General features: G+C 47.2%; 2 protein-coding genes across 2 annotated transcripts in view; both read left to right on the forward strand.

Moving 5' to 3' along the window:
- Window positions 1-9,087: 9,087 nt before the first annotated feature.
- KPNB1 (karyopherin subunit beta 1) lies at window positions 9,088-41,528 on the forward strand. The gene is made up of 22 exons (XM_024203707.3): window positions 9,088-9,209; window positions 9,556-9,614; window positions 12,675-12,857; window positions 17,727-17,927; window positions 20,204-20,356; window positions 21,894-21,953; window positions 22,287-22,376; window positions 25,019-25,129; window positions 26,919-27,020; window positions 29,332-29,556; window positions 30,150-30,341; window positions 32,029-32,159; window positions 33,263-33,410; window positions 33,695-33,766; window positions 35,322-35,466; window positions 37,249-37,331; window positions 37,992-38,099; window positions 38,348-38,491; window positions 38,601-38,706; window positions 38,813-38,927; window positions 39,685-39,846; window positions 40,435-41,528. Coding segments are annotated over exons 1-22 (2,631 nt in total). The 5' UTR covers window positions 9,088-9,169; the 3' UTR covers window positions 40,436-41,528.
- Window positions 41,529-69,200: 27,672 nt separating this feature from the next.
- TBKBP1 (TBK1 binding protein 1) overlaps window positions 69,201-71,142 on the forward strand; it is a 45,051-nt gene continuing 43,109 nt past the window's right edge. The window contains exons 1-3 of the mRNA XM_029912257.1: window positions 69,201-69,470; window positions 70,112-70,234; window positions 70,983-71,087. Coding sequence (XP_029768117.1) covers window positions 69,249-69,470; window positions 70,112-70,234; window positions 70,983-71,087 — 450 coding nt within the window. The 5' untranslated portion in view covers window positions 69,201-69,248. The remainder of the gene's footprint in view (window positions 69,471-70,111; window positions 70,235-70,982; window positions 71,088-71,142) is intronic.

Consider the following 71,142-nt stretch of genomic DNA (forward strand, 5'->3'; position numbering starts at 1 on the left):
TAGGGTGGGGGTACCCAAGCCTAAGGAAGTAGGGTGGGTAGGTCAATAGGTGGTGCTATTTTCCTCTGCCTCGGCCCTGCCATTGTACAAGGGGTAACGGTTGCTGGAGGCGCTCTCCTTTCAATGAGACACAAACGGGCGCTCTGACTCTCATGTGGTTCTTAAAAATTCCCTGGAGCTTTTCATCAGTGTGGGGTTCAGTGCTGGAGTCCTGCTCTGGTCCAGTTTGGGGTAATTACATCCCCCCACCCTAAATTCCCCCCACATTCTCAACCAGCTGTGGTATCCTCCTCCACTTCCTGTCCTAAACCCAGGCCATATCTCTTTGCCTGGTTGAACTATTGGTGCGTTCCACCCCAGAGGTGGCCGCATTTCTGGCTATGCTTAAATTGGCTTCCTCGCTGTTGCACCTTCTCCAAAGGCGGGCGTGAGTGTAGACACAGCTCCAAGTGTCTTACCAGCATTTTCACTCCCGTCCGAACCTTATTTGTAGTTCAGGAGCATGCAAGGGCCTCACCTGCGATCAGGGCCCCGGTGCACTTGGGCATTCTACAACCAGCTAGGAAGAGACAGTCCCTGCTCCCTGGAGCTTGCAATCTGTGGCGCTGGACTGTCAAAGGAGCAGCCAAATCCCACTGAATTTCAGTCCATGTAATTTAAGAGCATAGCCAAAAAGGTGGCAGGGGAAGAGACTTTCTCACGGTTACACGTTAGAGCAGCGTCGGAGCCCAGAACAGAACTTAGCTCTCCTGCCATGTACACCGACTGCCCTCTCCACTCCACCGCTCTGCCGCCTTTCAGCTGAGCCTCTCGAAGCTGTACCAATGTTCAGCCTCACAATGAAGCTCGCCCCTTTTACAGATAGGGCAACCGAGGCACAGAGCAGTTAAGTGACTCATTCAAGGTCACGCGATGAGCTAGAGTTGGCAGGAAAACCCAGCACTCCCGCCCCCCAGTCGTCTGCCCTAACCACTGAACCGTGCTCCCAGAGTTAGGAATAGAACCGAGGAGGCCTGGCCTTGCCAGTTCTCGCTCGAACCCCTCCACCCCGCTGGAAGGGTCGCGTCCCCAGCGTACCTGCGACGGGGTTGAGCGCTGGTCTAAAGGTCAGCTGTTTATCTGGAGGGGGATTCCAGGATTTCCCTCCCTGGTTCAGCTAGTCAGTTTATGAAAACAGGCAGATACAAGCCCGCTGTACCACGAATGCGGAGCACACCATTTATGGCAATGAAGAGCAGGCGCGTGCATCCATCACAAGAGAACAGCTCCAGCTGCAGCCAGGCCAATCAGAGCCCAGGCTGCAATCTCAGTTCTCTGCTCGAGCCTGATTTTACACTAGGTTCCAGTGCTTTGATTTCTGCCGGGGGGGGGGGGCAGATTTGTATGTGGCGCCTTAGCCCCTCGCTCCTTGGCTGTCCTGAAGGAGCTCACCCTTAGGGCAGGCGTATGCGTCGAGCTGTGCATAACACTGTTTCATAAAACTCCAGCCGTGCGTGCTGAAGGGTTGGCGTTTTTCACACGTGCCCTAATGCCCGCGCTCAGAGCCAGGCCACCCTGTGGTCAAACCCAGCAGCCGGGGCCACGTTACCATTTCGGGTGGAACCGACCTGCAAGTTATTGGCATTGTGATTTCAACCCCAAATGGTGCTGTTTGAGCTGTTTCACCTTGAGCCATCTGCCTGGCTAGCGGAGGGACCCCAGAGAGGAGTGACGGGGGTTTACGGGGAGAGGGATCCGCTCCTTGCCCCTGAATAACATCTCACAGGTGTTTCGTGAGTCGAGCTGCAAATAGGAAGTGGTCTTAGCCAATGTAGCTGTGAATTCTGCACAACCCCCTGCCCCTTCCTGGGGCCCGGTCTGATGATCTCAAAGCACTTTACAGGCATTCATGAACTCTGCCTCCTAACACCTTGACCAAGGCTCATCCCTGAGCGTATGTCATCACGACAGAGTTAACCTGGGTCTGGGCACCTGGTTAGCCCATGCATTCCCATGGGTCTTAGTGCCGCTCTGCTGTGAGCACCTTGGGTCAGCCTGCTGCGATGAGGGTCTCCCAAGTGGCGCCGCTGCTCACGGGCTGTGTCGACATGTAGCAGGCCATGCGGAAGATGGGGCTGAATCACCAAAGTGGTGCCTATAAACTGGCGGGAGCTTTCCAGTGCAGGAGAATACAGCCCTGAGGGAATTGGGCAAAGGCTCCGGACGACTACGACGCACCCGAGATAAGTAAGGGGGGTTATAGCCCGTGTCCACACTGAGGTGGGTGACAGCCTGAGTTAAAACAGAACCTGAGCTCTGACCTAGACCCCCAGCCGGGCAAGCCAGCCTGGGTTCAGAGCACCTCCATATTCAGCTCTGTTTTTGTGTGTGTGGACCTGAGTTAACGCTGCAGCAGAGTAGCCAGACCCTGTTTTACAGCTGGAGCCTGAGGCAGAGAGAGGCACAGGGACATCCATTAAGGCTGCAGCAAAGCTGAGGATAGACCCAGAGGTCCCAACTCCTGGCCCCTCTCTTTGATTTCCTCCCTTTTGACTATATTAAGCTCAGCTCCACTCACCAGCTGTATGTAATATAGTCTGAATGGGCCGGGGGCCAATGGATATTCCCTGTGATGCACGGACCCTCGGTGTAAGACAGCCTCCTTTGCGTTCTTGCTAGACTCGTCTCCCTGATTGAGGCGGTTGCTATGGGCGCTTGAGATTGCTCTGCCATGCATGAGCTGGCTAGGTCGTTAGTCCCCCGTCTGTCGGGCAATAGCTACTTCGGTGACTCACCCTGAAGTACAGCAGGACTGGAAGTCCGTGGCATTGTCTGGAGGACCAGAGGCTCCCCTTCTTCTCAGTTTCACCGGACATAGGATTCTTCCCTTCCAGGGCTAAACCGTTGGGCCACATTTCCGGGAGGCTGTCAAACAGCTCCCACGGTCCACCCCAGAGGGAGGTCACATGTCAACATTGGCTGAGCAATCCCTATGCAGCATTACTCAGCTGTTAAACAGCCCCTGCGTTCCACCCCAGAGGTGGCTGCATTTCAGTGCTTGGTGAGCAATCCCGGCGCAGCGTTGCTCTTAAACACCTCCCGCATTCTGCCTCAGAGGTGGCTGCCCTTCACTGGTGAGGCGAGTGATACCATATCGATTTGTTACAGTTTAAAAGCACTTTGGGATTCTTCAGGATGAAATGGCAGGTAATGTTAGTCCTCAAGAACAACCTGTAGGGCAGCACTTGAAGACTACTTGGGCGCTTCAGCTTGGAGCAGAAATGAGTGGTCCGTTTACTTAGTGGCAGCTCACAGAAGCATCGCACACAAAGGCCCCAGAGCTGGGATAGCTGTGTGTGTCTGGCTGCAACTCTGGGTGTGGAGTTTGCCCTACGACGCCCTCTGTGGCTTTGGGCCCAGAGAGTGAGAGGGACCATTAGAGACAGCAGCTGGGAGTGGAAAGGGGTCTTTGGGAGCGGATGAGGCCATTAGAAGGGACAGTTGGAAATGGTGATTGGCAGGGCAGGCGGTTGGGAGTGGGTGGGGCCAGCTGGACATGGCAGTTAGGAGGAATTACTTCACACAACGCACTGTCAACCTGTGGAACTCATTGCCAAGGGATGTTGTAAAGGCCAAAAGTATAACAGTACAAAAAAGAATTAGATGACTTAATGGAGGATAGATCCAGCAATGGCGATTAGCCAAGATGGTCAGGGATACAACCCCATGCTCTGGGTGTCCCTAAGCCTCTAACTGCCGGAAACTGGGACTTGACGACGGGATGAATCACTTGATAAATTGCTCTGTTTCTGTTCATTCCCTGTGAAGCATCTGGCACCAGCCACTGTGGCAAGACAGGATACTGGGCGAGATGGACTACTGGCCTGACGCAGTATGGCCATTCTTAATTCAGAACTGGAGGTGCGAGATGAGACTGGCAGGTGGAATTTGGTGGTTGAGAAGAGGGCACCGTTCTTTTAAGGTCTGTCTGTCAGCCACGTTGCTCAGAGTCAACTCAGATGGCGAAGAAAACCTGGTTCTGGGGTGCTGGTATTGTTAGCTTTTAGGGAGAGTGTCTCAAGTTCACAACTTCACAGGTTACAAGGCCAGCAGGGATCATTAGATCATCGTCTGATCTGCTATGTTAAAATACAGGCTGGAGGGCCTTCCTTGAATTCCTTCCTGTTTGAACCAGAGCAGACCTAGAAAAACATCCAGGCTTGCTTTGCGGCTTAGGCTGAATTAGGGGAAATGTTTAAGTTCTAAGAGGAGGCGCTGGGGTTCGTCAGAAGCAACGAGCGAGGCAGAGGAGCCGCTTTTCCACTGTCCCCCTCCCAGCGCCAGCAGCCACTGCAATAGAGGAACCCACCAGGAGGAAAGCAAACCGGGTCCTTGTAGCAGCCTGCGTCAGGAGCATCACAGAGTGAACAAGGCCAATGGCAAAGGTACCTCAGGCTTGTGTCTGTCTAATCCATCCATGCCGTGAACGATCAAAAGAACAATGTTAAAGACTCAAAAGACGGTGTCTCCTAGCTGGCTGTGGGCAGCTGGGTTCCTGCCACCATAGTAAATGGGGTGGAGGTTGAGTTGACACGGGATATTCTAGGGCAGGGGTTCTCAGTGTATCCCACTCTGGGAACCCCCTCCCACTTAGTAATGTGGGGAAGGCTGAGAGGTTGCAACCTGCAGGAGCCCGTTAGCGGAGCTGGTTGGGAATTTTTCTACATATTGTTTTTTCATTGAAACATGCCGATTCATCAAAACCCTTCGCCAAACAGAACCGGGCTCGATGAATTCCCGCCTGGAAACCACGTGGAGAAACGAAGGACTGAAATTGTCATAGTGTTTCATTTGGACCCCGTTTGAAATGAAAAATTCCAGTTTCCCAGTTCTGAATCCCCCTTTTCAGTTTTGAAATTGCAGCTAATGAGGCTGAAAAGAAGGTTGAAAAATAGGACAAAAAAGTCAAAGTTTAAACGAAACATCTTGAATGATCCAAAACAAACAAAAACTTCAGGGGGCAAATATTTTTGACACTTCGTCCCGATTCAAGACAGGAAACTTCAAACTCTCGAAAATATCTGTGGGATGGCAAAACTGATCCCTGCCAAGCTCTAGTAGCCACTGAGGAACAAGAAACTCCCTGCCACCAGGGACAGTGTGTGCTGCCCGTCGACAATACCCCCAAGCCCAGGGCTGCCCAGTTATTTTTTCCAGTTTATATGTTTTTTTTAACACTTTATCAGTGCACTCATCTGCCAGGGTCAATCATTTAGCAAGGGGCAAGTTATCCAGTGGTTAGAGCAAGGCACTGGGAACCCAGGACTCCTGGGTTCTATTTCTGGCCCTATGTGATCTTAGACTCACTGTGCCTCAGTGTCCCCACCTGTAAAATTAGCCGAACAAGCCCCGTTGTGAAGGACTTAATGGCTTGAGAAGGTGACTTGAAGGTCTATGCAACAGGTTTTAAACATACACACTCCCTTGATCCCCAGGTTCATATCTTGAAAGAGTCAACAGTCTTTCAACCTTCACAGAGAGAGAAATTGAATTCCATGGAGTTTATTGTGCGTGGGACCTTAAGAGGAGACCTTGCAAGCTGAGACCTGATCTGCTGCATATTGACATTAAAGATCCCAGGGCTCTTTTCAGAAGAGTAGATTTCCCCCACCCTGGTATCAACTAAACTTTCCCTCCCTCTCTTAGCCTCCTCTCCAGAGGTGGTTGCATTTCAGTGGCACATAGTTCTTAAAATGCTTCCCGCTCCCAGACAGCCTTACATGTGTATGAAGTATGGTCAATTATAGGGCACGAATTTCATGTCAGACCAGGAGAGTCACGTCTCACTCTGGCTGCAGCAGAAAGGACCTAATATACATCTGCCAAAAAAGACTGGACTTTCCTTCTCATCTTCCTTCTTGTGCGAGTAATTGGGCCTGTTTTATCCCCTCTCTGTTATTAGCCTTGGGGCGCTTCCTACCTGTAGCAAGAGAGAATCAGTTTGAACATATCTGGCTAACTTCCCCTTCTCCACATGCCATCTGTATTTAATACCACAACAGAGACAGATTGTGTTACTAATTACTCTTTCCCCTGCAGAACAAGCTAGCCAGAGACCCTCCTCACCTTGATTTAATTATTCAGCTGCACCTTTGTTCCCCTATTCTCCTTTTCTGAGTTTTTATTTTCCATCAGTGCATCTTGCAAGTTTCACTCAGATCTTGTCTACACACACACAATGCAGCTTTACTAGTACAAAGGTGCTTTACACTGGGATAGCTATTCCTGGATCGCTCCAGTGGCCAAAGGCACCTTTCTGCCAGTATAATCCCTGCTAGGGATTGCACTGGTACAACTATCTCCATACAAACAATCACCACTGTAACTGAAATATTTGTATGGTACCAGTACAAAACCCGGGTGTGGCCCAGGCTGCGTTATTATGATTTACCACTTCTATTGTGGTAGCACCACGGAGCCCCAGTCCGGGACCAGGACCCCAATGAGCGAGGTGCTGTACAAACACAGACCAAAAAGAAGCCCCAATGAGAACACAGTCAAAGTCTGCCTTGCCTTCATAGCGGTTTTTAGGATAACCAGTCTGGAAATTCTGTCAAGCCCAAAGCCTTTTTGGAAGATGGGATCCTTCAAGGGGTTTATTTTCTGGTTCTTTGGGGTTGTGGCATGTACTGGGGGGGGGGGGGGGGGGGGGGGGGGGCAGCCCTTAGCTTCCCAGGGGCCAGCGATGAAGGAGCAGTAACTGCTTTCAGCTCCAAGAACAGGAGTACTTGCGGATACAGACTAACACGGCTGCTACTCTGAAATGCTTTCAGCTCTGTGACTACAGCATTAAATTTCAGTTATATCATGGGCTGATACCTGGGAGATAATCTATAAACTTTCCTGTTTCTTCTCAGGTGTTAGCCTGGGCTTTCCCGCAGACTGGGTGAACGCTGAACCTTTGATGCTGCCACAGGTGTAGAGAGGACATGGGAAGTGACACTACGGGGGGAAGGAGGGGATGTTGCTCAGGTGGACAGGGCAAGAGAGGATACTATGCGATCTCAGGCAAGTTGCTTCATGTCCTCATTGCATGAGTCAGCCCCCAGCCCCAAATATGGAGATAAGGAGAGTGTGGAGGGTGAATTAATTCATGTTTATAAAACACGTTGAAAATGTGAAGCACTGTAGGTCAGCCTGAGCCTCAGCTACTCAACCCTGTTTTACTGGGAAGAGGCCACTGAGGTAATTATTCCTTGCTCCTTAGCTTGTATTTCCACCAGGACAGCCGTTACTATCAGCCACAAGGGACAACGGTGTCTCCTAGCTGGCAAACTCCTCTAATCCCACCACTACCCCAATGTTCTTTATCTATAGGGAGCCATTAGATATAGCCACAGACAATGCTGGAGGGAAAACAGCTGCATTCACACCAGTCTCTTATCTCTTCCGTTGTATACCTACAATGTTTAAAATGCCCTCTGAATGGGGGAGGGCTGAAGATGTCCTAAAAAACCCCTCAGCTCCCACAAAAAGCTTTCAGAGAGATGTGTCTTACCTCCAGCCCTTCCCTTCATGGTGGTTTTAATCGTCCCTAGGAAGCACTTTATTACAAAGTTAGCCACAAACCCTTTTAGTCCATTTCCCACAGTCCCTAGAGCCCTACTATGTCCTCATAGTCACAGCACCTTCCCCTGCCAGCCCAGTTCCCAGAATGCTAGCCCATCCCCCTGTAACCACAGTCTCCTACAGGAACCTAGGAAAAGGTCATACCAACAATACAAATTGATAATTATTAACCCCTAGTTCTTTTCATCAGTTGATCTCAAAGCACTTTCCAAAGGTGGTCAGTATTATTATCCTCAGTTTACATATGGGAAACTAAGACCTGGCAGGTATAGCAGAGCCAGGAATTGACCCCCGTCTGCTGCAGCCCAGCAGTGCTCCACCCACTAGCCCGTACTATCTCAGATGTTTCAAAGGAATGTATGAGAAACATTGTGATGGACAATGACGGGCAACCTACCCATGGCAGCGTCTCCTTAACCCCAAGCAGTGAGTGGCTGACTAATGCTATAGCCCGGCCATTACAGACCTTGCTCCTATTGATCCAGGCCAATGACCTTGAGCTGCAGCCCCTATTGAAAAGGAGAGTATCCACAGCTACGTTAGCATGATAATTACATATGGGCTAGAAATCCTCTTGCTTTAGAGCATGCACCAGCCACTAGCTGCCTGAGTTTAGGAAGAAACTTCCCCTGTGGGCAGAGGATTCCAGAATTGTCCATTATGAGTTTCTTACACTTTCCTCTGAAGCCTCCGGCACTCACCCAGATGTATTATTGATCTGATCCCGTATTTCTTCTGATTTAGAACAGGGCCTCAGTCATTCCCCTATAGAACAGTCCCAGCATCTAGAACTCGCTCACGCCACATCCTTTCATGTGGTCCCAGCTCCTGTCCCTTGTAATCCCAGCCACATATAGCTTCCTTTATGGCCTCACCCCAGCAGCCCCTTGCCCTGATGGCCCCCCCCCCCCTCCCCCCCCCCCCCAGCAGCCCCTGGCCCTGATAAGCCCCACCCCCTCTAGCAGCCCCTGGCCCTGATGGCCCAACCCCCCCTCTTGCCCCTGGCCTCATAAGCCCCCAGCAGCCCCTGATGGTGCAACCCCGCTTTAGCCCCCAGCAGCCCCTGGCCCTGATAGGCCCCACCCCCTCTAGCCCCTGGCTGGGATAGGCCCCGCCCTCCGCGGCCCCGCTGGCCCCGCCCCGTCAGGAACTTCTCCTTGCGGCCCCGGCCTCTCCATCCGCTTCTCTTGGCCGCCCTTGCTCAGCCCGGCCAAACGGGCCAATGGCCGCGCTGCGCCGGAGCCCCGCTCAGCCAATGGCCGCGCGCGCGCCGGCGCCGGCGCTGGCCCAATGAGCGCCGCGCGTGCTGGGCGCTGCCAGCCAATGAGTCTGTGCAGCGGCGCGGCGCGGGCCCGGCTCAGGCATATCCCTCCGCCCGCGCGGCTGCCCGGGCCCTTCCCCCCGCTCCGCCTAGTCGGTGCGCGCGCTCCCCCACCCGCGCGGCCCTTTCTCCCTCCGCCGCCGCCCGCCACAGCCGCCGCCGCCCGCCCCGGGGTCCCCCACGCACCAGGAGCCGAGAGCGCGAGCGAGCGGGACCCCACCCCGTGCCGCCGCCGCCGCCATGGAGCTCATCACGATCCTGGAGAAGACGGTCTCGCCGGGTAGGGGCCAGCACGTGGGGGAGGGACGGGGAGCGGAGGGCGGCAGCCGCCAGGCCCGGGGAGGGCGCGGCCGGGCCTGAGGGGGAGGCCGGGCCTGGCGGCGGGAGGCCAGGCCCGGGCGGGCGGGAGCCCGGGCGTGGGGCCTGCCCCGGCGCGGGGAGCGGGGCGGCTGAGGGGGGCGAGGCCGGCCCTGCAGCGGGGATTGGGGAGGGCGGGGCCGGGCGCTGGCTGAGGCCGGCCGGAGGCGCTAGGCCGCGGGGAGCCCGTTGGCCCCGCTCCGGGCCCGGGGGGAGGGGCGCGGCCCCGGCCCCGGGCAGTGACTGACTCCGGCTCCCCCTCCCCGCAGACCGCTCCGAGCTGGAGGCGGCGCAGAAGTTCCTGGAGCAGGCGGCGATCGAGAACCTGGTGAGCGCCCCGGGCGGCGGGGAGCAGCGGGGTCGGGCGGGCGGGCGGGGAGCGCCCCGCCCTGCCCCCGCGCAGGCCGAACCGCCATCAAGGGCGCAGCCCAACTTGCCGGCTCCCAGCCGGGGCGGCGGCCGGCCAATCGTGACGCGCCCGGGAGCCGCGCCGGCCAATGGGGGCGCGGAGCCGGGCCGGGAGGGGGGGGCGGGAGGGGAGCGCGTTAGGCTGCGCGGCGCTGCGTGTGCTGCGATGGGGCCTGCGGACCATGTGGGGAGACCGGGGTGCGCCCGGGAGAGGCCCCGTAGCTGGGAGAGGCCCCCCAGGGCCACTGGCCCTTCTCTTCCCCTCTGCAGAACCTGATCCTGCATCCTGCCCCCTTTATCTTGTGCCTGCCATGCTGGGCCTTTACCCTTCTCTGCCTGCTCTCAATCCCCCCATTGCTCCCATAGGCCGGTCCATTCCTTCTTCACTTTGCCAGGCCTTCTGGTTGTCTCATTCTTGCTTTCCTCTTCCAGTGTCTGGATCCTATTTACCTTTCACGCTAGTCCCCTTTTTACTCTTAAAAGGACCTTCACTCTCTTCTCTACTAGGGGCTTCTCCCCTCACTCCCCCCACTTGTCTGTGGCCTAGATGAGGTTGAGGTAGAGGATGAAGGTGTTACCAGTGTTGGGAGCCCTGTGGTCCACTGCCCTGGGTGGAGTTAGAGCAGATTTAGAATGTGTTTAAGGGAAATGAAAGGCTGGGGGGGTCACTTTGTTCCAGAGGGAAAGGGTACTCAAAAATCTGCACATGACACACTTTCATTAACGTGTTATGAACTCTTAGCATCGTCCACACGTGCACATACTAAAATCAAGGGGGGATTGAGTTAAAAATATGTCCTACCATTAATGTATGTTGTCTGTGTAATCGAGGCACAACATTACAACTATTACACTAAAATAAGGGTCTATGGGTCTGATTCTTAGAATTGCTATTCTGCTTTCATCCTTGAGGCAATCTTTGGTTCTTTGTGTGAGTGATTAAAAATGGGTGAATTATTGCATTCCTCTTTGCTACTGTGAAGGTTAGTTGTCACCGACTTGTCTGATGGATTGGAGGTAATAATTGGGTGTTTAATTTTTTGGCAACCATATACATTCTTTCCTCTCCACCAACATAAATTGACAACCTATGCGGGTTACTTCTATATAATTTAATGTTAAAGGTTTGTGAAACCCGGTAATCAAAGTTGCTTACAGTTGGGCTTACAGTTTTATATTAGCTCCAATTCTCTGGCTAACTGTTTAATGAATCATAGCCCTCCACTGAAACACAAGTTTTTTTCTGCCTTTATTTTAGGACTCTTGCTGAGTCTTCCTGCAATGCTTGTGTGTGTGGAAGCTGTGAGAACGGGTACACTACAATTGGGTTTTGGTCTGTAGTCTAGAAAAATTAAATAAATTCTAAATTAGAATTGTGAGTTTGGGCCTAGAATGAATAACGCTATTGTCAGTAGCTTTAAAAACAAAAAACACCTAACCATTTGAGGGAGGCAGGTGTGAGAATAAATAACTGGTGACTGCTGGCTACTCTTATTTGTAGTGGATTTTCCTTGCATAGTCTTCATCAAATGTATGGCATTTTGGGAGTTGAGCCCACTGTTTCCCCTCAAGGGATGTGTATGTCCTTGCAACATTTTCATTTTCTATCCCAAAAACATCCCTTTCCTGAAAGCTTTCCCCATTTTTAATTTAATCCAGCCTTGCAAAATTTTGTGTCTCAAATATGAATACATTTTTTGATGGATAAGTAAAATTAGCTTTTTCATTATGGTAAAAAGTGAACAAGTTGTTTTTTTTCGTCTGGGGCATTGCATTTTTCAGGACATTTTTGCAAGACTGATTTAGCTTAAAATGGTGGGTTTAAACTATATATTGTTTACAAACTCTGCAGTTCGGGTGTTAAAACAGATTATTTGATAGCTTTATTTAACTTTTTTAGGTGATGTTTTGGACCATGGAGAACACAAGTTCTGTCCTCAATACCGCCTTAAAAATTGTTGCCTAGCTACTTTTAGGTAGTCTTTCTTAGGCCCTGGTTTCCAATAGAAATTTTATTTGCATTAACTACGAGTGCAGTTGCACCAGTTTAAAAGATTGGTTAAATGCTAGTATAAAGCAGGCAAAACCGTTTCAGGAAGACTTGTTTCCACCATGTCTGAATCACTTTTGTATGAATTGATATTGAAACCAGTGCAGCTGCATCGAAAAACACACACACAATTTTTAGTGGAGACCAGGCTTCGGTCAGTCTTGGCACAAGAGCTGCACTAGTGGAGCTCTTTCTCCATACCACACAAAGCAAAAATGTATCAAATGTCAAGCTGCCAAATTGCGAATAGTCTGAGTACTAAGGACTTTTTCACTAGTTGTTACCAAAACCGAACAGTACAAATGCAGGTTTTGATAAACGTACGTGAAATAGCCCTGCATAAATAATCTTTGACGTCAGAGCAATCATGTAATAAACTTGCTCTTACAGAAATATTTTTACTGTATATAAAGCCCCTGATTTGAGCTTTTAAAAGCATTAAAAAATTCCAAAAGGAAACTGGCTTTGGTGCTCCCCTTGGAAAAAAGAATTATTATTTTTTATTCGATGGGACATTTAAATTCATGTTAATTTTAAAAACCACAGACAATCTTGGATGATATAGGCCTTGGAATAGGACCTGAGTGCTTTATTTAAAGGAATACTTTAAACAGACAGTAGGATCGTGGAAGGTAACTGAGTGTCTGAAGTAATCTGAAAAAATCCAACATCTAGGTACGTTGCTTTTCAGTAGTTAAAATTAGGATCTTAACGTTCATAATCTTGGGATAAAACACAGTCGTATGGTAGCAGCAGTATGCTATTGGTCAGATACTGTATAAACTGTCCAAAGAGTTTTGCTCTTTTTTGGTTGGGTAAAAGTTTAATTCTCTTCCATTAGAAAAACCTAATGGATCAGATTCTGATTAAGAGCAGATTAGAGAAGTATGTGTTTGTATCCATTGATAAGCATGTTTTCTTCTGACCCAGCCCACTTTCCTTGTGGAACTGTCCAGAGTGCTGGCAAATCCAGGGAACAGCCAGGTTGCCAGAGTTGCAGCTGGTTTACAGATCAAGAACTCTTTGACGTCTAAGGACCCAGATATCAAGGCCCAGTACCAACAGAGATGGCTTGCAATCGATGCCAATGCCCGCAGGGAAGTCAAGAACTATGTAAGTAACTTCTGTACTTCAATGAATTCCATTTTTGTCCATTCACTTCTAAACGGCTTATCATTTTTCCCACAGTATGGCTGAGTAATGAACATTTGATCTATTTCTCACTGTTTGAAAAATCATTGCGTTTCTTGCTATTATGGAACAATGAACCTCATTTGTACTTAATACTTTATGTTGCGGTAGCACCTTTAATCTGAGGAGCTGTTTCATAAGCATTAAATTGCAGAACACACCTGAGAGATAGCTAAAGGATGGAAGAGGGAACAAGTTCACCAACTCTGTAATGCAGCTATCTCTGGGGTAGAACACAGCATTGTGGGTTTTTTTAATTTCTCAGAAATTGAGGTCTAGGGCTGTGTTGCTTTAGTTCAGGGTTTTTCAAACTGATATGTGTACCCCTGGGGGTACATGAGACCTCTCTGGATGGGTACGTGGGAGAAATTGTGTAATGGTGAATTTTATTTATTATTTATTGCATTTTCATAATAGGCTACTCAGATGAAGCTTTAAAACTCTGGGGGAATTTGTGTTCTAAAATACGGTAGTTAATTTTTTTCAAGATATACCAATGAGAACACAGACACTGACGTACAGAGCCCTCACCTCCAAACACTGTACACCATGGGTTCATTTGCCCAGCAACTGTCCAGTCTAACTGAGCTCGGAACTTAGTCAAGGGTTGTTGGTTTTTTTTCAGTTGTATATGTCGCACTATAACTATATCTGTATGTAACTGAACTATGGGCAAATGGCTAAAGAACAGGTAGTGTTAGGAAGAACACCCAATGTATCAGTGATGAGAATGGTGCGGGGTATGTGGGCATCTGGTAGATCTGGAACAGGGTATGCAATAAGAACCTCTACTTTAGTTATTCCCCTCAAATGCTTGCAGCCTGGTAAGTACTCTTCCAGCAATGATGAGATTGGGATGTGTAAAAAATGTGACAAATGTCTACTTCTGATGCTTAAATAAGCAATGTAGGACAGTGCTTAGGGAAGAATAATATGTCCAGCACCCGTTAAGATAATGTTAGAGGGTAGGTTTTTCCACCTCTGTTCTGCTACTAGTTTTTCTCTTCCTTACCATGAAAAGAAGTGGGATTTGCTATTGGAGCATGGTGCTTGAAGGAGGAATTATAGGTGAGGTTTTGGGGCAAAAACTGAGACTGCTTTTGTATTTTGTTAAAGCATTCTTCAGAAGCATATGTATAGCCAGACAGAATGATTTCTGAATGGTGAACTGCAATTCCACACTTTTTGGAGGACATAGTTTTCATCACTAGTAGTTTACAGATGCATTGGGATTTGATTTTTATTCTTCATACTTGAACAGTTTCTTCAATTTTTTTTTTAAACCGTGTTAATTGTCGCATACATTGTGAAATCTCTGAGACAGTGACTGTGTGTGTGTGTGTGCACTGGGCCTAGCACACTGTGGGTGTTTGCAGAATACAGTTAAAAACTATTACCGAAATTCCAGATGCTGAAAGCTACCGCTAAGTTTTGTAAAGATGTGGAGTGTCTTTGTAATCTGTCAAGCTAAAAGCTATGACCTTTGTCAGAGGAGATAGCAAGAGATTTTAGCTGTGCTAGCAAGTGGTTAGCATGAAGAGACATAATGCTGGCCTGGCAATAATGGCTTTCCAACAGATAACTGCTATATTCTTTAATGACAATGGGTTGTGCGCTCTCAACCAGAGAGTCCTTTGTGCTGGTTATCTTTTTGACTTTTGAAGATGTATGTGCACTTGGATCTACGCAGAACTTTATAATGGGTACATTCTGGGTGCAAATGGACTACCCGTTCTGCATAATCATTTGTCTGGGATTATTGGTGTCTTTGAATGTTTAACACTTACACAGTATTCTCCAGAGTAAGGTTGGATGATTAGATATTGTGTAAAAAGCAACAGAGGGTCCTGTGGCATAAGCTTTCGTGGGTAAGAACCTCACTTCTTCAGATGCAAGAAGTGAGGTTCTTACCCACGAAAGCTTATGCTCCCAATACTTCTGTTAGTCTTAAAGGTATCATAGGAACCTTTGTTGCTTTTTACAGATTCAGACTAACACAGCTACCACTCTGATACTAGATATTGTGTGATAATTTAACTTTTTTCAGTTATTCATTCCAATGGGGAAAAGAAGGGGTAATGCTGTTTTGATGTTTTTTACTTCAATTGACAAATGTGTGACAGGAAATTTAGTAGTTTTTGGTAACAGTATGATTACAGAATAACAGATCCCTAGTTTAGGAGCTGCAGTGTTGTAGTATGTTGCAGAAAACTCATTAGTTTCATTTGCCTTTAATACTATCCCTCCAAATAATTAAAGTAATCATCCTTTACTCATTGTCATTGGATCATTTGGTGCAAGTGATCTACTGAGAGAACTTTTTGATTTAAGATTCCTGATGACTAGCTCTTTCTTGAAAACTTTGAGCATTTTCTTATTTGCACTACCCCTTTTCCTGTTTAGAGGTTAAGTGGGAGTTGTGACAGATATGGCAATTTGCTGCAATATCTTTGGGAGATCTTATTGAACTAAATTTAAATATCTTTGGAGTCCATTGTATTATGAATGAAAAGTGTATATATTATTGTGGGATTATATGTGACTTCTCTGGGGGGGAGACTTGGCCAATGTAAAACCTGGGAAGTTTCAAAGTACTGTTTTAAACAATATGCCAGATAAGAAGGAACTTGGGGACAAACAAAATTAAATGGGTTTCCTAGGAGACACCTGGACTGGGTGGGGAAGGGGTGAATGCAAGTTCCCACCTCCAGACCCAACCTTTTGAAGCTACACCCTGAAGAGAGAACCATTGTCTGACTGATTACATGTTCATGGTCTCTAAAGATCAAAGACCCAAGCTGTATATTAAAAAAAGAGACGGACTTGTCATGAATGTGCTTGTTCTGGGCTAAAAGCGGGTATGAACTTGTAACCACAAGGAAAAAAAAACACAGTGATAAGATTTAAAGGGCTGGTTGCCTGCCAGATCCCGTGTTGGAGTTGGGGGGGGGGGGTCATTTCTGGTAAGCTTATTAGCGTGCATGTGGGGATTTATTGTTTTTAATGTCTTTTCTCTAATGCTTTCACTGTAAGAATAAATGTACTTGCTTAGAAAGGGCTGTGTGGTAACTTAAAACTGGGCAATTACAAAGCCTTTGGAGAGAGAGCAACGTGCAGATGCTGACCACTTAAGGCAGATTGGTTTGCTGGGAAACTCAGTTTAGAATGGGGACTGTGCAGCATGGAAAAACACTGGTCAGGATGGAGAGAGATGCCTCTCCATCCAAGAGAGGTGATGGCTGGGAGCCAAAAACCTAATAGTGGATGCCTGTGCTGGATCACAAAGGGGGAATACTTGTGCAGTTGACCTAAACAGTGACGGGAGAGTATTGACCAATTACTACTGTCTATCAGTGGCCTAATGTGAAATGAGTTGGTGTATCCGTCCCATTCCCATCATTAAATCACTTCCACTTTTGGCTCCAACTGGTATTGTGAATACCAAACATTGAATGGCCATGGAAGCTTTTCCCCTTGTTCCTAAAGGTCAACTAAGACAGTAGTGCTAGGTAGCTTGGGAGAACCTTGCAATACCACCAACAGTGCTGTACCTATTGTATGGATAAATGAAAGATCTAAATATCCAAGGCTGAGTGTTCTGCAATTACTAAAATTCTTTAAAAATAAAAAAAATGGAAGTTATTTGCTGAAGTGGAGAGTACAAAATGTCTTTGCTGCTGAGCAAAGACTAGAAAGACTGTTCAGCAAGTCAACCAGTTAGAATAAACAGGTTTAATTTGTGCCATACTACTCTGCCAGAAGCAGTTCAATGCTTCCTCTTGGGACACTTTGACTTAGAGATTCAACTATAATAGAAATTTAAAATGTTATTCACCCCCACTCAAAGATCATCTTCTCATAAGCTGTCCAGTTATATTTTTGATTGGGAACACCATTTATCCATTTTTTTTGTGATTAATTTTTATTCGTTTTCATAATAAAAAAATACAAAGAAATAAATGACTCTCAGCATGTATATGTTTACCAAATGCTGCCCATTTCACAGGATATCCAATACAGTTATGCAACTTTATAACTCATCAAAGCTGCAAGACCAGGCAATAGAGAATCGGACAATATTACACAGGCATAACATGTTAGGGTGGGGGGAGTAACAATTTTAAAAAACGTACATACACAGGCAAAACAAGGAAGGAGAGGGTGGAGGGGTGGAAAGAGGGAGGGGGAAAAGCAGAGAGGTCAGGTGGAATGGAAGTTAAGCATTGTTTGAGCCATTTCAACATTCTTTGTCAAGTGTATCAAGAAATAGGGTCCAAATTACTTGAAATTCATGTAATTCTTCTCTAAGTTGAAAAGCTTTCTTTTGCGGATAATTTTTCTGATTTATAATCTTATAGCAGAGAAAGGGGAATTGTTCCCTTCATGGTTCACTGTATATGGGCACTCTTCACAGAATGTGAAGGGTGCCTTAGAGAAATGTATTTAATCATGCAGACAAATCCTGCTGCCTGGAGGGGGTAAACCACGACCCTGTCAATATAGGGGCAAACTCATTTCAGTTGCTGGGGTTAAATGCTTGTTTGTAGAGGGAAAGGCAGAAAATCTACCTGTTTTAATCCATGTTTGCGGGTAAAAATAAAATTGATCAGCTAACTCATGCTAGTTACATTTGCTATACTCTCTCTCTTCCCCCCTTCTCCTCCCTATCAAGTAGAGAACTTAGATTCCAATCTTCCTATATTGGGTCACTGATATCAAATAATCAAAGTGTGTAGACTAGTGAAATTGGTTTGGAAAAGTCTGACTAAATTGCTGATGTTTTCTCAACAGGTTTTGCAGACATTGGGTACGGAAACATACAGGCCCAGCTCAGCCTCACAGTGTGTGGCTGGCATTGCCTGTGCCGAGATTCCCATGAACCAGTGGCCTGAACTCATTCCTCAGCTGGTAGCTAATGTTACAAATCAACACAGCACTGAGCACATGAAAGAGTCAACGTTGGAGGCAATTGGTTACATCTGTCAGGATATTGTAAGTGCCTTCTCTTGAATATATGCTATGCAGTGTCCTCTTTTCTCCCTTCTAAACTTGTTTTCTCTAGACAACCCCTCTAGGCTGTTTTGTTGCCTGCGGGTTGAGGATGTCTATACTAAGAGTTAGGCAGCAGAATGATTCCCCACAGAATCCACGGATGAGACCAAAGTGCAAAGAGTGGCATCTGAAGGAAGAATTGACCTGGTTTCGCAACATAAATCCAGGTCATCTTTACTAAAGTGCAGATTTAATCATGGAGTGTGAATGGTGTTCAGCCTATGGAGATGGGTACCATTTTAAGAACCCAGATAAATGTCCTGATGAGTCCAATGATTACAACTAAGTGGTAAATGCTTACTGAGGTTGTCTCGGGGGACTCTAAAGTCTAAATTATTTCATTATATCATGGGCTGGGCTAGGTATCCTCTATATATTGACACACACATTTTGCTCTATACAGCACCTTCCAGCTAAGGACCTTAAGAAAACAGTGGTCACAATTTTTATAGACGACTTGTTTTTAGTATCAAACTGTGTTGTGTATATAGGACAAGTGGCTGATCTGAACTGCACTTAAAAACCCTGTGTTCTGACCTAAGGCTGAAAACAAAAACTGGCTTCCTGCCTGTTTCTGTGTAAATGCCATTGAATGGTTATTTTGCCCCTTATTACACTTTGGAAAGCGTACAGATGTGCTCCTTCTGAAGTGTACAGTGCAGTACATCTAGTTCATCAGACAGAGAAGTTTATAAAAGCAATGGTCTAGATAGGCAAGTTTTCTGTGTAATGGCTTTCACAAGGAAAGCAAGAGGGTCCGCTTTCACTTTTCAATCTATGGTCAAACATCTTGTCAGTCAGTGTGTAATAGGATAAACATGTTTTCCCCTTCTGCTATTCGTGCAGCAAGTGGGATATTTTAGGTGGTGTCCCTTTTACAGGAGAAAGGATGGAATATTGGAATCAAAGTTTGGGAAGCTTCCGTGGTAGATGCAGAGGTCTGAAGAACGTGTAATGACTGCAGAAGGCGGGTCCCCTCCTTGAAGAGCAGAGAGACAGGGAGCAGGCAGTGAGGGAAGCCTCATAGGGTAAAATGAAGAAACAGTATCAGAAGTGTCAGTGAGGACAGGGAGTGGAAGAAACCAACAAAAATAAGGCAGGAGGAGAGACCAGAGGAAAAACAGATTTTGAAAGCGACCTGAAAAGATAAGTGTGCCTCTTGCTGCACTGAGTGTCTGAAGGGTTTGAATTGCTGCCTGACTGATTTGAATTGAAAACTAAAAATTTTGTCAGTAATAAGTTCTGGGGCAAGTAAACAGGCTTGGGAGGGAAAATACTGGTACTCAGATACATAAAATAAAGAGGTGATTCAAAGTTGCAATCACTACTACTAGAATAGGGGGGCTTCAGGTCAACCATCGTCAGTTACAAATACACCCGGGATTTCTAAGTGCATGTCAGCCGTTTGTCTGGAAGACAGCAAGTAATTAAGCATCACTAATCCATAGTGGATTTTTTTGATTGTCCTGGGTTGCTGAACAGAATTTTTCCCTTTTACACTGCTTTGTATTGTGCCTCAATGTGATATTGATAAATCCTAACACAATAGTTTAGGGGCCCTTGGGACTTTGCATTCCAGATACTCATTTTTTCCTGTGGTATAGGTGGTGGTGTTCTGTATTCATCATTTAGTCCCTCCAACCCTGAATGATTAACCTCTACTACCTCTTTTGGTTATAGCTGTCCTTCCTTGCTACTGATCCTTGCATGATCCACTGGCAGTATACCAAACGTGGGCCTATTAGTGACACAGTGGTAGGGCTATGACCACTGATATATGCCTCTCTGCTCAAATGGTAATAGAGTGGAAATTGGTGGCAGTTTGACCTCACTATAACATAGCTGAATGAGGCAGTCTGAGGCTTGCTGACTTGAAGCACAGTGGTAATATTTAATTTTTATTTTTAATATTTGGCACTTGTGATTTAAACTCTGGAATGTATTTGTTGTTGAGGTGCAGTAGACTGCCCTCTTTAAGGATGCACTGCCTTGGTGTCACAGTGAGGTGTTAAGTTGCTCATATTTGACCCCTGGTGTTTCTTGTGAACAAAAGACCTTTTGGCCTTAAAGGATTTGAATTTCCTCTGCCTGTAGAATTCATTGCCAAACCGTATGGGGGGGGGGGACTTGATACGTAAGGGAGCAGGCACCTGAAAAGCGGAGATGCAATCTGCAAGCCATCAGATAACTTCACCACTATTTATTCCTTGTTTCAGGATCCAGAGCAGCTTCAGGACAAATCCAATGAAATTCTCACAGCCATTATCCAAGGGATGCGAAAGGAGGAACCCAGTAACAATGTGAAGCTAGCAGCTACTAATGCACTCTTGAACTCTTTGGAATTCACCAAAGCAAACTTTGACAAAGAGGTGAGTAAAGGAAGCAACCGAATTCTGGGTGCGAAAGGGAAGGAGTGAATCCATGGTCTATGATGAGAAATCATGCACCACGCTGAATTTTGCTTGATGCATAATTCCATTGGAGCTGAGACTTGGGTTCACGTCTGTACAATTAAAGTTTTAAAGTCTGCTGTGGTGCAGAAATACTGGGGAAGTGTTTGGAGAAGACCTAAAAAGAAAAGGGAGCATCATGGACTTTTTTGGTGAAATATGAACTGAATTTAGGGTTTAGCCTGTTATACGCTCTGTGTCCTAATCAAACTCTTCTCTCTGCAATGTTGTTGTAGTAGCCTAAGGGCAAGTCTATACTACAGAATTCAGTCAACCTAAGCTACGTCGACATATAGCCATCACAGTAGTTATATTGCTTTTGCATGTTCACACTGTGCTCGTTGTGTCGACTGCATATCCTCACTAGGGGCGCTTCCACCAGTTTAACTGCCAGGGTGGAGCATTGTGGGACGGCATCTGAAGGGCAGGAACAGTCAATGTAAGCAACAGAGTGTCTATGCTGACACGGTGTTGACCGAACTACATCCGCTAAAGCACTACACCTCGCACGGATGTGGAGTTAAGTCGGTGTAGTGAGCAAGTTTTATCGGTGAGAGCTACATCTTCATGTAGACGCTTACAGAGGTCGACATAAGATGCTTTACATCTACCTAACTCTATAGTGTAGACCAGGGCTAAGCATGGATCAGCACTTCCTTTCTAGTGGTGTGGCAGCAATCTAGTTTTTGACTCTACCTCTGAAATTGTGTGTGGGGGACATTTAAAATCTACAAGGGCATTAAAGTAGGGACCTCTGCTGGCATTCTGAGTTCAGAACCCCCCTCATGTTCCTACCATAGAGATTTCATGGAAAATGGAACTAGTAATTAAACTTTTATCTTGGGATGCTTTCTTAATAAAAACCTTTCCCGAGTCAACCATTCAGCTGTTGTTGATTTCCATCGATGCCTTAACGTTTGATGAGCTGGTTGAGCGTAATCCATTCAGATTGCATTTGTAGTGGACTTCTGCCCTCTAAATGGGCCTGGGAGTAGTAAATAGAATGTTAAATTACTATATTCCCTGTCTCCTCTTAACACCTCCCAGAAAATTAGTGTCCCAGCTAAATCCGCTTTTGACACATTTTGTAATAATTGCTGAAATAATCTAGGAGACAATAGCTTTTTAAAAAAAAAAAAAAAAAAAACTTGCTTTCCCTAGTGCTGTGACCATATTTTTTTTTTCCTGATTAGAGCAATGTACCTACTTGCATGTGACATTCAAATTTGGGATTCACAATTGCAGCGGGCTGCTTATCACTTGGAAGTAATTATGAAAACGCTGTGTGGCGAGTGGCTGCCTATATCCTGCCTAGCTCTTGTAGCCATGTCATGTTGGTGGCAGTAATTGCTGAAAAGATCAGGTGCTCTCCGAGTCAAAGAATTAAAATATAATCCCATCGGAAGATTTTTAAATCCTTTTGCATAATACACTTCTAATTCTTTTTCTTTTGCAGTCTGAAAGGCACTTTATTATGCAAGTAGTCTGTGAAGCAACGCAATGTCCAGATACAAGGGTAAGTGATGATATAACATCTTGAACTGTCTGTCGCTGCACCATCCAGTGACCTCTGGAATTTTAAGTGTGTTATATTTAAAGAAATAGTGCTATATGATAGTACTCATTTTAATTGGGCTGTGGAGTAATTTTAATCACTAATAATTTGCATTGATTTTTGCTTCCCTTTGTTTTAGTCATGCTATGTTTAGGCTACAAACATGCTAATATTAAGTATTAGTCCCTGAAAAGAGTGTTGGTGACTGTTGCATGAATTCTGCATCGAGAGTAACATTTTCTTGACGTGCCCAGAAAAATGACACATTTGTTGACCCGCTTCCTTCTCTGACAGGTACGAGTGGCTGCCTTACAGAACTTGGTGAAGATAATGTCCCTTTATTATCAGTATATGGAAACATATATGGGTCCTGCTCTTTTTGCCGTGAGTACTGCAAATCAAAAATGGAATAGTGGCTTAACTCCAGTGTGCTCATGCTTATAAACCGAGGGATAGGAACCAAGAAAATTGCTCCCCTGTGTCTCCCACTCCAACCCCTGCAGTGCAAGAACTGGAGAAGGAAGAGTGGCCTTCCACTCATGTTTCCCCCCACACTCCCCAATCTGAAATCTTTCCTTCCTAGGGTGGCTAGAACCGTTTATACATTACGATAATTTGCAGTTATAGTGGCTTTCCTCCTCAAAGAATGACTCCTTGTACTACGGACATCCTCTCCTGCAATTATATCTATTTAATGATATCATAGTGTTGTGGTGGTCACATTTTACAGACTGAGTTTAGCTCAGTGGTCTCCAAAGTGAGGTGTGCAAGAGGATCCTTGGGGGTGCGCGGCAGGAGGAGCGCCGCTGGAGCAGCGCCACTTCAGCAGTTCGGGCGGCTTTTTTGCGTCAGCAGTTCGGGCGGGAGTCCAAGCGGCCTTTTTTTTGTTTGTTTTGTTTTGTTTTTTGCGTGCTTGGGGCAGCAAAAATGGCAGAGCCGGCCCTGCGGCGCGGCAGGGGGTGCATGCTCAAAAAATTTTTACGGATAGGGGTGCGCGAACAAAATGTTTGGAGACCACTGAGTTAGCTGACATGCACCCAAGGTTTTGTCGTCACTGGCAGAGCTGGGGATATAGCCCTGAACTCCTGATTCTCGGTCCCCCTGCTTTAACTCCAAATGTATGGCAAATAGATTTATTTTTTTTTTTTTTTATCTGAACATAAAAGCATCTCACCTCTTCACAGCAACGGTTGTCAGCTATGTTCATAGCGCCTCTCCCTCTCTGTTAAGTGGATTGTAAAATAACTAATCCCAAACGTAGGTAATCTAAGAAACACTCAGATACTCTTAGAACGGGGGTTCTCAAACTGGGGGTCAGGACCCCTTAGGAAGTCACGAGGTTATTACATGGGGGGGTCGCGAGCTGTCAGCCTTCACCCCAAACCCTACTTTGCCTCCAGCATTTATAATGGTGTTAAATATACAAAAAAGTGTTTTTAATTTATAAGGGGTCTTGCACTCAGAGGCTTGCTGTGTGAAAGGGGTCACCAGTACAAACGTTTGAGAACCACGGTCTTAGAAGTTCCTTATGCTTGCCTCATCCCTTTGCCCAGGATTGGATTTCTGTGTGTTTGTTTAAAGTAGGACTTCCCTGCCATTCCGCCTGTGTGAAGAGGGAATTGGTTTTCTGCCCCTTCCTCATTGGAATTTTTTCCCCCATTTCTTCTGTGTGGCAGTTGCTACTAGAGGATGGTTGGGCACTTAGGTTTTAAAAATTGCATGTTCACAAATCACCTGGCAGTCCTGTAGTCACAGGGGAACTGGCCCTGGCCCTTTTCATTGCCTGTTCTTTTACAGGCTCAGGGCACTAAAGGCTGAGTCGAAATATAAATGTGGTCTCTACGTTAGCTGCCTGGTATGGCTGCGGCTTTGAGTGGATTTTATTTTTTTTTACAGGAGTGCCTGCTTTTCATCTTAAGGTCTATAGCACTGCTCTTCCTGAACAATAAAAACATTTCAAGCTGGATACTTATAGTACCACTATAATGCAGCCACCTCTGGGACAGAGCATTGCCGCTAACTAGCATATATCATTACATAGTGGTGAAGGGGGAAACTTCTGTTCTTACTAAACAGCCATAGAATCTTTAAAATCCAGGCAGAGGACTTAGGATTTTTGATTTAGGTCTCAGTTAAAGAACCACATATTGTAGATGGAACTATATTTTGAAGGGACAGTAAGCCTACCTTAATTTCAGATAAATAATGGAATACACAAAATTCACAAACATCGCCAATATCACTAGATTTTTCCATGTCATAGGTTGCCTTCTGCCTCTACACCACCCTCTTATGTACCACCAAACCTGGGCAATACCTTCATAAGCAAGACATCTTGAATGTGAAAAACAGCAGGTTCCTATGCAAGAATTTCTAACAATATCCTCTCCATCTTCTCTAGTTTTTGGTGTATCTTTTTCGGGGGGGTGGATGTGAGGGAGGTCTCTCTACAAACACCCCTATTCCAATCAAATCCATATAACCAATGACTGGAGTCACATCTGTTAGTGCTTGGTACTGTGAACATTTGTATCTAAGCAGTGTGCATGAGCAATTGGTTGCTATTCTGCAGTTCTTAAAGGCTATTCTCCCTATTGCTCAGTCATACTCTCTTGAAATGTGGAGGTATTGTTTAGCAGCTGTCGCCACTTGGAATTTGTATTGGCATAGCTACATCTCTCCAGAGTGTAGATTTTTTTTTTTACACCCCTGTAAGTCATAGCTATATATACTTAACCCTCAGTGTAAACAGTGCTAGTTGGACGAAAGAAATCTTCTGTTGACTTAGCTACCGTCTCTTGGGGAGGTGGATTACCTATGCCATCAGGGGAACCTTTTCTGCTGGCATAGGTAGGGTCCACACTGTAGTGCTTCAAGTGTAGACAAGCCCTAAGAAAGACGAGCTCTCTCTCAAGCTGCTTCTTGTTTCAGGACGTCTAGGTTCCTGTACCATGCTGCCAATATGTGGCGTCAGAATGACTTTTGCTAAAATGTCCCCTTTTTCTCTCTCTCTCGTGTTTCTGAAGATCACAATCGAAGCAATGAAAAGTGACATTGACGAGGTGGCTCTGCAGGGAATAGAATTCTGGTCAAACGTCTGTGATGAGGAAATGGATCTGGCTATTGAAGCATCTGAGGTGAGCTTGGAATTGGTGTTTGTGGGGATCAGTGTTAGGTGAGTAAAACAAGTAACCATTGTTTCGAACATTGAAAAGGAGGAACTGAACCAGGTCTTGGAAGCTCCTTTGTTTTTCCAAGGTGCGATTTTTTTTTTATTAAAGAGCTGGCTCTGAACCCTTGTGTAGCAGTCCTAGGTCCATGATGAGAGATCATGCACCACTCTGAATATTAAGTGATGCATATCTATTATGGAAGCTGAGACTTGCGGCTGCATGGTATACAAGGCAGTATATTGGCTTCATCCATTTCCGATTGCTGTCTTTACGAAGAGCGATTCAGTAGCAAAACTTCTCATTCACTGGCTAGACTTCTGGATGTCTGTCAAGGGTTTACAAGTAACCTTTTGTATTTGCAAGTATCTCGAGTTTGTTTAGCATCAGTAAAAGCTTTTTCTCAGCTCATTGTTTTTGGCCAATAACTTGCTCTGTCCTTGACACGCTGCCCAAATATTTCTGGGTTTGAGTGCCTTGGAAATATTTACTACAGTCGGAGCACAAGTTGCAGGAGTGTTTCCACTGTAAGTTCCCTATAAGTTGCTTTCGTAAGTTCTCAAAATTTGTATCCATCGGGCTGAAATTCTTCAGGCTCAGTGGCTCTCTTGAGGTAAACATTTTGGGAAAGCTGGAGCAAAATGCTTCTGCTGTTCTGAGATGGGAATAGAACAGGACTTACTTTTTTTAAAATAATGGACAAAAGCGTTCTAGTGCCAGAATGGCTGGGAATTGAAACTCAACAGGGCTAAAGAGATGTCTTTGAATATTCTGATGAAATTAGGTTATGATTTGGGAGTTTTGGTTATTTGAAAACAGCGTTTGTAAAGTGCATATTTTGGGCATGATTTTTAGCATTCTTTTAAAGACAAGTGAGGTCCCATATGTGTGGCTGATATGGCTGCATAGTGAACACACGCATTGGTTTGCACATTACATTGAGCTTTGTGCATAAAGTTCTCAACACCTTGGAAAACTTAGATCTCTTGCCTCATTAAGGCTCATTGGAGCCCTTCCCCGGTCCTTGTACTGAACAGGTCCACGTGAGTATTTTCTTAGGCTGAGTTTCCTTAGCTCTGTGAATAATAATGGTTTCTGTACCATGAGCCAATGACATGACTTAGGAGTTCAGTGATACTGGCACCAGTAGTTTACCTCTAGGAACATTTAAAGGATTACTCTTGCATTGTGTATAATACATGAAATTTATGGCTTGGTTATAAAAAGCAATTGGCTAAAATAAAAGTAGTTCTTATTCTTTAGAGTGGATGGATTGAAAAGGAAAATGGTGTCTTGTTCTTCATGCAGATGTTCTTTCTTTCCAAGAACTGGTAGTGTAAACTTCCTTCTTTAAAGGGAGCTTAAATGTATTTTTCTGCTGAATGCTCAAAATAGCAAGGGTAAAGGGACAGTCGGCACAGAGGTCTAATCTGTATGCTAAGTGCCTCTTACCCTTCCTGTTTGGAGGCATTTAGTAATTGTTTAATTTGTAAATATTTGTAGTTTGTCTTCAGCATGTTTGTGTAATGTGGGGAGTGGCAGCATGCACTTGCGGAATAGCAAACTGAGCATGTGCATCAAACATTTAACTAGAGTAGAATTCAAGGAGTCCTCCTGGGAAAAGAGTTCCAGCTTTTGCTGGTGATCTTACAGCATAAAGTAGATAACTTAAATCACAAACTGAATTAGATTTTTTTCAGAAGGAAAAGTGTTTCTGTGCAGCTATTGAGGATTGTTTTGTAACCTTTCTTTCTAGGCAGCAGAACAAGGAAGGCCTCCAGAGCACACTAGCAAATTTTATGCTAAGGGAGCACTACAGTATCTGGTCCCAATTCTCACACAGACACTAACTAAACAGGTGAGTTGGAGGTTCCTTACTATATGCATTGTCTGGAGTTGTCTCTATGCACCAAGAACCTTACACTTATGGTACCAGCCTTACGTTACACAAGCAACTGCTGGAATGCTGTCAGTCCAACTATGTAGGATAGAATGCCATTAGTTAAATAATGTGGCTCCTGGTCATTGAATCAGTATTCTATTTTCATAGATGATTCACTAATGACCTGGGACTGGAAGATCCTTTAGGCTCTTTATAGAGTTGTGGAAAAGGCATGCTTGTTCTGAACACTTCATGTAGCAGTCCTTGGTCTATGATGAGACATCATGCACCACTCTGACTGAATGATGCATTATTTGTGAAAGCTGAGACTTGGGGCTGCAATGAAGCTGGTTCCAGCCACTTGAGGTGATTTCATTATTGTACAACATTTCATTAAGGCAAGTTTCCCTTTCTGATTACTGAAGGCTTTTGATAGGTTATCATGAGTCTGCAGTATCAGACTGTGTGGTGTTTGTGGAATTAAAAACAGGACATCAAGGTTTTGTTTGCTTCATTTAGAACCCTATTTTTGTTTTGTTTTTTAAACCTTAAATTCTAAGCTCTGAGTACCATCTTTTACCACACTTGTTTGTTTTTATGAGGACTTGTCAGGGGCTAATTTAGACTGTGGAACAAACCATATCCAAACAAAACCGAATGAAATCACTTGCTGTATCAAGTCTAGTTAACATGATATTAAATGACAGTTAAAAAATCCACGTCGTATCAAGTTCCTTTGTTTGCTTTGTCAAGTTGGAGACGCACTAGGAAATGGCTGTAATTTTTAATGGCTGTTATGTTTGAGATTGCTTCCCTATTCCATGTTTTATTGCTAACTGCCTGAATAAATAGTTCAATTACAGGAGGCTGTAAGGTTGTTAAAGAACCAATCAGGAAACATAAGTCATCCTCAGATGTGCACCTTCAAAGGAGTTAGGTTAACAATGGCAGGGCCATCAGCTGGAGGGAGAAGCTACCTAACTGGTTCCATCCAAGCTAGAATGGGTTACTCTTCCAAAGGCTAAGCCTGGGGTCAAAGGAGACCTAAAATCTCAGACCCTAGAAAAGGGGGTGGTGTTGGGTGGTGTAGAAGAGGCTATTGAGGGTGTCATGAACTGCAGCACAGAGAGAAACACTGTGGGTAGGACACACTGCTTCTTCCTGACAGAGATGGAGTTAGCTGGCAAAAGAGAACTTACAAAGGTTTAGGTCAGTGGTTCTTAAACTTTTCTTTTCGTGGACCACTTGAAAATTGCTGAGGGTCTCAGCGGACCACTCAATGATCTTTCCAAATGTTGTTTGTACCGTTAGCTAGCTGTTGTAAAGTGCTTTGGATAAAAGTGCTATATTAAAAAAACCTTAATAATTAACTTGTTTTGTTCTACAATAAAAGCACACAACTCCTATTTTAATATCAGTAGTCTTACCTTTCTAATGCGATGGATGTGCCCTCTCTCTCCCCTGCTGCGGCAGCCCTCAAGCTGGGGCTGGGAAGGAGGGGGGGGGTCTCTTCCCCCGCAGCCCTGGAGCTGGGGAAAGTCACATCTTTGGCTGCCACAGCCCTCCATGTCCCAAATTCCCCCTGCCCCCTCCCACCTACCCCTTATTCACCCAAGACCATCACCTCACCTTACATGTGCATCTTCTCCAGGGTCCAGGCACCTAATTAGTGGAGCCATGCCTGCGTGGCTCCACTAATTAGGTGGGTGGCCCTTCATTCTCTTGTGTGCGGCCGCCCAGGTGCGCACCTTAGAGGAAACTATCTGCGGACCACCACAGTTTGAGAACCTCTGGTGTAGGTAATACCCATGCATGTAGACCTTTTATTGCGTTTACGCTTTGATCTAAATGATTTTATCTTCTGATGAAAGATTAACATTTTGTTTGAAGATGTTGTTTGTGTTCCTGCAAAATTATGCTTTCACGGGCTTCTGAAGGGAAACTCGTACAGCAGCCAAAACAGAGTTAACACGGTTGGGAACCCAGAGGTCCATTCTGAGTGGTTGGACCATGTGGTTCCACCCACAGTAAGATGCCCATCACCTAAAGGGGTGCACTCATGAGAGAATAAAAGGGCTCTAGGGTGCAGTTTGCCCAGTAACTGACATTTACTTTTTTAGGTTTGTTGTGTGGACTGAATTCATGTCAAAACACAGTCAGTACCTGTTCATATTCCTTGTCCTTGGATCCGGCAAGGTAGTTTTATCTGTAAGTGGTAGAAGCAAAGTTCTGGTTGGGAACCGATATTTTTTAGCTAAGAGTGACCCAAGTGTTGTTCTCTTCCCAGGATGAAAACGATGACGACGACGACTGGAATCCCTGCAAAGCAGCTGGCGTTTGCCTCATGCTTCTGGCAACCTGCTGTGAAGATGACATTGTTCCTCATGTGCTGCCCTTCATTAAAGAACACATTAAAAACCCAGATTGGCGATACAGAGATGCAGCTGTCATGGCTTTTGGGTGTATTTTGGAAGGGCCAGAGCCCAACCAGCTCAAACCACTAGTTATTCAGGTCAGACCAAGTTTTTCTTGGAGGTTGGCTTGCTTGAACAAAAATATTTGACTTCATGTAACTACTTTGAGCACTACCCAGGAAGGGAGATCAGAGATCATGGTTGTGTGTAACCCTTCAGTTTTGCTCAGTTGCTGAACAACCTGCAAAGGAGGTTTTTAAGACTGTAAATTTTAGAATTGTAACATGCGGGCGTTTGCATGTATTTGGCAAACTCTTGTGATCAGTTGGAGTAGCTCTCCTTAGAGCAGGAACCCCTGTTTGTGCAGCACATGGAAGGCACACTCAATCCACACAGCTTTGGTTAGTGCAGGCTTTTAACCCTGTGTATGTTAACTCTCACTGTGAGGCATTATGTAGGATCTGAGAATAGGGTTCAGTGCTCCTGGCCTTGTCACTAGGAAATAATTTACTTCATGGCCCTTCTTTACATCCAAAGGTGGCTTCTTAGCTCAGGGGTCCCATTTATTGGTAGACCATGGAATAAATACTCTTAAAAGACATTATGCCCAAACAGCTGCAGGCTTATTGGCATCATGCAAGTGAATTAGGTATGATTCTGACTTATTACTAACTTTGTGGTTCTGTTCTAGGCCATGCCCACTCTAATAGAACTAATGAAAGATCCTAGTGTGGTGGTTCGAGATACGACTGCATGGACTGTGGGCAGGATCTGCGAGCTGCTCCCTGAAGCTGCCATCAATGACATTTACCTCGCTCCGCTGTTGCAGTGTCTCATTGAGGGCCTGAGTGCCGAGCCCAGAGTGGCTTCCAATGTGTGCTGGGTAAGGCAGGACCCCACTGCTATGTCACAATATGGGCTGGGCTTCTACTAACAGGTGTGGGGTTGAAGGATTTACTTACCAATTCTTGTGAGCGCACCTCCTACGTAAACTAGAGGAGTTCAGCAGCCTATGGGGTACTCACTTAAATGATGTGAAGAGATGACTGGCTTGTTCATCCACCACAAGAAACCTTGTGTGAACAAGCCTCAAGTCGGTAGTGCCGCACTCTGGTGGGACAGGAAAAAAGGAAGGGAGCTGATGGGGAGAAAGCTAACTGGAAAGATGCTCAGGAAGGGCACAAGTGTGAAGTTGTCTTCAGTTTGAAAATGCTGGGGAGACTACTCTTCCCTACAAAGACCTAGGGCGGTATGTAACTATATAAAAGAGAGGTCTTCAGATGACTTTTTTAATGCACCCTCTTTTGTATTGTCTAGCCTCCCTTCTCAGGCAGCCAAGGCTGCTCATTCAGCTGAGAGAGAGACCGGATATTTTCTCTCCCTGTTAGCTGAGTATACTGCCTCTGCAGCACTAACTCGAGGAGCATGAGATGCATCTCATTCCCTTGCATACGTTCAAGCTGTGTTATTGCCAAACCACTGGGCTGGTTTGGCAAGTTCAACTTTACCTTCTTTCTAATGCATTTAATATTAGGCAGCTTATCTGAACAAACGTGTAGCGTCCTTGCAAGGAGGAGGCATGCCTCACTGCATTTTAACCAATTAACTACTTCTGCTAGATTGAGAGTCCTTTCGTTCTGTTCCAGCAGAGATGCGTGAGGATTATGATGTTAAATCAAGTGTTAGGAGCTGTATAATTAAAAATTTAATTTTCCTTAGTACATTTTCTCTGCTGGTCCCAGGAGCTTAGGGGCCTCTGGTCAGCCAAGGACTCTTCCTGATCCCATTGACCCTGGCAAAGGCTTGTGTTACTGGGGCATTTTTCTTCTGAAGACGTGAACGAATGTAAATGTTGCAAATGGAAATGAAAATCATAAGGCTTTCACCTTTTCATCTGTTCAGTTCTTTTGTCCTTTAAGGCAGCTGCAGTCACTGCCTGGCCCTGCAGCTGGCAATGTTAGCCTTCTCTCAGGCCTTGTCTAGACTAGGGTTGTAAAGTGAGATGATAGCACAAGTTAGCTAACAGGTGTCAATTCACGTGTTAAAAGCTCATAGAGTCTGGACTGTGTGCCTTTACAGGGTAGGCTATTAACACATCTTATATCCTAGTCTAGACAAGGCCTCAGGCTTCGTTATTGCTTTGAAACTTCACTGTGCTTGGGTAGTTGGCCCTGGGGAGGAAGTCATTAGTCCTGCCCGTGGCATTCTCTGTGGGTGACTTTGATGGCTCCTAGTGTTGGTGCTTGGACTTTCTGCCCCTCACTTGCTAATGGACGATAAACAATGGCAAGTTTTCTTCCTGCTAGTCAGCTTGTTTCATATTGTGAGCTGAATTCTCATTCCGCTGATCCTTTCCTATTGTTTTTGGCGAATGAATTTGGCGCCACATCGCAGTTTCTCCTAAACCATTGATGCTGCCATGGAAATGCATGGGCAGGCTGACCGATTATTACTTTAAATGTGTCACTTGCAATCCCTTAAACTGGCAAGGCCATGTGTGTGGCTGAGGTAGTTTGCTGTTGTGATAAACTCACTCCATTGTAGAAACTGTGATTTGTTCTGTATTTCAGGCCTTCTCTAGTCTGGCTGAAGCTGCCTATGAAGCAGCAGATGTAGCAGATGATCAAGAAGAGCCAGCAACCTACTGTTTATCCTCCTCGTTTGAGCTAATAGTTCAGAAACTCCTGGAGACCACAGACAGGTACTCTCAAACCAGCTGTCCTAATCTTTGCAGAAATGCCCCCCCTTTTTTTTAATCCCCCTGTCCTGCTCCTGTTGCCTCCTAAAACTCTTATGTGAAGTGATGTGTTAAGGGTGTCAATTCGTCATGGCCTAAAATTTGTGTGACTTAGAATATCTAATGTCAGTTCCCAAGAGAAAAGTCATATTCGCACATACAGGGATTTTTCCAGTTTTTGGTGTCATTCATCCTTATTGAGATCTCCGGAGCACCTGTAAATGTATTTTCTCCTCCAGTGCTTTCCTTCAAGTTGTGGAATGCCACGTAAAACTGTGTACGCAATCTGAAACGTACAGAGGTCTGCACAATATTCAGCAATCAATTTGAGATATCCTGTCTGGCCTGAGAGTCACTAAGTAGTCAAGATTGTGGCAAGACAGACTAAAAGTCTCTAGAACTGTGTGTGGTGTGACTTTCATGACTGTAGCTTGCATGTACTCAGTGTATCGTGGTGTAGTTTTTATTTTGATACTACAGTAGCACCTAGAGGCCCCACAGCAGATCACAACCACGTTATGCTAGACGTGATATACACACAGTAGCACTGCCCCTGTCCCCAAACAGCGCACAAAAATAGACAAGACAGCCATTTTGCAGATGGGGAGTAAGGCACAGAGTAAGTGACTTGCCCACGGACAAATAGGGAGTCTGGCTGATCCAGTAATTGAACGTTGATCTTTTGAGTCCTTGCTCTAGTGCTTTAACTACAAGATCAGTCTTTGAGGTGGTCCCTCTAGGGTGGAGGCACATCAGGAGAAAGTGTTGGGAAGTTTTTTCTGAAAGTGCTGCCCCTGCTGTCCATGGCTAAATAAAGGACTTTCAGCATCTTTCATTAACACAGATTAATAAAACCAAACTACCAAAAATTTAGCTTAGATTCAAGCCATGGTAATAGTACAGATATTACAGTACGTATTATAGTACAGATAGATATGTTCAGCTTCTGCTGTAGCATTGAGGTTTAACTTTTACTAATTGGTCAAACGAGGTCTGTATTTAAGCCAGCACGGCCACTTAGAGCAAAAAAAAAAACAAAACAAAAAAACTCTTTTCTTCCTGTTTAGGCCGGATGGACACCAGAATAACCTGCGGAGTGCTGCATATGAAGCTCTGATGGAAATAGTGAAAAACAGTGCCAAGGACTGTTACCCTGCTGTCCAGAAGACGACTTTGGTCATTATGGAGCGGCTGCAGCAAGTGCTGCAGATGGAGGTAGACAGAGGCCAAATTTGCTACCAGGGTCATAGGGCAAATATAATACTCCGCGGCATAATCACTTTGCTGTATTCTGGCTTTAGTCTCTAGCCAAATTAGTTCTTCTGTTGATTGACTATATAGCAAGTCTCTTTTTGAGAAGCTTGAAGTGGAACAAGCAAGTTTAAAGCTGCATTCCTTCTGGTCATAGCACTGCCATTGCTGTGGCATCTTAATGTCCATGATACAACTACAGAGACCTTTTTTCTAAGTGTTAAGAGTCTGTTTTTGTTCTCCTACAGTCCCATATCCAGAGCACATCAGACAGAATCCAGTTCAATGATCTTCAGTCTCTACTATGTGCTACTCTACAGGTAAACCACTTTCTTACCAGTTCTCACATCCATGGAGAGGAAATAGGCAGAATCTTGTGAAAAGAGTGCACGCTTGCAGATGAAATTTTTAAAATGAAATCCGCTCCTTACACCCAAGTTAGTGTGAAAGGAGCAGAGGAGTTTAAACATATGAAAGGATGGAGCCTTCCACAACTAAGTGCCCGGTTTAAAAACCAACAAAATACTCTTGTTTTTGTGGAACAGAACACATCTTATCAGCAATATTTAAAGTAAAATATCTGTGCAATTTCACACTGGCTGTCATGTTAGTGTAAGATTGAACAATCACTCACTTTTGTCAACACGCATCAAAGAAATTAACAGCTTTAACTTGTTCACTGCAGCTTGTGGTTGGAGTTCAATACTCATTTAAATTTGCACTGAAATTAAACAACTTGGTAAAGAACACCTCACGTGTTTTGGGAGCATTAGCTCATTCCACTCGCTTGCCTAGTCTTAAAGGCTACTGAAAACTGCCATCCTTTTTCTAAGCCACTCGGGAAATCCATCAGACAGTCTTTCTGATATCACGTGATATCTGGCAGCATAGCTTCCTGCTGTCTGTACTGCAAAAGGGCTGGAGCTACTGTGGGATCGTGCCTACTGTATGTGTTACAGCATTGCTGTAACTTTTCTAAAGTGCAGTTAATACCTCTGTATATTACTGGAAAATATTAGCATATTATAAGCTTTAATGCACTTCTCCAAAATACTTTACAGTAGATGTGGATTCAGCATGCTCCATGCAGGATTCAGAAGCAGACCCTGCTCTCTTCTGTATGGTAACATTCCTAGAGGTGTGTTTGAGCATCACGTACACTGAAATAAAAGCCGTTACTGAACACCCATCTTTATCTGAAACTCACTTTTTCCCCCTGTTTTTGTTGTGTGCTCATTATGGGTTCATGACTTCTCCCATTTCCATTAACGTAAGAGTCTGAAATGATTTAACACCCTCATGTTCAAAATTTAGGAATGTTGTAGAAAACCCTGTTTTATAGCACTGATAGTAAAATGTGTCCTGCCTGTTAATACTGTGGTGTACGTGAAGCATGCAGGGCAACTGGAATTCTTTATCGCTTCATGGGGCTACCAGCAAAATTCAATTACAATCCACAATCAGAAATAAAATTGCTATGAGATTGTTACAATGGGAAATGGGCAGTGTTAAAAAGGGATTGCTTAAGCCTAGCCAAACATAATTCCAGGCATAAATTAAATGCCCAGAGAACAGCCTCTCTAGCAGGAAAGATAAACTCTGCTTGTTCTGTAGCTGGAAAATCAAGGATAGATAAAATGAGAACAGCATTCTGTACTTGTACTGACAAAGCATTTTTTGCAGCAATGGTTTTCAGAGCAATAGTTGATTTTTTTTTTTTTTTTAAAGCATAGCATGGTTTTGATAAAACTAGAGTTCTGAGCTAGTGTGGAAAATTCAAAGGAAGAATTTAGCCTAATGTATATGGGAGTAGTGTATTACAATCTCTTCTTTTTTTTTTTTTTTTTTTTTTTTTTCCCCTTCCCCCAAACCTAGAATGTTCTCCGGAAAGTGCAGCACCAGGATGCTTTGCAGATCTCTGATGTGGTTATGGCATCTCTGTTGAGAATGTTCCAGAGCACGGCTGGATCAGGGGGAGTGCAAGAGGATGCCCTCATGGCAGTCAGCACCCTGGTGGAAGGTCAGTAGTGGCGACTGGAAAAAAAAGTCTTTTGCTTTATTCAGTGCGCAAACAGCTCCGTGTGAACAAATCAGACTTGTAGTTTTGCGATTGGCACTATGTCTATCCCTGACAGCTGCTACTGTTGATGAAGGCTTAACGTATAACCTCCTTTGCTAAGTAGTTGAGTTTACGCAGATGCAAATTTAACTGCATAACTACTCCAGAATAACGCCTCCAGATCTGTGAAGGTTTGAGGCTAGCCGGTCCAACAAATCAGATGACAGCTTGATTCTCCTAGACTGTATTTCTTGTGTGTTTGTTGTTTTCTGTAGATAACATGGGTAGTGTGTGTGCTGACTAGGCAGTATATAGGACTTGCTCTTTATTTTTGTACAGTGCTTAGCACAATGGGTTGCTGGTCTCCAGATGCTATTGCAATGAAAATTAATATTCTGATTTACATTTGCTGCTATCTGTCACCATTGATTTGTGTGATGATGTCAGCGGTTGGTGTATCTTTGTGTCTTTAAAAACCACACAGTGCAGAGACTGAAATTATTTTTTTCGTTGCAAATTTTGATTCTTACTAAAGTTTGGGTTGCAGCATACCAGACAGTTTTAGAGCTTCATTGTGATTCCTCTTTACAATGCTGTTGCTATGGCATGATATTGAGCTCTAGGAATGCATTGTGTTTTCAGACACTGTATGTTTGGATGTGAAAGTTGGGTGCTGTTAGAAATCCATATGTGAGTAGTTGCTTTCTTAGAACAGGTTTGTGACTTTGCCCGGCACCCCCTTTTGGGGGCATAGACGGGGCAAGGAGGCGGGGGGCTTGAATGATTTGTGACTACACTTGAAGTGATCAGTATCCTTTGAGTGGAATCAATGGAATTGATTGGCCGGGTCTGCAAGTGAGGAAGAGGAATGCCTGATTGCTGGGGATTGGTTGTGACCCTGGCTAACGGGCTGACTTGTGAATAAACAGTATGATGCCCTTTTTGGGCAAAGCCATTCTCCTTGCCAGAGGTTAATAGTAACTTGTGGGTTAATTTGTGATAAGGGGCTGGGGGAAGGTAGATATGTAATATAAAAGGAAGCCTTTTCCTTCACCAAATAGTTAAATGTTCTTTAAATACAAGCACCCCAAATATTATTCTACACTTGGGCCCCACAGTTCTTCCATAGCTGAAATAGAAGCTGGACAACTGTTCCGAAAGGAGGATTTTACTATTGTCTCATTTATGCTGTCTCCCACCCCCAATCAACTTTAATCCTACAAAGTAGGACTTCTCAAACTGGTGTAGTGTGACCTGGCGCTGCCCCATGCATCCCCACGCTACTGAACGCTGCGTGGAAAACCCCACCCAGGCTCAGCCATATTTTTTGCCATGATCCCACTTGCACAGTCCTTTGCAGCCACAAAAAACCCCCAGATATGTGTAGTCTGGGTAATTAAAGGCCGAAAACCACTGCTCTAAAGGGTGCTGTGTATATACTGGGGGAACCCAGGTCCTCTGAGGGAACCCTGCAGCCACCTCTGAGCACAGGAAGGATCTGTTCCTTATCTTCAGTGGACTGCATCTCCTACAATTCTCTTGAAGTCCATTTTATTACAAAAGGATGTTTTCCACTGGTGCTCAATTCGTAGTGTAAAATCTAGTGGAGAATCAATTTGTCATGCTGCTGTTGAATGTACATCCTGAGAGCTGCAAAGGACTGAGTTTCCTTGTTGTAGATGTCAGGCAAACATGTAGACTGTCCTGTGGGGATGAGACCTAATCAGAGTGTTTTCTGTGCAGTCTTGGGTGGAGAGTTTCTGAAGTATATGGACGCCTTCAAACCCTTCCTGGGCATTGGACTGAAGAACTATGCAGAATACCAGGTAGGACCTGAACCTGGGAGCCCCACGTTCAGAACTTTTGCATCTGTTGGTAGTTCGGGATTTACAGAGTTCTTCGGGATTGCATCCCCTGAGGCCTATTGGCTTCTGGTGAGGAAGCCAGCATGTGAGCACTGTAGGAACTCAGTAATTACTGGCTGCACTTGTAAATGAATTTATAGACTCTCCTCTATTTAAAATTGTCCACAGCAGGCCGTCATCAGTTTGACACCTGAGGTTCTGCATTGACTGCATATTCAGTGGCATTGATCAGGAGAGAAGTTGCTACTAGGAATGAATTTCCAATAGACCATGCATGCCATGGTATTTACTCTGGTGCTGATCCTTAGAACACCTGGCTGCTGAACTTTTTCAGCATGTCTCTAAAACAAGTATCTGTCACTCGTTGGCATCTGGGACTCTCGCCCCCGATCGGGTAAACTTATTCAGATCTCTTCTTTATGACTTAGCGTTTCAACAGTTAACAAAGCTCTGACTTTCATGGGCATTTGCAGACAAGGGTCACTATTCAGTGATGATTTTAGATCCTGCCTGTCGCAATGCCATAATTTAGTGTGTTAATAGGCTAACGCTGTAAGGACAGGCAGTGTGGGGAATACCAACTTATACTGGGTTGGTGCATACTTACTGTTCTCTTTGTAGGTTTGTCTGGCTGCAGTAGGCCTAGTTGGAGACTTATGTAGAGCCCTGCAGTCCAACATCTTGCCTTTCTGCGACGAGGTTATGCAGCTGCTCTTGGAGAACTTGGGGGTAAGTCCTTACCTACTTTTAGCCAGTTAAGCAAACTAGCTATTAGTGGCGATAAAGGAAAGTGAGAGGCAGAGAGGGTATTGGGAGAAGTTAGAGATGTTTGAAAAAGGTTATATCAGGAGACGCAAGCAATATATAGCTAGCTAACATGATAATTTGAAGAGAACTCGGGTGTCCTCTGGGGGGGAGGAGATTTAAGTTTCCAGTCATTGATCTTCATTTCCAATCTCTCTCTCTCTCTTTCTCAGAATGAGAATGTCCATAGGTCTGTGAAGCCTCAGATTCTCTCTGTGTTTGGTGATATTGCCCTGGCCATCGGAGGAGAGTTTAAAAAATATCTAGAGGTTGTATTGAATACTCTCCAGCAGGCCTCGCAAGCCCAGGTCGATAAGGTAAACCAGCAGCGCACTTGGCAGCTCCTTCTCATCCAGCGTGAAATACGTCTGTCTTAGTTGCTTGCCAAAGGCCATTGTACAGGCATGTTCTTTGTTTTCCATCTAGTCTGACTATGACATGGTGGACTACCTGAATGAGCTGAGGGAGGGCTGTCTGGAAGCTTACACTGGCATCATTCAGGGACTGAAGGGAGACCAAGAAAATGTGCATCGTGAGTATTTTGTCCTGTAGCACCCTGTCTTTAGGGAAGGGGGACCTTTTTTTAAAGGTATGCTGTAACTTAAGCCTGCTACACTAAACCAGTCATTTCCTTTCAGCGGATGTGATGCTGGTGCAGCCCAGAGTAGAATTTATTCTGTCTTTCATCGACCACATTGCTGGAGATGAGGATCACACAGATGGAGTAGTAGCTTGTGCTGCTGGGCTGATAGGGTAAGCGTTCCAGACTCCTTTGGCTAGAGGATAAGTGACCGCACACTCGCCAGGTAGCTTATTGTTAGTACAGTAAACACAATACATTACAAGAAGTGCTTTTTTTTTAAGGTTATCTGCTTGAATTGGAAATGGTTCTTGAGAGACCGGAGCCTGTAAAGGGACTTATTTGAATCTTCCTTCATGTATCTGAAGTACTAACCACAGAATCTTGAGTTTAGGATTTTTGTAACTCATTGTTGGGTTCTAACCCAGGAACAGGCGTGAAACTGGAGGACTGTGCAGAGTGGTGGTTCCTCATCACGAGCTGTGTACCAGCCCTGGTGGGTGGCCTATTTGCTCCCTGTCAATCATTGCCATGAAGGGACAAATTGCATATGCTTAAAAGGAGTCGGGGACAATGATCTTAAAGGAAGGCTCCATACAATGAAATTTTCAGCTTGTGAATTGACAGTGAAGGGCCCAGTTCAGCTGTCATTGAAGTCAATGGGAGTCTTCTCTCTTGACTTCAATGGGAGCTAGATGGAACTTTCAGGGAGGACATCCTTTGGACAGGAGACATGGATGTTTCCAGCTAATAGCCGTTTAGGAGGCTGTTTGGCTCTCATGTTGCTGACCATATGCAACATTTAAAAAGGGACATTAGCTGGGAGTCGGTCTTCTCTTGTTGCTAGCAAAAGCTGATCTAACTGGCATGTTTCTGGCTGTGGCATTCAACAAGCATTAAAGCCCATTCTCTCCTCTTTGTTTCCCACAGGGATTTGTGTACAGCATTTGGAAAGGATGTACTGAAATTAGTAGAAGCTAGACCCATGATACATGAACTTCTAACTGAAGGAAGAAGATCCAAGACAAACAAAACAAAAACCCTTGCTACCTGGGCAACTAAAGAACTGAGAAAACTGAAGAATCAAGCTTGGTAAGGAGCCTTCTCCCTTTCCCTCGTATTGTGGAATGGCCACACAGGTTAAACTTCTAAGCTCAGGCCCATTGAAGGAGACACTTCACAGAAGCCTCGTGCTATAAAAAGGCTTTTCCTTGTTTAGCTTTCTGTAAACTATCCATTTAAAGCTATAAAGCCCAGATGGCAACTGCTTGTTCCTAGAGAAAAGAACTAATGCTTGACAGTAACAAATCTAGAGTAAGGTCCTCTCCACGCTGGAATCAGAACTATGCTGCCATAGCTGCTAATGAGTTCTAGTGGGTTCCAGCATGCTTTCTCTGGGTCACATGGGCATGGATTTTTCTGAGGTTTAGTGGTTAGTTGGTTGTAGCTAGTAAAATTTAGACCCCCCAGTATGAGTAAGGGCTTTTAAAAGGAACAGAGTGGGGAACAGCTTTCCTGTGCACTGTGGGATATTGTGATTCCTGAACTTGGAATTCACGGAATGACGGCCCCTTCTGGTTTTGCGAAGATGCTTTTTCCTCGGCCTCTTGTAAGTGGCCTCACATTGGCTCCAAAGAGGGGCTTTTTTAAATTTCTACACCTGTCCCTCTTTGATTGCAGATCTGTTACCATTGGGATGACACCCGAGACCCCCACTGGAAATCTCCACTCTTTTGAAAAAACCCGGAAGTGAGGAGTGTGCACGGATGCTGAATGTTTGGGAATGAGAGGATGAGTGAGTGAGGCTTGAAACACACCACATTGAAAATCCCGGCACAGCAACAACAGCAGCAGCGCTGTTAGTGAGCTGAGCACTGACTTGCGTAGAAAACCTGACATCGGCCGTCTTCAGGAAGAGGGAACGACTGGTTTCTATCAAAAATAAGCAGTCTCTTCTTCCGACAGAGACTAGAACTAGCTTTTCTGTCTTTTGGCCAGTGCGAAGCGGAATGACTAGTTTGGGAGAGAGGAAACTAGGTTCACCTGTGGTGCTCTTTGTTTGAGGTCTGGCTTTTGCTGCTGAAGAGAGATGGAGTCTGGGTCTCTGGCCCGCCTTCTGTAACCTTTGCCACACAATGCTGTCAGTGCATGGGATAAAAGGAGGGGTGAAGGATTTTCAGTCTAAGAGTGAGTGTGTGTGAATGAGGCGGTATCCACATTCTCAACTTCAAGTCATTGCAGTTTATCTTTTCCCAAAAAAGGGTTAGCAGTTGCATTTCATAAACTAACCGAAGTTCAGTCTACTGATGCAGCATAAGAGATGTAAAAAGAAAAGAGAAAAAAAGGAAAGTCGCTCTTTAGGGCTTTTTATTTTAGGGAAACACTGACGAATGTTCAGAGCTCCCGTTCTGAGTGACGCTTTTCATGATCTTGTTTCATCAAAGCGCCTTTCCTTCCTTAATATTGTTCAACTGTGAATGTAGAAATGGGGGAGGGGGGAGAAACTCTTGCGTTAGAGGGATTAGAAACAAACTGTCAAACAAGATTTCAGACTTAAACAAAAAAAACCCATAAATGTAAGTGCTCAGAATTGGCAATGAGAATGCAAAGGGAAAGATCTCTCCTGACTTGTACTGTAGCAGCCCGAACACCCACTAAATTGTGCCAAAGAGTTTAAAAACAATAAAGTAAAACTTCAGGTAATATTTTGGATTGCAAAATGAGGATAAATTCAATGTTCAAACAAAATCTGATAAAATGCCATTTGGAAACTGCTTGGCCTTTTGTGCTCTTTTATTTGATCGAATTTAATGTGGTATTGGTCTCTTGCTGCACTTCAAAACAAAAAAGGAAAAAAAGAGAAATTTATATAAATATATATATACTGGCTTGAGCTTACACAAGACGGCACTTGTAAAAGGTTCTATTTTTCCACTGCAGTTGAAGATTAATAAAATGGTGTCAAACATTCCCCAGTACTTTCTTTTTGTATTCTTGGTCTTTCCAATTAAAAGGGGAACCCATTAACTTTTTTTAACCGTGTACTAAAAGTCTGATGGGCAACCTTGGGACAGATTGGCTGTTTGCCACTCCCCTTAGCATACAGCTTTTTTTATTCTCTAAAATGAAGGATGTGAAGGATCAAAATCTCTTGTCTCTTTTTAAATCAATTTTTTGTTCTTTGAGGCATAGTCCCTCAATTATTCTGGATTTTATCAGCAATAAGACATGAAAAATAGAGAAGGTGTGGGGTTTGAAACAATTTTTAATTTCATCTTTATTATGCAGTTATTGATATTACCAGCATTTCTGAATTTGCATCTTAACTTGGGCATTTTTAAAGCTGTTTGCCTGTGGGAGGGAGAAGGGAAAACCATCTAGTATTTTGCAAGAAGCAGGTAAAAATCTGTTTTATCCCCTTCCTTCTCTCCTCAACTGATCCATGATAATGGAATCCACTTCTGTTGCCCATCCGCACTGCAGCATCCACAATAGCTCTTGTACAGGGTATCAGATATGTGCCTTTCAGTGCCGGGTTCAGAATGCAGTCAAAGTGCCGACCTTTGAACCAGTGTACAAAAAAAATCCCAGGTGTTTAGAGGAGAGGACAGCTCTGTTTGTGAATTGGGAGAGTTGACCACCTCAAAAACATTGGTTAGGGAGAGGCCTGGGTCACATTTCTATTAATGCCTTTTCTTTTTGTTTCGTTTCTTGACGTGGGTTGGGGTTTCCTAAAAAAGCCATTCCTGAAGTTGGGGAGGGGGGACGTGGAGGGGAGAAATCTGATCATTCCTCAGTGCTACCTGTTTCTGTCCTGTGTGGCTGTTCAGCTGTAGACAGCAGGAGAATAAAGTACACTGAGACAGTAGTAGAAACAAATCTTGTGTCTGTCATGTTTTTGTTCCAGGGAAAGCAGTTCTTGAAACTGTTCAAGCTAATCCTTAACAACTTTCACACAAGCAACACCATCCCACAGTGTGGTAGTGAGGAAAAACTGGTCTGTCACCTCCAGTGTTGGTGCTAGGCCTGCAACTGTTATCCTTTAATCCTGTAACCACTGTGGTTTGGAGAGAGGGACAATATAATATATAAATATATTTAAAAAAAAATCTTAAAAGCCAGTTTCACTGCCTGGCAGACTTAATTAATGGGATAAATCCTTGATTTTTAAATGTGCGATTTCAGCACCCGGATCAAAATGTGCTTGTTTCAGCAAAGCATTTTGGTAGCATTTTGTTAGCTCTCAGCCTGGGCTTTGCACCAGCTTTGGCCTGCCACATGAGGTAAAGGTTAGTGTGTGATTGGGGAAGGGATACAGAGGAGAGGAAATATTGCTGTGCTGGAAGTGGCTTAAGAAGCTTTTGGTCTCAAGTAGCAGTTCAGTTCATATTGTGCTGTAGCATTTCTGTATGTTTCTTACGCTTTTCTTTTCCTGGTCAAATGTCTTGCCAAAGGCAGCTAATGGCACTGCCCTTGCAGTTGAATGGAGGGGAAAAAAGTTAATGTAAACTTTCAAAGTGCCCACTTAATGCAGTCCTAGTATTTTACCTTTCAGAACCAAGCAACTTTAACTGTCTCGATTCTGTCAAATTATTGTCAGCCAGACCTAATGAGGTTGGTGCTTATTTGGCTTCTGAATACTTTTTTTATATATCTTTAATCTGTATTGACACTTACATACTGTTACTGTGTCACCTATGAATTGGCAGTTGTGACCTGTTGACAATGATGGATTGGAAAGGGTCCCTCTTACTAACAAATTGGTACCACTGATTTTATTTACCTTCTAAATAAAAGCTGCTTTATTTTGGTTTTCATTATTTTTGCTGCTTCATTTTATATAGCTACGGCATCTCTTGCCAGAAACCCTCCTCCTCTACTTTGCTCAGTGAGACTGTGTGGGTGTACTCTCTGATTGCATGAATGACACTCTCTCGTCTAGTTTCCTGTTTGGGGGAGCTGGAGGTGACAGTGATGTCTCATCCGCCCATATGTGCTATTCTAACATGCATCATCACTGAGCAGGAATAGCAGCGCTATACAAAACTTTTCATGGAAGAAGTCTGGCCTCTTCGATCAGGGTTGGCTGTCTGTTGGTTCTTTGATCTTCAGCGCTGCCTCTGTTGTGTATGCGCATTTGCTGTGTAGCCTCGTAAGTGGTGGTTAGTTAGGGAGAACAGTTTTATTTGCCTCATGCCCCCCCCCCCCATGATGCATAACTTGAGCAGTGGGGGTAGAGCCACAAAGCACAGGTGAGAGGCTTATCAACTGTTTGTAAAGGAGGACTGAGCTCACTGGGATCCCACTTACTGCCAATTAAAAACGGCTTATGATTGTAACACCTACTGCTCACTTTGACAAAGCTAGTCTCTGCACATACGTATGATCTTGTATTTTGCCAAAGCCACCTCATTAATATGGCTATCGGTCACTGAAAATCTCATTTTCCCCTTTGGGCTGTGGCTGTTTCTAACAGGGCATGGCAAGCCTACGACATCTTAGGCAAGTATTAGTGTCTAGCTGTAGCAAAGGCAGTGCAGGGAGGTAGAATGTAATTTAGTCAACAGGGTCTTGCCATTACCCTCTTAGGTGAAATCCCCAGGCATTTTTTAATGACCGAGTGGGCAGGACTTTAGTTTTGTCTCATCTCTTGAACCAGTGACTCCCAAGATTGTGGCCTTATGCTGTGTGGAATAGCTCCCTGTTTCCAGCGGCAATATAGCATTCAAAGAAGTGAAAATGTCTTTTTCATGTAGGCATTTGCAGCTGGGCTGTTAGGTGATATGCGAATGGGAGGGAAGGTGTCAATACTGAGAAACTTGAGACCAGTGTCTTAGCCGAACCTAGTTAGGGACTTCCTAATGTGCTCCCATATATCATACCTAGCATCCCTACCACCTCATGAGAGATTGGAGGCTTTGTCTGCGGAGGGGGGAGAGATGGTACACAGAGCCCATACAGCTCCTACAATCCGTACTGTGAAATCTCACCTGGCTGATCAAAATTATAGTACCTTCCTGCTCATACAAGCGAGGTTGCTAGAGACTGCTCTTACCGCTGCTGATGTTAAGCTGGTAGGAATCCGAGCCAGGATGAGTACCATTCTGAAAGGAGCACTTGTGCTGATTAGGTAAGGCCTCCAGGGAGATGATGATTCATGGCGTATGGTGCAGCTGGTTCCCCACTGCCATGACTCTCTCCCTACCCCCTTCCTGTAGTTGTTGCTACCTCTGCCAGGAGATGAAGATGCCACAGTAGAAATATGTGAGGATTCAACCCTCAGGCTACATTCTGCCAGTATTACCTCACAAGAGCCGTCCTGCAGTTCAGCAAGTTAAAATTGTGAGCCAAAGAGCCTCCTTCAACCTCAGGGCCCCATGTAGCTGATGGGTTCAGGAGCATTAAAATCACCTCTCTGCAACTGCACACTCTGCCCCATTAGAACACAACCTGGTCTCTGACGGTGTTAATAGTAGCCTCTGGTTAGGACCCTTCCTGCTCCCTTAATCCAACTGCTGGGTTACGACTGCCTTACTGAGAACACTCACCCTCTAAATGTAAAACGGGAGAGGGGCATTGGGGTGCTGCACAAGCGCGAGTGCTGGAGAACATCTGCCACCCCGTGATCTTAAAGGCCTCTCCATCCTCTCAGCTTCACAACTTCCTTGTGCCTGATGTGAAATGAACAACGCTACATAAGAACGGTTACACTGGGTCAGACCAATGGTCCATCTGGCCCAGTATCCTGTCTTACCGCAGCGGCCAATGCCAGGTGCTTCAGACGAAATGAACCAAACGTCATCAAGTGATTCTCTTTTGCCCATTCCCAGCTTCTGGCAAACAGACTAGGGACCACATCCCTGCCCACTAATATACCCTGTTGAAATGGCAGGGGCAAACCAGCTAGGCAGAATGGAGTTTCCCTAGCTGGACTTCAAGCAAGCCTGTCGTGTTAACACATTTCTCTTTCCAAAGGTTTCTGGAGCCTTAAATTACTATCTGGTCAGGGCCTCTTATTTCAACAGCTTGTTCGAAAGAGAGTTCCGCCTAACAGCCTGGTGTTCTCTTGTAGTCAGGTGGGGAAGGTGGTTCTGTAACAACGTGGAGAGCAGCGCACGCTCTACTCTCTTAGGTGTCAGCGTAAAACAAGGCACGAGATAGGCCGGTATAAACTTCTCATGTTTTTCACTATCCAGGCTTATGAATCTGATAGGCAGACTCTACCCATGCCTAGAGCTAGGAATATATGACCACTGTTGATTTGGATATCCATACCGCCCCATGTCCTCCTACCCTGGAGAGCAATCCCCCAGCAGTCCCTGGGGCTTCTTGTATAAAGGCAAGTGGGATTTAAGCTCCTCTCCACTGATATTGCTAGCTCATAGACAGTGCTCCGCTTACCCAAATAAGGGGTTAAAAGCACCAGAAAAGAGGTCTCTAGATTCAAAAGGTGGGCTCTGAAAAGAAGGCCTGTATTACGCCACACCCTCATTAAATCACTTGTTTCCCCCTAACCAGTTACACTAATGCCATCCTGCAGCTACAGTTGTTAAAGCCCCCGATACTATACATTGCTTCTGGTGACATCCTGACGCCACAAAGCTTAATTAAGAGAGCCACACCAACCTTGCAGGTCCGAAGTAGCTCCCAAAATCCAGAGCATCTTTCGGTGTTGGTGACTTTGTCTAGACCAAACCTGTGAACGTCACGTGGTAACGTCGCAGAACCTGCAGTGCCTATAAACTGGATGCTGAATGGAACAAGGGTGAATCATCTCTGAACATCAAATAAAAATTGTCAGTACTTAAGAGGGGTTATAAATAACGGAGCTGAGCATGGGATTTGATTGCACTTTAAGAACCAATTGCTTGTACTTGCGCCGTTACTGCTGTCCTGAATGTGGGAAGGAAAAAGAAAAATAGGGTCGGCCCCTCAGCTGATGGACCCTGTTGAAGTTAATTCATAGATCCCAAGGCCAAAAGGAACCATTGTGGTCATCTAGTCTCACTCCTTGTATAACACAAGCCAGAGAACTTCCCGCAAAATAATTCCCAGAAGAGATCTTTTATAAAAACATCTAATCTTGATTTAAAAATTGCTGGTGATGGAGAATCCACCGTGACCCTTGGTAAATTGTTCCAGTGGTTAATTACTCTCACTGTTACAGATGTATGTCTTCTTTCCAATCTGAATTTATCTAGCTTCAACTTCTAGCCAATGGATTGTATTAGACCTTTCTCTGCTAGACAGAAGAGTCCGTTATTAAATATTTGTTCCCTATGTGGGTTCTTATAGACTGTAATCAAGTCATCCCCTTACTCTTCTCTTTTTTTAAGCTACATAGATTGAGCTTCTTGAGTCTATCACTCTAAGGTAAGTTTTCTAGCCCCTTAATCATTGTTATGGCTCTTCTCTGAACCCTCTCCCAATTTATCCACATCCTTCTTGAACTGTAGACACCAGAACTGGACACAGTACTCCAGCAGCAGTTGCACCAGTGCTAAATGCAGAAGTGAAATAACCTCTCTAATGGACTCGAGATTCCCCCATTTATGCATCTAAGGATCTCAGCCCTTTTGGCCACAGCGTCGCCCTGGGAGCTCACGTTCAGCTGATTATCCACCTCCAAATCTTCATCCTGTAAGTACACCCTCCGTTCTTTGTTCCTAGATGCATACCTTTACCCATATTAAGATGCTTATTGCTCGCTTGTTACCCATTTTACCAAGTGATCCAGATCACTCCGTATTAGCGACCTGTCCTCTTCATTATTGGCCACTCCCCCAATTTTTGTGTCATCTGCAAACTTTATCAGTGATGATTTCATGCTAGATTATCGATCAGAATGTTAAATAGCGTAGGGCCAAGAACAGATCCCTGCGGGACACCCTCGCTCAATGGTAACTCCCCATTTACCATTACATTTGGAGACCTATCAGTTAGCCAGTTTTTAATCAATGAAATATGTGCCAGGTTAATGTTATAGCATTCTAGTTTTTTTAATCAAAATGCCTTTCAGTACCAAGTCAAACGTCTTATGGAAGTCTAAGTATATTACATCAGCCTGGTTACTTTTATCAAGCAAACTTGTAATCTCGTTGAAAAAAATAAAATAGTTGGACAGGATCTATTTTCCATAAACCCACGTTGATTATATTATTATTGATATATTACCATCCTTTAATTTTTATTAATTGAGTCCTTTATCACCTGCTCCATTGTTTTGCTTGAGATTGATGTCAGACCAACAGGCTTATAATTACCCGGGTCATCCCATTTGCCCTTTTTAAATATTGCCACAACGTTAGCTGTCGTCCAGTTTTCTGCAACCTACGCGGTGTTTCAACGCTGGAGCTATGCTGAATTGCATCAGCTGAGAATCTGGATTTAGGTGCTTGACTCCCCTTGAATTTCAATGGAGTTTGGCTCCGTGCTTTTGAAAGCCCCAGCCTTTAGTTTCTAATTTCAAATGAGTGACGTTAGCCGCAGCACACAAATGGGGCTGCAAATGAGGTTGATTCTTTAAAGCATTGCAACCTTGACAAAGAACACAAGTCTGGTGGACAACAACTATGTGAAATTGACATGAGAATTTACCAGCCCAGGCATAAAATCTTCCCACACATCCTTACTGCAGCAGTGGTACCAGACAATGATGAAGGAGGTGCTTGAATATCACCGTTTAAAAGCCAAGCCTATAGGGGGAGAGTGAAGAAAACAAATGATATTTTATTATGCCTTTGTTTTTTGCTCTTGTTGGTGTTGGGGTTTTTTTAAAGTTGCCTTGGTAAAAGGACAAGTAGGTTATTTTTGCAAGACGGAACTAGAGAGTCCAATTCTGCAAACCTTCTGGCATGCGAGTAACTTAGGTGAGTAGTTCTACTGAAGTTAAAGGGCTGCATGGCTCCCCAGTTCCTGCTGGCTATTATTAAAGCACTACACTGAATAATACCGAAGGAGGAAACAGATCTGTTTGCTAAATGAAATTCATGAAAAAAACGGAGGAAAAATTGAGCTTCGGGCTCAGATGGCATTCCTGGTAAGTCTGGAACCTCCCGTGAAGCCTGAGAGATTGCAGGGTGGAATGAATGTAAGACTTTCTTGGGTGGCAGCATTGTCTAGTGGGTAGGACACTGGGGGCTGGCAGCCAAGAGATCTAGATTCTATTCCTGCCCTTCACCTGCTGTGTGATTTTGGGCAAGTCGCTTACTTACCCTCTCAGTGCTGCTGTTTCCTCTCCCATCCTCGGTCTTGTCTGCTTAGACTGTAAATTCTTTGTGGCAGGGACTGTCTCTTATTATTTGTTTGTACAGATTCTAGCACAACCCTGAGCTTCCTTGGGAACTCCAGGCACAACGGTAATTCAGATCAGAAGTAATGATTCGGCCTCTCAGGTGCATGTTCTTTAAGCAGTGTCCGACAACAAGCTGCTGGTTTGTGGTTTGCCTTCAGACTATTGTGCTGTGCGTAAAACAAAAGCCCACCTTTTGGGCCTGCCTACATTGGGAAATCAGTGAAAACACGCACCTCGTGGAGTTACCCTCGTGCAAATCCCTAATGTAGACACGCTGCAGCAATGCAAAGTGGCACCTGCAACAGCTGCAGCTTAATCTGGTGTCTTACCTCAGGGAACTCCTTCCTGACACACCCATGCAGCTTGCCTACATTACATTTGCGCCGTGCCGATTTCCTTACCATAGCCAGAGCCTGATGGGTAGAGCAGTGGATCCCCCCAGCACCAGCTGCGCACCTGTCACGCTTGAGCTACTGAGCTTTCAGTGCTCTCCCCAGAGCCCCTGAAAAATCATAACCACTTCGGGCCAGCACTGCTGTGTTCATGGTAAATGAACGCGCAATTTACATAAAAAAGGTGGTGGTATTACGGTGGCTGCTCCATTGTGCTCGGAGCTGTACGTATACAGGCTGAAATGGTCCCTGCCCTGAAGAACTACAGTCTAAATAGACAAGAACAAAGGGGCGGGAGAAGAAGTGGAGGCCCAGCAAGAGGAAGTGGCTAAATGTGTTGTTTTTCACATCGACTATGGAGCCTCCAAAAATACTATTTTATTTTTGTTTTTAAACTTAAAACTCTTCCTCTGGGCTTGTGAAAGACCCAGGTTAGGGTGACCAGATGTCCCGATTTTATAGGGACAGTCCCGATGGTTGGGTCTTTTTCTTATATAGGCTCCTATTACCCCCGTACTCCCTGTCCCAATTTTTCACATTTGCTGTCTGGTCAGCCTAACGCAGGTCATGGTGAAAACGTGCCCCAGCTACTACCAGACTGTAATCTCTTGGGAATAAATCTTTTATTCCTGCACTCTATCCATAATGGTTAACACCACCCTGTTGTGAGTGCTGTCGTGAGAATAAACGCACCCTGTTGCGGGAACTGCCTGACATGGCCTATGGAAGGCGGGTTGTTTCTGTTTTGAAATACTAGTTCATAGCCTCGAAAAACGATTCTACACCCTGCACCAACTCATGGGTTGCAGTAAATCCAAACTCACCCACTTCACGGGGCTCGATTTCATTCACAAAAGGACCTTAAATTGAGTTAGGAAGCTTGGTCTTGAGGTTAAGCCACTGGCTTGGGACTGAGGAGATCTTGGTTAAATTCCTGGCTCTGACACAGGTTTCCTGTGTGCTTTTAGTGAAGTCACTCAACCTCTCTCTGGGCCTTAGTTCCCCATGTGCAAAATGGACCATTCCCCCCCCCCCCCCCCGACTGATTTACTCCCTGGATTTATAGACCACGGAGGACCTAGGGAGCTTTCACAACTTGCCCCTCCTCTTTCTGTCAAGGGCATATTTTCTCCACTGATGGTAATTCACATTAAGAGCTCTTACATCTTGCTCATTACATAAGAACGGCCAGACTGGGTCACATCAAAGGTCCATCTAGCCCAGTGTCCTGTCTTCCAACAGTGGCCAATGCCAGGTGCCCCAGAGGGAATGAACAGAACAGGGAATCATCCACTGATCCATCCCCTGTCGCCCATTCCCAGCTTTTGACAAACAAAATTAAAAATTTGATTAAAGCTAATGTTAAAAAAATGATATAATACACGGGTTGGAAAAAGAGTGTCTGTACATCTGGGTATAGTGCTTAGATTATCCACCAATACAAAGTTTGTTTTTAAAGTCATATGATACATAGAGTTACATAATCAGCAATAACTCAAATTTAGGTGAATAGATTTAACAATACAATTTAGATATTAGTCTGAATACTCGGGTACATCGCTCATGAAAAGTTGGACAGAGATTTGGTTGTGGAAAGCAAAATGTATCAATGGGTGGAGATTGTCCCTCAGCACCTGAGAATTAGGTTGGTTGCCCATTTAGAAAATACAATCCATGAGGAAAGTATTTGTTACTTTCCTGACTCCGCTTCTCATCTGCACTCCAGCTCACCCCTCCTGGTGTTGCCGATGTCCAGTGATGTGTTCTATGTAGATGTCCCTCGACCACCTGATGGCGTCTGACACCGTGAGTTGCCCCATTACTATCACTTCTTCTTCTCCTCGGTCAGACTCTGCAAAGATGTTCTGCCAAGAGATTCTGAGCTGGTTTGTCTCCCAACATCCCACCTATGTGCCCTGCCCACTGAAGGCGTTGGGATTTCACTACATTTACTGTTCTTGGTTTTCTGTAGATTTCCTGCAGTTCCTTATGGTCTCCCGCTCTCGCCTTATATTATAAATTCGTCAAGACAGTGTGTGTCTCTCCCCTAGGTGGTTGTGCAGCGCCTAGCGCTGTTGAAGTAATTTAGTTACCAAGTTAACATAAAAAATAGGAGCCAGAGAGAAACACCAACATGAGAGATGCTTGAAAATCCGTGCAAAGTAGGTGAGGCGGAGAGATGTAGGGGAGACTGTGATAGGAGCTGCGGAGGAGAAGGGTTTTGCACAAACAGTGGAGAAACTAAGAAGTGAAGGGGAGGTCAGATCCAAGCAGGCAGAGGGAGGAGGGTCAGAATATTGTCCAGGGTGGGCTTTAAGAACAAAGACGGCGGTTTTGAACTGGAGTCTGCAACGGCTGGGGAGCCAGAGGGGCTGTTTGAGAGGGAGATAGGTGGTAGTTTTCTTACATCGATAGAGAGAAGGGGTGAAATCCTGACTCCGTTGAAGTCTATGGGTGTTTTGCCATTGACATCAGTGATGTTTTTTTAACATGGCTCCATGACATTAATGCTCTAAGGGCTCGTGCCCGTGGGAATGGATCGGCACGGTATTGCAGAGTAGCTACCCACTCTGTTACTCCCGAAGCGGAGTAATTATTTCAAATAAAATCTCTTTGATTCCGGAATACAGGGGCCACATGGGGGAGTTTTACCTCCAGCCCTTTGTGGATTTATACAAGAAGCCAGCGTATTAGTACCATCGGAGGGAGTGAAACTACAAGGGACGATACCCTGGCTCCTTCCTCAGGCGGGTGATTGCCCTGTCGCACTGGCACAGCTCCATCGACAAGAGAGATGTTCCTCCTGCTTCTCCGTGCTGGGCTGTCGGGGTTGGGGTTCTCTGGGGTTTAGTTGTAGAAATGTGAGACAATTCCTTTGCGTGGAATATCGGGGCCAGATCAGGCTAACCCCTTGCTCACGTGAGTAAGCTCCCCCAAGGGAGTCCCCTTGAGTCCAGGAGGAGGACAGCTTTGCAAGAGCAGGATCAGGGTGCATGCGTAATGCAAAGTGAGCAATAAGGCTTGGATACCTGCAGTGCCTAGCACGGTCAATGACTGGGGATGCTAGACAGTACCCACAATACAAATAATATGCCAGATGCAGCTTTGAGGCAGAAAGCTGAGGACAAAGGCCCAGAATGTGAAAGGTATTTAAGCACCAAACTCCCATTGATTTCAGACGTGGAATCCAGGTGGACGACAGTATGGTAAATAAGAGTTCTTTTTTGTTACTGCCCACCTGGATTAGAGCTGGCGAGCGACTGGTGAAAGCCCCCATTGCCCATCTGCTATGTCATCCAGCACCACGTGAGCATCTTTTCCTCAAGAGCAGTGTTGCCTTTGCAGATCTTGATTGTAGCTGGGATTTTCAAGGCGCCTGAGGGAGTTGGGGACCCCACCCCTATTAAAAGTCAATGGTGGAACGATGTTTCAATGATAGTAACGTGAAAGGAACTTCTTTGGCCAATCTGCTGGCTCCATCAATCCAACTGTTTCAATAAAGAAAGCACTAAGGGACCAGATTCTTAAAGGTATTTAGGGTCCTTTGATTTCAGTGAGAGTTGGGTACCCAATACCTTTAAGAATCAAAGTCTCATTAGCATTAAGCTTCACAAACGAGGGGAGAATGCCTGATGAGTGATGAAACTGTGGCAAGTTCAAAATGGATCAAAGGAAATACTTTTTCACAAAACGCGTGATTTGACTGCGGAACTCCCTGCCTCATGCTGTTGACAGGCCAAAAAAATTAGCCCGATGAAAAGAGGGGTTGGATGTAGTGGGGACAAAGGACCTAACTCGTTGTCAAATGGAGCTTGATACGTTTATGAATGGGAGTATTAGGAGTTGGCTGTGTTAGCAGGGGACTCCATGACCCAGGGGGTCCCTTCCAATTCCTGTGGATAACAAGGATTGCCTGAGCTGTTATAGTTAATAGTTAAAACAGGGATTCTGTGAGGGACAGTCAACCTTATGTTTCGGGGTTTTAGCCAATCTCTGTCAGGGTATGTCTACACTGCACACGTAAGCTTGGGGGCTGACTCAGGTTTCAGCCCAATCCCCACTTCCATCCACACATGAGTCAGCAACACTCAGGACCTGGGTCCTAGGACCCTGCCAGGGAGGTGGGTCAGAGCCTGCTGTGACTCGGGCCTGACACTTGTCATTTTGCAGCATGGACGTGGTAGCACGGCTGTGAGACCCGGGTCCGGCGATTGGAAGGCCAGGCTTACAATGCAGTTTGGCCACTCGAGCGCCGGGTTGGAGACACCAAGTCCACAAAACTGGCCTTCTAATATCTCTGTCTCTGGGCATTTCTACTGAGCCCATCAACCTGGCATACAGTGTGGAATCTTCTCCATGGAACATTTATAAGATTTTAACCCACTTACAAAAGCAAGGTTAAGTTTCATATTTCAGTCCGAGAGCTTCCAAATGTGCCGTCCCTTAATGCTCGTTCTGGGGCTGGACTCAGGTTTCCAAGCATCTCGCTCTTTTCCCCTCCTGAGCTAATTCTTGCAAGGACGTCAATTCCCAGCTGACTCCAGACGCTGAATTCAGATGCCGCGACACCTGCCCTCCCTCCCAACATGCACAGGCAGAGGCCGGCCTGAGTTTTTTCTTTGCATCGAAATTAACTTCAAACCTGATAGAAGGCCTCCATTTGCACTTCAAAGCGTTCTGCAGCAATCGGCGAGCGTGAACAAAGCTCAAAATTATGCCTCTTGTTTTTTTTTCCCATAGCCCTATTTGCGTTCGAGGAACGAGGTTGGGTTTTCTTGTTAAGTCCCAAACGCAAAGGCATATTTACAAGCCCGGCTTGTACATTTTAATTGTGCTTTAGTGAAACTCTATTTCCCTAGAATCAGGGCTATTGATCTATCTATGGAATATCACCCAATATCCATCCCTCGGTCTGTCATGGCCATCAGTATTCAATATCTATCTATCTCTGCAATGCACATGACTATAATAATTGAGCCAACTTGACCGGTTACTACAGAGTTAAGCACCAACTAAATTGGAAATGGATGCATTTTGCTGCCAAAGTTTATTACCATAGACACACACTCATATCCACCCCAACCTGAACACACACACACACAGACACAGACACAGACACACACACACACACACACACACACACACACACACACACAGCCTTATCCTACTAACTTTACTCACCTGAGAAATCGTCCCTCTTGTCTGCTCTCAGAGGTAAGGACTGGGCAAGCAACGATTTGCAGAATCAAGCCCCTCAGAACGTTAGCTTGCTGGGGCAGTTACTTTGTCGCATTGTCAGTGTTCAGCTGCTAATAAATGAAAACCTGTCAAACGAGTTTCATCTTAACGGGAGGGAGATGAAACATGAAAACCCAGTTCACAGCATGCAGTGGCAGGGCAAATTATGCTGCTTGCACTGGTGAAGTAGGGGGCACTGTTAGTAACCCACTCCAGTCAATTGTATTTTCTTTCTATGACAATGTCAAAGCACTTTCCCAAGAGCTAGACTTTAGGAAGTCTATTGACTAGCAGAAATACCGTAGGATCTTTCATTCCCATAGCACTTTGTGCACTAGACGCAGGGATCACATCCCCCGCTCCTGAAAAGCAGCCACCTCTGGGGCAGAACATGGAAGCTGTGTTACTGCTTCCAGCAATGCTACGCTACTGTTTAGAGCAGGAAATGAAGAGGAGCATAACCAAGTGAAAGTGCAGAAGGGGTGGATGGGAATGGAATTACCCAAGGAGGGGATGGCAGTATTGCCTAGTGGATAGAGCATTGGATGGGGACTCAGGAGACCTGGATTCCTTTCCCAGCTCTGTCAGTGGCTTGCTGCGTGACCGTGGGTAAGTGGTGTCTCCCCTTGTGCCTCAGTTTCCCCATCTGTAAAATACTGACCTGCTTTGGAAAGGGCTTTGAGATCTAGGGATAAAAATAAGAGCTAGGTATTACTATTATTAGCGAAAAGTGCCATGGTCAGATTTCTTCTATTGTGCAGCACAAGACCCACCATCCCTCTTAACACTGGGCTGGAACATTGGTTAAACTCTTACATGGAGGGAAGACTGTCACCTATTGAATGACCATCCCAGCTTCTTAGGGGCCCACCCAAGTAACGCCGTAGCATACCCTGTGGGAGCTGGAAGGGTCAGCGCACACAGTGATCTGCCACTGAGACAAGATCTCTTTCAGAGATCAATGAATTTCCCCTCTGTGGGTGTGCAGAGAGAACTCATTCAAGAAGTGAAAAATATGACGGAGAGAAAAGTCACTGAGTAGCTCACTTTAATGTCCATACTCCTGTTGGCGACACTAGCACAAAAGCAGACACTAAAGGACTACCCAGGATCTCCTGAGTATGTGGTCCAGCTGTGCCACTGACTGGCCAAGTCACGTCACCCTGACTCAGTTTCCCTATCTGTAAAAGGGAGATAAGAGCCCATAGAGATGAGATATGGTGAAGATTCATGTGTTATATGCAGCATTCATCTAGGATATTTACATAGAAACACAATTTGGTTTTCACATCAACCACACATTTTTACTTGTTTTTCCATTCTCCCTACTCCAGCAAAGGCAGGAAGAAAGGCTTTCCGGTGAAGGCAGCGACCTCTGAGATATAGGTTCAATTCCTGCCTTGGTCACAAACATCCTGTGTGATCATGGTCAAGATTTTGAAAAGTCTTTTGATTTTGGAAGGGTAACTTGAGCCTCCTTAAAGCAGCCTGGTTTTCAAAGCATCGAGCCTCTGCTCTCTGGACACCTGGGTTTGGGGCATCCCAAATCCCCAAGTCAGTTTCGAAACTCTTGACCGTAAATCTCTCTGGGTTTCAGCGCCCCATCTGCAAAATGGGGTTCATGAGGCTTCCTTTCTCCCACCCTTTGGTCTGTTTTGTCCATTTTAGTCTGTAAGGCCCAGATCTTGAAAGGTACTTAGGCTCCGACTTTCCATAGAAGGACAAAAACAACAAGGAGTCTAACAGATTTATTTGCTCCTCGTTGTTTTTGTGGCTACAGAGTAACATGGCTACCCCTCTGATCATTGAAGGACAGTGTCTCTTACCGGCCATGTGTGCGGCCCCACAACTGGACACCTCAACCGGGGCCTCTGGGTGTGACCTCATAAAAACAACGACCATCCCCAAACCATCAACTCTACAGACCTCTTGACTCAGATAATGATGCATTTGTTAAAAGGATTTATTCAGTCCCTGCATCAACACCCGTAACATACACTGCTATATGGAAACCCGCAGTGACAGCTTCACCAGAGAAAGGATAACAGCTATTAATAAAGCCCGGGTGCAGCTAAGTGAAAAAAGAATCTAATTCCATAATGGAAACCTCTAAATAGAGAGATATTTAAAGAATAATACGTTCTCACTGGGAAAAAAAATCCCACGCCCCATTGCATGTATTTAATGGGGTTTGGTGGGTTGTTTTTTTTTAATTTCTCCCACTGTTATTCTATTTAAAATGTCTCAATTTTATTTTGATCTCTCATACACAATACGGAAGTAATCTACTCCTACGGCTTTCTTGAGAAGACTTGAGAAGGAATAAATCAGTTTGCAGGAGCTCGCGAACAAAACACTTCCCATCGTGTCAATCAGGGCTGCGTGACTGGCGAACTGGGGAGCGTACTGACCGCAACGGAGCGTGTGGGCGTTTTAGATGCTAGCATGAAATACGTCCTTTGGAGGAAGTTCTACCCACAGTCTGCCTCATGGAGCCCCCTTGCCCGCGATGGGCACACAGGTAAAGCTATCGTGCCAGCCTCGGCTCCAGTGAGGTTGGCTGAAGGGGGGGTGTTGAGAGTAGGTTGTTGCGTCAGGCATGCACAGGAGTTACAGACTCTCGCCGGCATAGTAGTTACAGTGCCGCGGCGCTGGGCTCTGGCCGAAGGTTGATGGGGTGGGGATGGGATTCAGTGCTCCATCTCTGCTTCGCTCCATGCACAGAGTGTGTGTTTTATCCACGGGGGGAGAGACTGGCATACTCAATTTTTTCCCCTTGGCTATGCAGAATCTCATTTCAAGCAAACACCCACTAAACCAAAACATTCTCAGTCCAAGCTGAGCCTGGAAACGATCAGCGTGGAAAACATCTCCAGTGGGCGCTTCACACGCCCCGGAATTACTTAGACACTTTTCACAATCCCACCCGTTATGGATCTAGGACCTGCAGGCTCATCTCAGCACAAACCTAAGGGGCAGAGGCCAAGCTCCATCTCAATTTGATTCATGTGTAAAATATCCAGCCCTGGCAGTGGGAGGAAACTACACAAAGGTCTTGAAACTGCACCTCACCTGCTCCATAAACGAAACGAATCAATTATAGACACAGGCAGAGGTAGTGTTTACACAGGACTTCCCATCTCCAAGCGATTTGCAAACATCCCCTCCTGAGAGCTCCCTGCAGCTTTGTGAAGGAGGGGAAATTTCACAGACTGGGAAAACTCACAGGCCTAGGATTTTCAAAAGTGACTAGTGAGTCTTGGGGCTGGCTTGAGACTTCTTAAAGAGGCCTGGTTTTCAGCAGGGACATGCCAGCGCTCCAGGCCTCTGAAAATGAGGTGTCGGAGGGGATGGGGAGGGTCTCAGATCTGGGCACCCAAAATGAAGCAGGGGCTTTGGGAGCAGGGGAGGGAAACTGTGGCTAACTCCATTGGCTCTAGCCGGCCGAGGTCAGTCGCCTCTTGCCAGTTAGACAGGAGGAGGCAGACACCAGACACATAAATGAGGAGGAGATTGAAAATGACGCTCCTGTCTGGGAAGTTGGGCGAGCAGCAGAGGCTGGTTCTGGGGGGAGAGGGGGGAGGGTTATTTCCCCAGCTCCTCCTCTTCCCTTAAAAACACATCGCTGCATTTAAAGGGGGGGGGGGGGGGGGTTGGGGGGGGGGGGATAAGGGACAGGATCCCAGGGCGGCTCTGTGACTCTGTCCCTCTCGCCCTGTGCCTGGTTTTGTTTATTTGCTCCCCGGGCAGGAGCTGGCGTGGCCCAGGCCAGGCGGGGAGCCGGGGGGAGCCCGCGGCCGAGCGGTCCCGGGCTGGGGATGCGCTGGGCAGGGATCCAGCCTGCCCGGCCCGGCCCGGCCCGGCTCGGCTCGGCTCGGGCCAGCTGGGGGCCACGTGGTGCGGCTGGCGGGGGCTATTCCGGGCGGAGGAAAGGGGCGGCAGGAAAAGGGAAGCGGCGGAGCCGGAGCTGAGCAATTCCCGGGGAGGAGAGAGCGAGCGAGCGAGCGAGCGGGTGGGTGGGGGGCGAAGGAGCCGCCCCACCCCCACCCCGGCGCTGCTCGGGGGTGGGGTGGGGAAATCCGGCCGTGCCGAGGATGGAGCCCGCCTGGCAGCGGCTGCGGTGAGTCGCTTCTGCCTCGCTCGCCGCGTCCGGCCGGGGGGGATCGGGCCCCTGCCCCCGCGCGGGGGGCCCCACGGGGGGGGGGGGGTTGTCTTCTCTGGGCGGCTAAAGGTCCGAGAAACACGCGCCCTACCGGGCCCGGGGCTCCGCGCCCCCCAACCCGACCCTCCCCCGGCCCCCCTGCACCCCGTTCTCTCCCTGCCCGGCCCTCCTGCACCCCGACCCCCGCCTGCCCGCCCCCCCTCCTGACCCTCCCCCAGCCCCACTGCACCCCGATCCCCGCCTGCCCGGCCCCCCCATCCCGCCCCTCCCCCGGTCCCTCCCTGCCCGGCCCCCCCCAACCCAATACTCCCCAGGCCCCACTGCATCCGGGTCCCTCCCTGCATGGACCCCCCAGTCCGACCATCCTCCTGCCCCACTGCACCCCTCCCCCCTCCCTGCCTGGCCCCCTCATACCGACCCTCCCCTGACCCCACTGCACCCCTGGTCCCTCCCTGCCCTGATCCCCCCCCCAACCCCCTCTATCCGTGAGTCCTCCACACCCCAATCTCCCCAAGTCCCCAGACTCCATTGCATAGTGACTCCTCCCCCCTTCAATCCTGGACCCATTGCATCTGTGATGTCCCATCCCTAGTCTGGCATCTGTAACTCCTACCACCATCCCATTTCATAGTGATCCCTGCATTTGTGGCCCCCCCCCATCCTAACACCCTGCATCCGTGACACCTCCTCCATCCTATCCATTGTATCCATGACCTCCCCATCCTAGCACCCTGCATCTGTGACCCTCCCCATCCTAACACCCTGCATCCGTGACACCCCCCCATCCAATTGCATCTGTGATCCTCCAACCTCTGCTGACCCATTGCATGCTGACCCCTGCCTACGTGACCCCCACACCCCTAACTCCCTGGGACCCCATTGCATCTGTCCCCCCACTGCTTACTGGCACCCTGAATCTGTGACCCCTCTAACCCAACTCCCATCCCGTTGTGTCTGTGATCTTCCTGCATCCTGATCCCAGGGCACCCCTGGGCCCTCCATATTCTGACCTCCTGCATCCTGAGACCTGTGACCCCATTGCATCTATGACCCTTGTATCATAACTCCCGGGACCCCATTGTGTCTGTGACACTCTCCAACCCTGATTCCCCCCCCCCCAATCGCAGCATTGTCCCCCCCCTCCCCTTGCCATTCCCCCCCCCTGGCCCCCCCCCCCCACCTGCATTCTGACCACTCTGTCTGCATCTGTAACTAATGCAGCTACACATGCACCCCCGGACCCATTCACTTGACCCTTCCCCCCCAGTATGGCAAGCGTGCCCCCCCATCCTGCTCCCATGGTATGTGTTCACCCCAGTCCCCCCACACTAGTGGGATCATCTAGACAGACCCTTCCCCTCCCACCCACCTCAGCTCTGCTTTGGGCTCAGAGGCCAGACATCTGGAAGCAAAGGCAACATCTGGCTGCTTGGGATGACTGTGTATGGGGTGAGAGGGAGGGGTAGGGAGTCTGCGCTTGCAGGCTGATCTCTGTGAAGGCTCACAGCAGGGCTTGAGCAGGGAGCTGGGGCTTTGCCAGCCAGGTAACGGTAGTTGATTATTTGCAAGCATCTTCCCGGCTGGCTGGAGTGGATGCAGGGATGCCCGGCTGGCTCCCAGGCCTGCTCTGGTGCCTTCCATTGGGGAAGTTGAGTGTTTGCATCGTGGTTAGCAGAGCAGAGAGAAAGGAGTTAACGGTTTTGCCACCTGCTCTCACACAGGCTTGTTCTCACAACATTGCTGTTGCCTGCACAGTCAGACTCGCACAGGCCCACGTGCACGCTCAGGGCCCCAGTGTTGCACGTTCACACTCAGTGTTACGCACCCTGATGCACGCTACTCTCCCACACCCACGCTCACAGCCTTACACACCGGCACGCTCACCACTACCCTGAGGCGCGTGACAAAGCGCACGCTCAGGCTCATGCACGCACATTCGTACGGCTAGTCACACACACACACACTGTCGCACTTTTTGCACACAGACATACACGCGCGCTCTCTCTCGCTCATCCACACCAGCTGGCAAACTTCCCTCCCACATCGCGCACACTGGCAGGATTTCGCTCGCACGCTTGATGCTCACGGCTGCACACCCATGCGCAGAGGTGCTAGGGGGCCTGAAGTGGTTTCCGTCGTATCCAGGGCTTCCAGTTTGGTTCAATGGCTCTCAGCCCCCCCCCTCTGTACAAAGGGTTCCAGCCCCCCTGCCCATGCGCGCCATCTCTGCTGCTTTCCCTGATACCTGAAGAGATCTCTGTTGCGGTGAGTTACTGCTGCTTCAGACACAAAGTGAAAGAGAAAGCAGCGAAGGGAAATAAAAAGCAATGAAGGGAGGAATCTTTCCCATCACCGCTGAGTAACCAAGAAGCTCAGGGCAGGAAAGAGATTCAGATCAGCCGGGGCGGGGAGGGCACTGCTGCGCTGGCTTTTTGTAGGGGCTGGGGGAGGTACGCTGTTACAGGGGGTAACTCTTGAATCCTCTTCCCCTGGTGTTTAAACCACAGGGCCTGGGAAGCTGTTGTTATGCGGGATGGTCCCATTGTGACGTGGGGGGCTGTCAAATGTCAGTATCGGTGCCAGCACTTAGTAGGAGACAGCTGGGTGTAGGCAGCGAAGCCAGGCACCGAGGATGGTGCTTGGTCCCTCTAGCTCTTGTTGTCCCCCTGAGCGATCGGCAAACCAGAGCTGTGTTTGGTGCCGCTTGAAATGTACCAGCCAGCCGTCAGGCTGCACAGCGGAGGCCCACTGTCTCCCCTTGGAAGAGGAGGAACTCCCACTGGTTCCTATAGGATTGATTGTCTCCTGTAGGAGAGAACTGAAGACCATGGGGATGGGCAGGGTATGATAAACTATTGGGGAATTTTGGCCAAGGAGTCTGGCCCCTGCTTGGTGTCTGGGATTGTGCGTTTGTGCTTGAAATAGGGTTACTTGCCTACCTGCTTTTGAGGCCCAGGTGCGCCGTGATTCTGCAGCTGGGGAATGTTTGGCTTCTTGTTCGCTCATGTGGGGGGAAAAAAAAAGTTTCTAGGCCTTATGGTTGCAAAGTTCATCCCCCAGACGTAACTGACGCAATCATGCTTGTCAGTGGCACCAGTTCAGGTATTTCTGGGGGGTGGGGATTCAAGTTCCTGTCCCTCCCGCGCAGAGTCTGCAGACAGCCTGAAACCATAACACAGGAGAGGTGAACTGCCTTGTTCATATCAGGTGGTGGTTAACTCTGAAACCCAATGATGGCACGATCAGTGTCGGCTATTAAACTTTTGTTAACTATTTAATTGCCAATGAGTATACTTACTACTGTTTATCGCAGTTTGCCACCCACACCTTTCCAGGTGCCAAAAACCTCACCTGTCCCCTCCCTAGCGTCTAAAATCCACAACTTCGCCCATGCCAAGAACTCCTGCAAGGCAGTGATGCATTTGAACTGCAAACTTCTGCAGCAGACCGACGATAAAAAATGTAGAGGCCATGTAAAATAAATGGCATGCAATAACCGCGGAAGCTGTAGCGATTGCATTATTTGCTTTCCTGTTGGATTCAGTGAACGTCTCAATGTTTTGATTTATCCGACGCTCCTGCTAGGGTCACCAGACAGCAAGTGTGAAAAATCGGGACGGGGCTGGGGGGTAATAGGAGCCTATATAAGAAAAAGACCCAAAAATCGGGACTGTCCCTATAAAATCGGGACATCTGGTCACCCTAGCTGCTGCAGACTCTCTGGTCAGTCATACAGGGCTGCTGGAGAAGGCAGGGGATTGCTGGAGAGTGCACAAGCCCCAAGGACGCTCAGCACACACGCGGTGCATTGTTGAGTGTGTTTCATTATCCACATTGTGCGGAGGGGGAAACTGGGGCACGGAACGGCAAAGTGATCACACAGTGAGTCCATGGCAGAGTGGGGACTAGGACCCAGCAGTCCTGCTCTAACCACTAGACCCGAATCCCTTTCCAGATCCAGGAATGGAACCCAGGAATCCTGCTTCCCAGTCCATTCTGTTGTCACCACTCGAACCAACTCCCCGCTTAGAAGCAGTAGAACCCAGGAGTCCTGTTCACTGGGCGGTGCTGCCTTTGCTTGTTTCGAGCAAATCTCACATATAAGGGTTTCCTGTTCAGCTTGGGTTAGGACAACTGCATGTTCTAATGCCAGCCTCTCCGAGGTCTGTTGTGCCCAGTCCTGTGGGGTAAGCTCAGGCCTCTTAAGGAATTAACCTGCGACATGGCGAACGAAACAAATGTGCCACCTCATGCTGGGCACAAGCCAGAACAAATGTATGAAAAATGAAGGACTCCGGAATGGTGAGTGAACCGTTCTGGAGGGTGCCCGGTGTCCCCTAGCGATTTCTTGCAGACCGTTGATTCATCGCCTGCAGCTCCCTGTGCCGGCAGAGAGTCAGTCAGGCCAGCATGTGGCCCGGGTGGCACAGAGGGGAGATTTAGATCTGGAAATGTGGACGGAGGGAGAGGGAAGAATCTGGTGTTGGAGGAAGTGTGGGATAGTGGTCAGAGGAGGGGAATGGGACTTGGGACTCCTGGCTTCTCATGCCAACTCTGGAAGGGAAGGAGGTCTAATAGAACAGGCGATTGGGAGTCCGGGCTCTGGGGTCTCTTCCTGGCTTTGACACACATTCTCTTTGTGACTAACAGCCACGTTTCAGGTGGCTGGTGATTTCTGGGCGCTTCCAATTTTTAGGGAGCCCAACTTGAGATGCCTTAAGGGGGCCTTGGCTTTCAAAGGAGCCGAACCCCTACAGATCCCACTGGCTAGAGCAACCATCACTCAGCGCCCTCCAAAAGTCAGGCCCCTCAAGGATGGAGTCGCTGGGGATCTGTGACCACTCTTGGACAAGCTAGGCTTGAACCTTCCCGTGCCTCAGTTTCCCCATCTGGAAAACAGCTCGAACAACCCCTCCATCCCCCAGGACCTCATGGCAGTGGTCTCAGGATTAATTACTCTTTCCAGGGTCCGGTATAAATGTCAGGGTTTATTACTAACTCCCTTAATGCCTGCTCCCCTAACAGGCTGTGTGTTGTGCTGGCTTTATGTCCTCTCTGTAAATACAGCATCTGAACAGACAAGTGTTACGGGAGCGTGTAAAGGTCATGTAGTGCCCGAGGTTGCCTTCTCTTTTAGCCTTCCTTGTCCCAGTGGATGTAATGTAATGGCTTTTTCTGTAACCCCAGCGCCTGCTCTGTGACCGGCTATTCCAGCCCGGCTCGGCTTGCGCTGTCCTTTCCTGCAATGGCCTGCAGTTCCCAGCGATGCCCTTTGGCCCTCTTATCGGTGCTGGGCCGGCGCCAGCGGAGGGGGGGGGGCTGTGAGAGGTGGTGGTGGAGCGGTCATAATATTTTAATAGCTGTGCCGCTTGAAATGGAACCCGGGATTATGAAAAGCTCAATTAGCGTCAATTGTGGATGGAGGGATTTTGAGTCAAAAGGGCTTGGAATCAATCTCATGGGCTTGTTTCAACCCCCTTTTTTTTTCATGTCATTCGGCCTGTTGGCTCTGATTCTATCTTGTTTGCATTACAGTCGCACATACAGACCTCGACAGCGAGGGCTCGGTCTTACAGAGACAGTGCGGGGCAGTGCTTAGAACGCAGCACTGGGACTCGACAGCCCTGGGTCCTGTTCCCACGTCTGCCGCTCACCTGGAGCAAACCCCTTCCCCTCTCGTGCTGGTGGCGTTAATGCTTTGTATGATCCCACGTGCTCTGTTCAGATTGCTGGCAAGCCCAGTGTTCTCCTCTGGACATGTACAGCGCCTGGCACAATGGGGCTCGCTTGGGACCTCTCTCGTTAATAACACGGCGTGAGAGACAGTCCCTGCCCCAGAGAGCTCGCAATCTAGACAGGCAAAGGGAGGGATCAGCGAGGTTTAATGAAGAGAACTGAGTGTCTGAATTCACACGGCAGGTCAGGTCCCCTGACTCTCAAGGCCTGTCTTCACCACGGCGTTAACTCCCCGCGCTCGGGCTGCGCTCGCGAAGGCCATGTCTGCACTCCAGGCTTTGGTCGACGCCAGTTACCTTGGCATCCAGCTGCCGCTGTTAGTACATCGCTTGGGCGCCTGCCCGCTTGGCTGCGTGCATCTGCCTGCCCGGAGTGCTTGCGTCGACGCAAAGTGCGGCGCACTGCAGGTAGCTAACCCGGTGTGCCACGGGCTGCCATCCCAGGCAGTGCCCTTTGGGCCGTGTTCGCAATGCATTGTGGGGTAGAAATGAGTCGTGCAGGGATGCCTGGAAGCAAGGAGTCGAGTTCCCATCGTGCAATTTTCTCCATCCCATAATGCCATCCGTATCCCATAGACTTCTGGGGACATCCCACAGCTCTTAGCGCTGGAGGAGGGATTCTTTCCCGGGGACGTGTGGGACAACTTGTCTGTCCTTTCTGGGGGTGTGGGGAAAAGGGTGAGCAGGCATTGGAGGACGGGCAGTGCTCAGACGGCGCTAGCCCCGTGTTTCTTGAATGCAGCTACTGTGGCTGCATGCGGCCACCAGGGGCATTTCTTGTGGCCACAGCCACCTGGGCAGTGACTGGGGCGGGGGGGGGGGGGGAGAAAGCAGTGGCCCCTCCCCTGCCCCCCTCTGGAGCCACAAATATCAGAGAAGCAGGCAGCCAGTGAGTTCATCCTCCCTGGCCCCCCTGTCTCCCTACCCGCCTCCCCACCCAGGGCTTAATTCTGGTTTGCCAGGGCTGAGTAAGTCTGCTGTGAAAACTGATCTCAGTCTGTTTGTTAATATCACTTTTCACAGCCTCCCAGTAAGTCTGCTGTGAAAAGTGATATTAACAAACATTACTTTTCGCGACAGCAGACTTACTAGCCAGCAAGTTTTTTTTTTTTAAAAAAGCAACCAAAAAGCAAAAGAAACCACCACCCCAACAAAAGACAAGAATGTGCAAAGCACCTTATTTGTGTTTCTGTTCCGTTTAGGTCCAGTAAAGAATAGAGACAACTGTACATTATTTTTATCATTGAGTCTGCAAAAAACCCCACCCTCTCCATAAATAAATTATCAGGATTTGGACGTGTACATGTGCATATTTATCTGTTTTTCCTAAAGTTAATTAAGTATTTCAGGAAAAATTGTCAGAGTGGCCACCAGCAAGAGTTGATGGCCGTGCTCTGAGGTCACCGAAAAATGTGTTGAGAGAACCCCTGCGCTAGCCGGCATTCACGCTGCAGAGAGTCTGGGGCAGCAGCCGGGACTGGCCCCACTCCAGTTACAAGCAGCATGCATTTGAGTGGAAGGGTTTGTGTGTGAATGGGGCTTGAGTTATAACAGGGGTAGGCAACCTATGGCACGTGTGCCGAAGGCGGCACGTGAGCTGATTTTCAGTGGCACTCTCACTGCCCGGGTCCTGGCCACCGGTCCGGGGGGCTCTGCATTTTAATTTAATTTTAAACGAAGCTTCTTAGACATTTTAAAAACCGCATGTACTTTACATACAACAATAGTTTAGTTATATATTATAGACTTATAGAAAGAGACCGTCCAAAAACGTTAAAATGTATGACTGGCCCGCGAAACCTTAAATCAGAGTGAATAAATGAAGACTCGGCACACCACTGCTGAAAGGCTGCCGACCCCTGAGTTATAACTTCTCTGTTAACTTAGCAGTGAAGGCAAGTACTCTGCCTTTCCCCTGAGTTTTGGGGAAGTGGGGGGCGGGAGGTGGCATCTGGGGGGTTGTGAGGCTGGGTCTGGGAATTTGTGGGGTTTTTCCCCCTACGTTGGTTCATAGTGTGTTTTCTGTGGTTGGTTGGATTTGTTCGTTTGCCCTCTGGGCTGGGTTTGACGTTGTGATGATGTCATGCTGTTTGTAGGCTTTATTTAATTGAATGCATTTAAATACTAATTCCCTCAGCAAAGAGAGTCCACTGTAGCCGTCCTCTGGCACAAGCAACAGAACGATCTTTTGGAAACAGCTGTTTGAAGGGGGCCTTAAAGCCCCTCCCAAGAGCGGGTTGGACGCTGGGCACTGTACATACGCATAGTACAAAGCCAGGTCTACTCTGACAAGTTAAGCAGATAAAGAGTGGGAGGGGACGTGTGACTCCCCTGAGGTCACATTGTGGCGCTCGGGCTAGATGAACCCACCTTTCCTGACTCCTAGCCCACCCTGCTCTAATAACTCTGCCTGTCAGGCTGCATAGACATCTACTCAGAGTTATTCTCCCCCATTTTACAGAGGGGGAAACTGAGGCATGGAGGGTCTAAGTGACTTGCCCAAGGTCATGCAGGGAGGCTGTGGCAGAGCTGGGAATTGATCCCAGGTCTCCTGCATGCTGGATCAGTGCCTTAACCCCTCGTGTCGCTGTTAGTTATGCGTGGAAGAGAGACATTCCCACATACCCTGGCCCTTTCCCTGGAGGGACCCGCATGGCGGTGAGAGATGAGTCTTAACGGCCCGTTCCTTTCCTGAGGCTGCCAACAAGGGGGTCAGCTGGTGCCAGCTGTGTCAGAGGCACCTGTGCATTAAAGCTCTGGGTTGCAGCCCCCGTCTCATTCACCTAGTTCCATAAACAGCTGGGCCGGAACTTCAGGCCCTACTGATCCGGGCTGGATTCGAACTGGTGACCTGAAGAAAAGAGGGTGCCCCCGCCTCCTCTGCAGGTATAAGGCAGGTCTGCGGCACATGGCAAGCAAGCCATGGGGATGGGGGTGTTGGTGCCAGGAATCAAGCGGCGCCAGCTGCGCTCTTGGTGATGAGCGTGTCTTTCTATAGGGCGAGTTGGATTCCTGCCTTGTATTTCTAGGGAGGACGGGGAGCCTTGTGGCTAAGGCGCCAGCCTGGGAAACATCGGGACAGGGATCGATTTCTGGTTCAGCCACAGACTTCCCGTGGGACCTTGAGAAAGTCACTTAATCCCCCTCGGCCCCAAATCAGAGAGGAGTCTTACGCTGCTGTAATTTACACCTTCCTTTGGCCCACTCAGCACGTAAATAACACCAAGTCAGACTTCCTTCAGCTCGCCCCCGCTGGCTGACACGTCACGCATCCCCCCCTGCCCCCCCGTGCTGTGAGAGCCTCGTGCGACATTGGGCACGGCTTGGTGCCAGCTTCAGTTCTCGCAGCCTCCTGTCTGAATTCGCTGCTGTATTAGCTCTATCTATACCACGGGGATCCTGGTGCTCAGAACTTGTCTACACACGAGCAGTGTCGCTTTAACTATACCGGTGTAGTTAAAATCCTGCATCCCCCTCCCAGAGTGGCCGCAGGTTTACTGGTATCCATGTGCTTGTCCTGGTGTAGCTTAGAGGAGGGGAATATGCTCTACCTGTATAAGGCATCTTTTTACCAGGATAACTGCATCCACGCTAGAAATTGTACTGGGATAACTGTAGCCATAAAAAAACCAACAACCTCGCCCCTAACTGACATAGTGATACCGGGACAAAATCCCTGTGTCGTGCTTTGAGATCTACCGAGGAGAAGGCCTAGCTATTCATTATGATCAGGGCTGAGCGATGACTTAAATTGCTTTCATCCTCTCGGCTGGAAGGTGCTAAAGCCAGCACAAAGTTTGCTCATTGGGCTCTGTCTTCATCCGCCCCCTTGGCCACGGTGACTCACTGTGCAATTGGCATCGCTGTGTCATGTCCCCATCTCCCATCTTTTAGTGTGTTTGGGTGACGGGTGCGGGGGGGGGGGTATTTAGATAGATCTGGTCCCTCTTCCAGGCTCCCTCCCCTTTTTAGCCGGTCTATTGGCAGAGGTATCACCGCGCTGAGACCTTTTAATTCCACCGTTACCTGGGTTTGTTATTTATCCGCCTCCCGTGCTCAGAAGAATGGAGGCCTGGGTGTCCCGGATTTCTCTTGTGTTCCAGGACAGGGGACTTTGGGTATTTTTTTTTTTAAATGGCAGTTAATTAATAAACACAAGCCGGTTTCCCTGCCAGTATGAGATGGGCACCCCTCACTGCCCATTTCCTGGTCTGCTTAAAAAAAAATCTCAGACACCATCCACCAGCAACCACAGGTGTCTCTCCCCCGGGGCTAATGCTGTGGTTAAGTGGCTCATCTGAGTGCTTTGTTCTTGTGGCTGGGCCAGGCCTTGAGAGATTTGGGTTTGATTCCTGCCTCTGCCGCAGACTCCCTGGGTGATTTGAGGCAAGTCTCTCTGCGCCTCAGTTCCCCCACCTGTAAAATGGGGATAATGTTTCCTTGGTCAGCTTCTGGGGGTTGCAAGCACTCTGGGGCCAGGACCATCTCACTGTGCATTTGTATGTTGCTCAGCTGCCGCGGGGAGATGACAGGGTCCCTAGGTGCTACTGGAGCACTGATGATTAACCACCAGGCCCTGCTTCCTCTTTTCACCCTGGCCCCTGTCATTCTTTTGCAGCCAGGAGTCGCTGTGCCCCGGCGATTCCCGCTGAACGCCCGTCCCGAGCCGTGCGATGGACTCCATGTTTGAGGATGACATCAGCATCCTCACCCAGGAGGCCCTGTGCCAGGATGAGGAGTGGCTGGACAGCCCCAACACGGACATCTCCAGTGAGATGTGCTCGGCCTCTCACTTCGCCCTCATCACGGCCTACGACGACATCAAAAACCGTCTGACCAGCCTGGAGAGGGAGAACTCCACCCTCAAGAGGAGGCTGAAGATGTATGAGATCAAGGTGAGGCGCGAGAGGGCGAGCGTCCGCTCCTTCCCCCCCCCCCCCACGCAGCCAGATCCAGGGCGGACCTGACCCCGGCCAGGCGAATGGAACCGCTGGGACCGGCGCCAGGAATCCGGGATAACTGTAATAGCAGCTGTCGCAGTGAGGCGCGGGGTCACGCACACAGTAATACACAGCCGGGCGGGCAGCTCTGGGATTGTAGATTTGATTAGACACCCCGGGACAGGGCGGGGGGTGTTTCTGGGCTCACACGCGTTACTGTGGGTTGTATACACAGTGTGCAGCTCTGGGCTTGTCCCCGGGATTATACACCGCTGGGCGTGCCGTTTCCTGTGTCTCTAGCACAACGATGATTAACCAGAGCGCGTCTCTGTTGTGCTCGGCGCTGGCCTGAGCAGAAGGCCGCTCGCGGGTCCCGCCCTGAGACAGCCACATCCGCGGAGCTCTGGGAGACCCTGTGAACCGAGCCGAGCGGAGCGCTGTTCTCCCGGGCCGGCCTGCGACTTGCTCCATTGGATGCCAGCTGGGGGCAGCCCCCGGGCTCCTGGGGAGGTGCCGGGGCTGCTGAGTTGGGGCACCCCGTGCTGCTGTCGGCGGGTTCCTTGATGCCCGTGTCTGCTTTCGCCCCGTGGCTGCAGTACCCGGTGATCAGCGAGTTCGGGGAGGAGCGCCTCTTCTCGGTCTACGACACCCACGAGTGCTCCCTGCTGAAGAGCGAGAAGGCCAGCCTCCAGCAGCAGCTCAACCAGTTCCAGCATGAGGTGGGTGGCTTAGGGGGCTTGGCACCTCGCAGCTGGCTTGCCCGGGCCCGTTGGTTCCTAGCTGAAAAGATCAGGGTCGTGGCGAGGTCAGGGAGATGGAGCTAGCCAGGCCCTGCGCTGCAGAGGTGTAAGTGTGTCTGTGGCTTTAAGGGGGTTTGGAGGGCCCGACAGAGGGGGATGCTCAGCCCCAGTGATTGTGTGTGTGGGGATTTGCAGAGCCCGATAGAGACAATTTCTCAACCGTTGGGACAGAAGGATCTGCAGGTCCCTATGGAGGAGGATTCTCAGATGCAGGGGGGTTAAGCCTGGCATCCTGGCAAATTCCAGCTCCGATAATTATACTTGGCCAACCAAAAAGCCCCTTCCCGAGCCATTTAAGCCATTTAAGCCAGGCATGCCGTTTTCCTTCTCTTCCTGCCGGAAACATTGCTGGGTGCTGTTAAACAGGTGCTGTGTTGCACCCCAGAGGTGGCTGCATTTCAGAGGTGGTCTCTACATAGATAACGCTTGTAAAGCACTGTGGCTTAAAGGGGCTGGGGAAAAGGAAGCTATTTATTATCTGCTATCATCGTTCCTATGTCCACTTCTCTCTGGCTGGAGCAGGATCAGCGTCTCCCCCGCTGCTCAAGTACCCGAGGACCCCACGGCAGAGAGGCTCGGATCTCTGCCTTTAGTACCTTTAGCATGTGTCCATAGATGCGGCGTGTCTCTCGGCTCCTTGCGAACAGCCCCCTTTGCTTCTTTCCAGCTGCAGAAGAGCAAAGAGAGGGAGGAGCAGCTGGACGAGATGATCCAGGCGTATGAGAAGCTGTGTGTGGAGAAGGCTGATCTGGAGTCGGAGCTGGGGGAGATGGTAGGTTCCAGCGAGTGCCCTGCATGCGCCGCGAACTCACGGCCTGAGATAGTCT

Source organism: Terrapene carolina, unplaced genomic scaffold (assembly GCF_002925995.2).
Source record: "Terrapene carolina triunguis isolate 2854851 unplaced genomic scaffold, T_m_triunguis-2.0 Scaffold193, whole genome shotgun sequence".
In the NCBI taxonomy this organism is placed as follows: Eukaryota; Metazoa; Chordata; order Testudines; family Emydidae; genus Terrapene; species Terrapene triunguis.

Excerpts from the sequence above, each read along its gene's own strand:
- KPNB1 (XM_024203707.3), top strand. The coding sequence starts at position 9,170 with ATGGAGCTCATCACGATCCTGGAGAAGACGGTCTCGCCGG. Across the intron at positions 38,100-38,347 it reads TGCTCTTGGAGAACTTGGGG|AATGAGAATGTCCATAGGTC; the intron begins GTAAGTCCTTAC and ends TCTCTTTCTCAG. Across the intron at positions 38,707-38,812 it reads AGACCAAGAAAATGTGCATC|CGGATGTGATGCTGGTGCAG; the intron begins GTGAGTATTTTG and ends ATTTCCTTTCAG.